The sequence below is a fragment of the Quercus lobata genome, chromosome 8 (genome assembly GCF_001633185.2).
Source record: "Quercus lobata isolate SW786 chromosome 8, ValleyOak3.0 Primary Assembly, whole genome shotgun sequence".
Taxonomy (NCBI): Eukaryota; Viridiplantae; Streptophyta; class Magnoliopsida; order Fagales; family Fagaceae; genus Quercus; species Quercus lobata.
The window spans coordinates 24,427,284-24,499,372 of NC_044911.1; the positions used below are offsets into that span (position 1 = coordinate 24,427,284).

The following is a 72,089-nucleotide window of genomic DNA, read 5'->3' on the forward strand; positions in this document are numbered from 1 at the left end:
TACTAAAGCCCAATTAGATAATCAGTTATATATAAGGAGAGAAACATATAGAATTTTCACTGTATGGTAATGTATAAAAATAGTGTGTATGTGAGTATAAGCCACTCTCTTATTCTCCCTTGAATACATACGTATAAACTGATTGAGAGACCACACTTCTTGGGCATAAGTGGAATTGAAGTGAAGATTGAAAGTGTTCCTAAGTACTTCTAATCTTTGGTTTTGAATTTCACCACACCAAGATACGCTCTCTTATTCTTAAATTCTAAAATTTACATAGTACATGTTATCAATTGCGAATGAAGTAGATCCGTTAGTTTTCCGCTACGTATGTTTTGTATGCCATACAAACTATGTTTTTCCTACATAAAGGATAAGGAACTATGTAGTTTACCCTATTATTAATCTCTTATATGGTCTTGATATTTTACATGCAAATAAGTATAAGGAAGTTGTGGGTTCCAATTAGCTTTTCGACAGTTGAATAAGAGATCTGAGATTCAATTCCCGCCTACACCAAAATCCAATTAATGTCTTGGTCTGATAATAAAAAACTATCAATAGGAGTGAACGTTATAGATTGAAACTCTCTAAAAAAAGGTATAAAATAGTAATGTAATTTTCTTCTAAAAAAATTTAATGTAATTAAACTTTAAAAAATAATAATAAATAAATAAAACACACATAATAGATGCAGGGTTGTGTATATCATATATTCTTTTAAAAATATATATTATTTATAAGAATTAATATTAGGAAAAATTAAAAAGAAAAAGCTTTTAATTTTTTATATATTTTATTAAAAATAATAAGAATACAATTAGAAAATTACTCAAATTTTATGAGCTTAGCCCTACCCAAATTCATGATTTAATTGAGTTGATAACTTTGTTATATTACACTAGCCTTTGAGCACGCACTCACGCACATGCTCAAAGGCTCTTCTATTTTTTTTTTGTAAAGGTTAATAATTTGCATATATTATAATTTAGAAATATATATTTTTAATTTTCAAACAAATAAAAATGATAAACTTTAGAGAGAAGCTGTAACTGTAATTTCTTTTTTGAACATAAAAGAAAAAAAATTCTTAAATTTTAGGAATTCTCTTTTTGAATTCAAAATGAAATTTGTTATTTGACATTTATGACCCTATTTCTAAATGAAGTTACCCTTTATTAATGAAGATATTTTTGAACCATATAAAAGTCTAGTTGAAATAGGGGAATCCTCTTATATATAGTAGAGATTAATTAATTAAAATATTTTATTAAAAAAACCCGACTGCCCGACCCATAGATATCAATTAGACCATGGGATTGCCTTCCTAATTAACATTAATCACAGCAAAACTAATCATTAAGGCACAGTTGGCCTTAGAGAATTATAATTTGAATTTCTTACCTTACGCTTAAAAAGATTTGTTTACCTAAGATTTGCGTATGAGACATACGTTCTGTTTGTTTCAATAAAAAATTATTTTCAAAAAAATATTTTTCAATTTTACAATATTTATTTTACGCCAAAGCATTTGAATTGGGTTTGGAGTTTGCCAAAGATGTTGGATTACAAGATTTTATTTTGGAAGATGACTCTCTCAATGTGGTTCATGCCCTTCAAGGTTTATCATTGCCGCCTATTTTTGTGATGCCTATTATTTATGGGATTCAAAGTTCTACCCATGATGTTAGGAAAGTGTTATTTTCTCATATATGTAGAAATGAAAATAAACCTGCCCATATATTAGTAAAACATGCTATTTATATTGGTGACTTTATAGTGTGGATGGAAGAGAATCCTTGTTTATTGAAACAAACTCTTCGTCATGACGTAATGTTTTCTTCTATTTATTGAAAGTTTCAAGTTTGTTATCCAAAAAAAAAAAAATCTAATTTATGTAAGACATTTTACATTTGCTCGGTCCTTACGCCCCGATACTTATCACTCCAAAACTCCCCCTCTAGTATATCTCTCCAAAAAAATCTTGCCACCCTCTCAGATTTCTCTCCAAAAAAACCCAGCCACCTCCAGTCCCCTCTCCCGCCAATCTCCGGCTCCAAGGTCCAAGGCACCACCGGCCATCTCCAGCTTCCGCCGGCGCCGCCCATTGCAAGCAAAACCAGGTACTTTTCTGCCCTTTTAGATTAGATTTCTCCTTTTTCTTTTCGTTTTTCTTCATCTCAAACCCTTCTCTGGTTTTTCTTAGGTTCGATTTCTGCTCCTTACTGGAAAAACAACTCAAAGTTTCAGGTTTTATTTTTGATGAATCATAATTTTTTACACATATTTGATTTCTTGTCATTTTTCATATGGGTTTTTCGGTGTTGATTTGGTTGTGTGAGATTTATTTATTTTTTTGATGATTTTGACATTGGTTGTTTGATATGAGTAAGGGTTTATGATTTTCAGACCTGGGATTTTTTTGGGGGGTTTTATTTATGTGTGGCATTATGATAATTTGTTATGAACTTATTGTATACTAGTTTATGATATATGTTTGAGATCCAAGATTCCTTGTTAGAATTTGAAGTAGCAGATCTGATATGAATTCAATGTTTGATTCCCTTTGAGGCCATGTTTGCACTTTGTCTCACAATGTAGTGTATAGGTATTGATAGGAGTTCTCGTATACTTGGCCTATTCATTGGGAGCTGTGACTTCAACATAAGCAAAAAAAAAAAAAAATGCTGATTAGAATTGTAGGACACAGACTCGATGATTGTTTAAAACAATTCCCCACAACCATGTTTAACTAATGGCCCTAAAGCACTGTATATTTGTATATGAGATCATAATCATGTTAATCAGTTTATGTAAAAAATACTAATAGTTCTTATCTTGCTCAATTATTTTTGTTTAGTTTTATTTATTTAATTTCCAGAATGTATGCACAAGGGTGTGAAAACTATTGACTACATCAAAATAATGAATATGATAGAACCATTGTTCACTACTGAGTAAATTCCAGTCATTGTAATCGCTGGAATAATAGTTCACAACTTTTGTTGCTGTAAGTTGGAGGATAGAAATAATGCCAGAAAGAGGTTTTTTAATTTTTTGAATTTTTTTCTAGCAAGGGTCGGGTAGGATCGGAATTCAGGACTAAAATTTTTTACTCTCTTTCTTGGCCAATCTCATCCCTGTTTGGATAGAAATAATGCCGGAATTATGTTTTTTAATTTTTTGAAATTTTTTGCTATTTTTTTTTGGAATTTTCTAGCCCGGGTTGGGTGGGAACGGAATTCGGGACTAAAATTTTTTTCTCCCTTTCTCGGCCTATCTCATCCTTTTTTGGATAGAAATAATGCCAGAAAGAGGTTTTTAAAATTTTTTTTGAATTTTTTTGGTATTTTTTTTGGAATTTTCATGCCTGGGTCGAGTATGAACGCAATTCGGGACTAAAATTTTTTTTTCTCTTTCTCGGCCTATCTCATCCCAGTTTGAATAGAAATAATGCCGGAATAATGTTTTTTAATTTTTTTTTTTTTGCTTTTTTTTTTTTTTGAATATTCATGCCTGGGTCGAGTAGGAATAGAATTCGGGACAAAATTTTTTTTTCTCTCTTTCCCGGCCTATTTCAACCTAGTTTGGATAGAAATAATGTCAAAATTATGTTTTTGAATTTTTTGGATAGAAATAATGCCAGAAAGAGGTTTTTAAAAATTTTTTTGAATTTTTTTGGTATTTTTTTTGGAATTTTCATGCCTGGGTCGAGTATGAACGGAATTCGGGACTAAAATTTTTTTTTCTCTTTCTCGGCCTATCTCATCCCGGTTTGAATAGAAATAATGCCGGAATAATGTTTTTTTTTTTTTTTTTTTTTTTTTTTTTTTTTTTTTTTTTTTTTGAATATTCAAGCCTGGGTCGGGTAGGAATAGAATTCGGGACAAAATTTTTTTTTCTCTCTTTCCCGGCCTATTTCAACCTAGTTTGGATAGAAATAATGTCGAAATTATGTTTTTGAATTTTTTTCCTTTTTTTTTGGAATTTTCTAGCCTAGGTCGATAGGAACGGAATTCGGGACTATTTTTTTTTTTTTTCTCTTTCTCAGCCTATCTCATCCTGGTTTGGATAGAAATAATGCCGGAATTATGTTTTTTAATTTTTTTCCTATTTTTTTTGGAATTTTCTAGCCCAGGTCAGTAGGAACGGAATTCGGGAATAAAATATTTTTCTCTCTTTCTCGGCCTATCTCATCCCGTTTTGGATAGAAATAATGTCGGAATGATGTTTTGTTTTTAATTATTTGAATTTTTTTTTTTTTTTTTTTTTTTTTTTTTTTGGAATTTTCTAGCCCGGGTCATGTAGGAACAGAATTCGGGACTAAATTTTTTTTCTCTTTTTCTCGGCCTATCTCAACCCGTTTTGGATAGAAATAATGCTGGAATGATGTTTTTTAATTTTTTGTATTTTTTTGCTATATTTTTTGAAATTTTCTAGCCCTGGTAGGGTAGGAACGGAATTCTGGACTAAAATTTTTTTCTCTCTTCCCAAGCCTATCTCATCCCGCTTTGGATAAAAATAATGCCGGAATGACGTTTTTGAATTTTTTTGCAATTTTATTCGGAATTCGAGACTAAATTTTTTTTTTTTCTCTTTCTCGGCCTATCTCATCCCGATTTGGTTAGGAATAATGCCAGAATGATGTTTATTAATTTTTTTGCTATTTTTTTTTTTCGAATTTTCTAGCCAAGGTCGGTTAGGATCGTAATTCAGTACTAAATTTTTTTTTTTTCTCTTTCTCGGTCTATCTCATCCCGGTTTGGATAGAAATAATGCTAGAATGATGTTTTTTAATATTTTTTAATTTTTTGCTATTTTTTTTTGGAATTTTTAGCCTGGGTCGAGTAGGAACCAAATTTGGGACTAAAATTTTTTGCGCTCTTTTTTGGTCTATCTCATCCCGTTTTTGATAGAAATAATGCCGGAATGATGTTTTTTATTTTTTAATTTTTTTGCTATTTTTTTTGGAATTTTCTAGCCTAGGTCGGGTAGGAACGGAATTCGGGACTAAAATTTTTTTCTCTCTTTCGCGGCCTATCTCAACCCGTTTTGGATAGAAATAATGCCGGAATGATGTTCTTTAATTGTTTGATTTTTTTGCTATTTTTTTGGAATTTTCTTGCCTGAGTCGAGTAGAAACGGAATTCGGGACTAAAATGTTTTCTCTCTTTCTCGGCCCATCTCATCCCGTTTTGGATAGAAATAATGTCAGAACGATGTTTTTAAATTTTTTGAATTTTTTTACTTTTTTTTGGAATTTTCTAGCCTGGGCCGGGTAGGAACGGAATTCGGAACTTTTTTTTTTTTCTCTTTCTGAACCTATCTCATCCCGTTTTAGACAAAAATAATGCCGGAAAGGGGTTTTTTTTTAATTTTTCGAATTTTTTTGCTATTTTTTTTGGAATTTGCTTGCTCGGGTCGAGTAGGAACGGAATTCGGGACTAAAATTTTGTTCACTCTTTTTCATCCTATCTCATCCCGGTTCGAATAGAAATAATGCCGGAATGATATTTTTTAATTTATTGAATTTTTTTGCTATTTTTTTGGGAATATTCATGCCCGGGTCGGGTAGGAACGGAATTCGGGACTAAAATTTTTTTCTCTCTTTCTCGGCATATCTCATCCCGTTTTGGATAGAAATAATTACGGAATGACGTTTTTTAATTTTTTTAATTTTTTTGCTATTTTATTTGGATTTTTCTAGCCAGGGTCGGGTAGGATTGGAATTCAGGACTAGTTTTTTTTTTTTTTTTCTTTCTTAGACTATCTCATCCCGGTTTGGATAGAAATAATGTAGGAATGATGTTTTTTAATTTTTTGAATTTTTTCTATTTTATTGGGAATTTTCTAGCCCGAGTCGGGTAGAAACAGAATTCGGGACTAAAATTTTTTTCTCTCTTTCCCGGCCCATCTCATTCGGGACTAAAATTTTTTTCTCTCTTTCCCGGCCCATCTCATCCCATCTTGGATAGTAATAATGCCGGAATGATGTTTTTTAATTTTTTTTGAATTTTTTTGCTATTTTTTTTTGGAATTTATTGCCCGGTTCGAGTAGGAACAAAATTTGGGACTAAAATTGTTTTCTCTCTTTCTCTGCCTATCTCATCCCGGTTTGGATACAAAATAATGCCGGAATGACGTTTTATAATTTTTTGAAATTTTTTGCCCTTTTTTATGGGAATTTTCTAGCCAAGGTCGGGTAGGAATGGAATTCGGGACTAAATTTTTTTTTTTCTCTTTTTCGGCCTTTCTCATCCCAGTTTGGATAGAAATAATGCTGGAATTATGTTTTTTAATTTTTTACTATTTTTTTTTTTTGGAATTTTCTAGCCTGGGTCGGGTACTAACGTTATTCATGACTAAATTTTTTTTTCTCCCTTTCTCGGCCTATCTCATCCCGGTTTTGATAGAAATTATTCCGGAATTATGTTTTTTAATTTTTTGAATTTTTTTGCTATTTTTTTCTGGAATTTTCTAGCCCGGGTTGGTAGGAACGAAATTCGGGACAAAAATTGTTTTCTCTCTTTCTTGTCCTATCTCATCCCGGGTTGGATAGAAATAATGCCGGAATGACGTTTTTTAATTTTTTGAAAATTTTTGCCATTTTTTATGGGAAATTTCTAGCCAGGGTCGGGTGGGAACGGAATTCGGGACTAAATTTTTTTTTCTCTCTTTCTCGGCCTGTCTCATCCCGATTTGGATAGAAATAATGCCAGAATGATGTTTTTTAATTTTTTTAATTTTTTTTGGGAATTTTCTAGCCAAGGTCGGGTAGGAACGAAATTCGGGACTAAAATTTTTTTCTCTCTTTCTCGGCCTATCTCATCCTGGTTTGGATAGAAATAATGCCGGAATGGTATTTTTGAATTTTTTTGCTGTTTTTCTTTTGGAATTTTCTAGCTAGAGTCAAGTAGGATCGGAATTCAGGACTAAAATTATATTCTCTCTTTCTCGACTTATCTACATTCATGACTTTGCATGTACAATAAAGTCTTGAGATATAATTTATTAATAAGGCCTAGAGTGCAATTATATTTATATAGTAGTATTAAATATAATTAATGGTCACTTTGGACTTGTCAAGAGTTGACAGAAAAGCCCAAGGCCCATTGGAGCTAGTTTCTTATTTGTTCCCTTTTGGTCCCACTCCAAGCCATATACTAAAGCCCAATTAGAGGGATCTAGCATCCAAGACAGGTTATGAAGACACCTCCGAGATCGCTCTCTGTCTACAATACTACCACGACCTAATGTGTTGGTCAAGATGTTATGGCTCGTACCAATGGGAAATGTACCTCAATGGGAAAAGAAAAAGATCAGTCTAGAACAGGATGTATCCTTGGAAAAATAAGATATTGATATGCATCAATTTTACATCTATCACTTATTTGTATAATCTTGCATTTTCAAAGCATTTGCTTGCATATTCATTAACATGCTTGTATTGTGCCATTCTATTTCTTTCATACATTCTAATACCAAAACGTGAAATATCATCTCATAAATATATTCTAAATATCATCATAAACATCTCTCTCCACCATCTCTCAGTTTCTAAGCAGGCCTAACAGACTAGACTATGCTTTAAGAACTCAAACAAAAAGCGGAAGGCCTTATGCAATTGCCTAGCAATTTACGAAGGACCTTTCCATACATGGTGGGATACTAACTACATAGCACATGTGTAGAAACAAAATAAACAAAAAAGAATACTAGTAACTCAAACATGGCCTAAGCGATCAGACACGGCTTAGCATAATCTCCCAAAACTAGTGTGGAGAATCAAGTCATCATAAGCATGAGTGTGAAGTAACCCAACTGCATCAAAGCCAAGGTCTTTGGCAATCTCTCGAAGTCTGCCATGTGAATGCCAAAGACAGACCAACTCCTTCTCCAACGTGGAATTAGAAGTAGAGCCCTGTCTCTCAGTCTTTAGCAAAGCCTGCAAGGTGCCCACCTCTGCAGTAGAAACTCTCAAAGCCTCCTCTCTCTCGGCCAGCTTAGTCTGAAGGAGACGGAAAACCAACTGCGGCTCACTAGGCTCATCACTGTCTCGCCCATACTTCACGCTCAAAGTGGAATGGATGTAGGCTCTCGCCTGTACTAGCTTAAATGCTAAGCTATCGACTCTGCTATTAGCCTCAGCCCTGCTCCAGTGCAGCCTTTTCCTCTTCCCAAGTGTGATCCAAAACGGTAAACCTCCAAGTAAGACCCGCAAGCTCATCCTCCAAACTTGCAACCCAAGATTTTAGCTGAACACACATCGCCTCTATGCTTGGAGGGGCTGGTCCCCTCCGATCAAGCTCTGCCCTAAGAGTAGCGAGCTCATTCTCATGTTGCGCCACTCATCTCCTTAATATCCTCCATAAGGGTATCAACTAGTTCCCTACAACAATCTCTATCCTTAACAACTTCACTTAGGCACTCCCTCAGATATATAAAGGCCCTCTCAACTTTAATCTTAAACTCCAAAGTATAGTTTCTCAAAACATCAGCCGAAAGTGGCAGCTTGGCTGAGATTGGTGATGATAAGTCAAATACAAAGTTGGGATCTTTGGTGTCTCGCCACACTCTAAACTCAGCAGAGAACCACTCCTGGTCATCCCTAGAACAAAGGGGGAAGTCAATGCTCAACTTGAACACCTCCTAGAACTCAGAGGCACGCCCTATCACTGCTACATCGATATCTACGAGCCCATACTCGCAAGTGACAACGGAGAGATCACTAAGTCAAGGGATATGCTATATACCCCAAACTACCGCATGGCTATACCCAGGAAGTACCCCGTACACCCCCAGATACCCACCAAAGGAATGCCAGGTAAACCGACACAATGGGTCTACCCCTGCCATCTAGTGATACCCCACTTGACTTTCCAGGTCCAATTAGTGGGACTCAGGGTGCACAAGTATCTCAGCCAACCCTCAGTATCCCAAAAAAAGGAAGATTAAGAACTATAGTAGCCCGAACTCTATTCCTACTCACAAAGCCTATAGGCTGATCCTTAGCAATGACACTCAGATGGCTACAGAACCACCACTATAACATATGAACACAACAACCTAGCCTAACCCTACTAGTCTCCCGACATAAAGATAAGGACCTAATGGTCTTAAAAAGTAGAGTGCGAATGAAAGAGGTACCATGAGGAAGGGCACTCACTAGAGGGAGAATGACAAAACTAACAGCTCCTGATGATGAAGGAAACAGTACCGCACCAAAAAAGGCCACCAGGAAGGCCTAACGCTGGTAGGATGTCCACTACTCGTTTAAGTCCACAAAGTCATCTTAGTAACCAACAGGCAACTCCAATGAGTGGAGCCGATCATGCAGGAAATCAAAGGACATGCTCCCTCCTATCCCATTGCCATACTAAGTCAACGCCTACGAGCCTCTTGAAGCCCAACAGATCAATGAGTCTCTTACGGTAGCGTGGCCGAACTGGTGGAACGAAAATAGTACTCAGAGGGGTAGAAAGTGAAAGAAAATGATCATACTCCTCCAAGGTAGGCACCAAATCAACATCCCCAATGGTGACACATCTCAAAGTAGGATCCCAACAAGAGGTAATGACTTCCAACAAATGCCTATCTAGTGTGGTGTGAAGAAGAGGAGTAGCATCTCCAAGAAGTTGTCGAATGAGTGCCCAATCACCACAAGAAAAGGAGTTCCACCACCTCCTAAGCTTCTTCTTATAGTAAGACTCCCTCTTAAGCTTGACCAAAGTGTCGTAGGAGTGATCACTAAAGCATCCATGAACAGATCTTGCTAAATCTCATAATCTGATGAGAATCTACGCAAAAAAATGACAACAAATAGTGTTTTCTACACGTTTTGGGTGGAAAAAAGGGTAGAAGAAGACCCCAGAAAATTGCAGACCTGAATGAGATGGAACTGGGCTAAAACCTAACTTTTATGCACGTAATTTGAGGTGGAGGCCCTTGAAGAGCCGCCGGACCTCGGGATACGAGCCAAGGCTTTTCAACCCCCCAGGCACAAACCTACATATATTCTGAGCACTCTCTCCCTATTTGGCATGTTTTTGACCACCTTGGAGCGATGATTCCCTCATTTTAACACCCACCGTAGTGTGTGGTTGGCCCAACAGTGAATCGAATTGTCAGAAACTCTCTCTCGTGCATCTGAGACTGTACAAATCCTACACCAGGGTAGTTTATCTTTGTGTGTCTTGTTCAGCACCTCCAGATGTCTTGAACCTCATTTTCCAAAACTCGGTTCACTTGGTTCAGTGGTCAGTTCAGCCTCGATAATTATAATTCACAACAGAGAGATGCCAAAACTTGTCCTCAACCATCCGGTAGCCTTTTTAGCATATTTGGAGGACAGAGGGAGTTGTTTCTCATGATGTTTCCTTAAGAAGCCTGTCTTTGAATTTTTAACCTACCCAGACAATAATGGGGGCAACCATTGCATACCGCCTTACGGCATGTCTAAGGAGATCTCATTCAGAATGTCCGCATTCATTACCAGCATTTGGTATGGTCTACGAAGCTGAGGCCATTTTCAGCCAGTCTGTAGGCTTGGAACCCCGCAAAACACTAAACTAGGGCAGTTTTTTTTTTGCATGGTTCCCTTCCTCATGTCCAATATACAAGAATGGGTCTGTCCCGCTGAGAATGTGTCTCTCATGTCGTGAATTGCATGAAACCCTAAACTGGGGTAGTTTATTTCATGCGATCTCTCCATTCTCTCTCCCTCTAGTGAGACGATCATTGTTCAAAAGCCACTGACAAACTTGTGAAATTGTGGTGCAAAACAAGTGAGTGTGACACAAGCTAGTTCAAAACCACCATCCACGATGAAAATGTGATAGTGCATGCATACATCAGCAGCCTCCTAAAGGAGATATCTAGATTTGTACATGTAAGTCCTACCTAGAGGCATTGTTTTTCACACACATCAGCAACCCTCTCAAAGGCAATTTCTAGAGTTACACATATAAGTCCTAATCAGAGGCATTGTTTTTCACACACATCAACAGCCCTCTCAAAGGATATTTTCAGATTTATACATGTAAGTCCTACCTAGAGGCATTGTTTTTCACATACATCAGTAGACCTCCTAAAGGAGACATCCAGATTTGTACATGTAAGTCCTATTGTTTTCCACGCACATCGGTAGCCTTCTCAAAGGCAATTTCCAAAGTTATACATATAAGTCCTAATCGGAGGCATTGTTTTTTACACACATTAGTAGCCCTTTCAAAGGTGATTTCCAGAGTTATACATGTAAGTCCTACCTAGAGGCATTGTTTTTTACACACATTAGTAGCCCTTTCAAAGGTGATTTCCAGAGTTATACATGTAAGTCCTACCTAGAGGCATTGTTTTTCACATACATCAGCAGCCTTTTTAAAGGCGATTTACAGATTTATACATGTAAGTCCTAACAAGAGGCATTGTTCCATACATACACCATGAAGCAAGGAGATAATATCATACATCAAGTCCTATTGTAGGGCAATACAATACACACATGGCTAGGCCTATCAAGAGGCAATGAATAATATACATATATAATTGGCCCATCAAGGGGCAATGTTTATAGGATACATGGAAAAGTACATGCCCACATAAGGGCTACATCATGCTACAACAAAATGGCTAACCCTACAGCGAATCATCACCCCTGATATACTGGTTGGTATCATCATCATCGTCGTCGTCGTCGCCTGCAAAAGGGCCAGTGGAAGGACCTACATTGCCTGAAGTTTCTGAAGCATACCCTGGATCCTGGGAAGGCCCCGAAGCCTGAGCAAAAGAATCCTAACCACCCGGCGGGCCTGGAGGAGCTAGCACATACTCAGGCTCGTATGGAGGAATGATGGGCCCTCGGCCTGGAATCTGAGGAGAAGGCGAAACAGGAATACGAGTTGCTCGTAACTCTCCTGCCAAAATCATGGTATAGCCATAAAGGATGGCTAGCTCACTCTAAAGCTGTCTTCGCTCTCTCTCTGTCATGGTAGCTTGGGCTTCCCTATCTCTCTACCAGAGCTCCCTCTCCCAAGCTAATGCCTGAGCAATCTCCTCCTGCATGTGTACCTCCCTAGTGGCAGCGGTGGCCTCAATCTCTATCACCCAGGCTTGCAGAGTCTCTGCACGCGCTTTCCACTCTACTCCAGAGGCCACCTAAGCATGAACAATGCCTACAAGCACACTACCTTTGTTCACAGGGACATCTCCAATAATAGGCCCTGTAGAGGACTCTGCAAACCAAGTGGCATAATCCCTGCTAGTATCCACATAGGCGTCAAAAGAACCCATCACGTAGGTCGGGTCATCCAGGACAACGTACTCTAATGACAATCCAAGAGGAGGCGGATCTCTAGGTATTCATAAACTAGGATGACCTAATGGAAGGTCCTCTCTGCCAAAAAGAACTCCCAGCTCGATAGGGCCCAAAACCAGTGTCATGTCCTTGACTAGCCCATAACAATAGAAAGCTTTGGCCTCCCCAGCAATAAGCCATCATAAGGGCGAACTACCATCTCATCCAGGGTGACGTAGTCTAAAGCCGCAAAAATAGTGACCAGCTATACCACGACAACCCTGGGGATCGCATAGAGAGCTCAAGCATACACTCGAGGATACACTGTCGCTGACAAACTCGAGTACCATGATCGCAAGGTTGGGATGTACTCATATGCCCACCATGTCAAAATTTATTAGCGCCCCTCTAGACTCCTGAAATCTCACTGGGAAGCTTGCCTCAGGAAAGCAATGAAAAAGCCGTAAGTGACGAACCCCTAGTTGTATCTCCCAATGTCAGAGATTGCTCTCATTGTCCATAGCAGCTGGCAGGTTAACACCAACCGGTTGTTGCCAAAGAAGCAACTACCGAGAAAGCATAGGAAGAACCACTGAAGATGAATGTCGGTAGGTGCCACACCCTAAAGAATGCTACCCTGTAGCCACTTAATGCAGATCGGTGGTGACAAAGTGGGCCCAAAATATCCTCTCGTGTCTGTAGTCAATGGGAGAGGTTTGCCTAAGAGCTCGTAGGCCATCTCGAAGCTCACGTCATTGGTCAAAATTAGGTATCCGCCAAATTTGATACTCAAGATGGCTGTCCAATCAAGTGGGAGGATCGCATACTCCCCATAGTTTAAGTGAAAGGTGCCTATCTCGGCATGAAACTGTCGCACCAAAGCCTCCCTAATTTTGTGCCTCATTGTGTATAGGGGGATCTGTAGGAAATCCTCAAATCTTTACTCTCTTAGAAAATCTGCATACCTCTGGTAGGTCCTAAGAGGAAAGAGCAACTGAAGAAAGGTGGACCAAGCACCCCGACCTTGGATATTGTCGATCCCCTACATTCAGAATCAGAAAGCTATCCATTAGAACATGCTCATAACAGGAATTTTAATGACAAAGGAAGAAATACAACATACCTCTCCCTTCCGCACTTGAGTGGAAGAATGATCCTTCAGCCCACACTGAAGGTGAGTGTCTCTGATGCCTTTGTCTAAAGCTCTAGTACAAGCATTGGCCTCGTCCTGACATGGTGGGAAACTCGGCCTCAAACTGCACCTCTGAGCGCCCAAGTCCGGATGGATCTCATCCCTGGAAAAGTCAGCCTTTATGTCAATGAGGAGATCCTCGGCTAGCGTCACTAGTCTAGAGGCCCCTCTCCCTATAGCCGGCCTACACTGTGAGAAAGCCCCACTAGAAACAATACTATACTCAGAGGAGACACTGGCCGTCTTAACTGAACACTGCCTCCTAGATTGGGTCTCTATAGGTATACTGCCAGTGGGCCTAGGGTCATCACCCCTGCAATCAAAGTGGCTCTGTAGAACTTGAGCTGCCCTCTTGCCAGCCGAAGCGATCTCTCCATCGGAACCAGTCCTTGGTCTCCCCTAGAACTAGTACTTCGTGACATAATTTGCAAAACAACAACACAAATCGGGACTGCTGTTCAGATATCCTCTGTTACTACCCAACCTAAGACCAAGACAGCTATTCAGATATCCTCTGTTTAAACTTGGCAAAAATTAGGACTGCTCTTTAATATCCTCTATTTCTACCTGACACAAATCAGGACTACTTTTTAGATATCCTCTATTCCTACCCAACTTAAGACCAGGACTGCTATTCAGATATCCTCTGTTTCTACTTAGCAAAAATCGAGAATGCTGTTCAGATATCCTCTATTCCTACCCGACCCAAAATCAAGACTACTATTCAAATATCCTCTATTTCTACCTAACACAAATCGAAACTGCTATTCAAATATCCTCTATTCCTACCTGGCCTAAAACCAAGATTGCTATTTAGATATCTTCTGTTTCTACTTAGCAAAACTCGGGATTGCTGCTCAGATATCCTCTGTTCCTACCCAGCCAACCAAGACAGCTATTCAGATATCCTCTATTTCTACTTGGAAAAAATTAGGACTGCTATTTAGATATCCTCTCTTTCTACCTGGCACAAATCGGAATTGCTGTTTAGATATCCTCTGTTCCTACCCGGCCTAAGACCAAGACTGCTATTCAGATATCTTTTATTTCTACTTGGCAAAACTCGGGACTGCTACTCAGATATCCTCTGTTCCTACCCAACCTAAGACCAAGACTGCTATTCAGATATCCTCTATTTCTACTTGGCAAAAATCAGGACTGCTATTCAGATATCCTCTATCTCTACCCAAATCCCCCAAATTTTGAGGCTAACTAGCGGCCGTGCCATACGTCCCACCGGCATTTTGATACTAAATTCCAAAGATCTCTTGAGTTTCTACTACCCAGGATTGCTATTGAAATATCCTCTGTCTCTACTCGAATCCTTAAATTTCAAGGCTAACTTGCGGCCGTGCCGTATGTCTCACCATTTCCACTATTCCCGACTACTAGGTAAGTCCCCTTACCTATGTCCCGCATTTTATTTTCAACATTTAAATTCCCGCATATTCATGCACTCATATATCAAAATAATAATAATATATATGCGCATTTTTCCTACGATAGCATGGCATAAATCATGACAAAATATATGCTCATGAAAATTCCAAAAATAAAATAAGCATTGGCATGCATCCTTAGTAGTATTGCTATTAACATCTTGTAGGGAAAAAAAATAGAGAGAGAGAAGAAGAAAAATAGACACTAAGTGTAGAAAAGACTGAAACAACAGACTGAAGCTGAAAAAACGGACTTGCTAAGTTTGAGATCGCTCTAGATTTTTTTTTAGAGGTGGGGGAAGTCGAAGAAAAGTGAGAAATGAGGTAAAAAAAAATGAGCAAAAAGGGGCATTTATAGGCCATTGGGGCGGCCTGGCTGCTCGGCGCACTATTTTTTTCCTAGTTTCTGGTCTTTGGGTTATAAAAGCTTACACCTACATTTTGGCTGTTACTAAGTTGTTCCATCGTTTTCCTTGAAACCCAATCAGGCACCTGATTGCATTTTTAGAGCAATTTGGGTGGAAATGGTAGCAACTGGAGCTTCATTTGTTAAAGTAAAGAGGCATATACTCGGGTTTACAACTTTCTTGAAGTCTGTAGATTGTGAATTTTATTTTTCTGCTACTCGTTGATGTTGTATTATCAAATCTGCTGACAAAATTTGCTAGTTATTGTAAATTGCAACGCCTTGTATTTTGTGTTCCAGGCTAGATCATCTCTTGGGCCATGAGAAATTTGGTTAGTAATTTTAGTTTCAATTGGGCTAGGTTCATTTTGCTCTCTCTCTCTCTCTCTCATTTGTAGTATAAGTGTAAAACCACTCATAATTTAATAATATTAGCATTTACTAGTTATTAATGTATTGATTAGCTCTAAATTCTGTAACGCCCCTTGTTTTTGTGAGCAAAAATGACTAATTCAAAATAGTAGAAGCAGCAAATAGCAATACAGAGAAAGCACAGGTTATAATGTCACTTTTATAGCTTTCTAAAAAGCTAGCTTGTTGCACTCGATTAGTACTTGTTAGTTTGCTATGATTTTAAGTTAAAATAGTACATAAAATAAAAATAAATTAAAAAAATAATTTTTTTTTTTTTTAAATGGTTATTTCAATGGCATTTCGATGCCTATGGTATTATGTCAAAACCACATCTCAGATTGGTTTTTCTAACAAATTAAAAAAAGAAAAATTAAGGAACAGACCAATCATCAAAAAGAGTGTAAAATAAGAAAATTTAAATCACCTTAAGATAGCTAGGTTGAGTTGATTTTGCTAGCGTTTTTTGTACGTCTTTGCTTGAAAAAAAAAATGTTCTTTGTAAGTAAATAACCTTAAAAATGTTTTTTTGACCCATTTGTCCTTTAATTTTATTATATAAATAAATAAATAATCTTAAACATTTTTTTAACTTTGAGATATGAGATGAAGATGATAATATTTTGGAACTTATATGAAATCATTGTCATGGGTTTTATTAAAATTGATGAACAATGACAATTTGACTCACCCATTCCAATGAGTTACTTGAAGAGGTAGAGAGAGCGAATGAATGATAGACATACCAAAACTATTTATAGAATCCAATAGATTTTGATAAAAATATGAAATTTAAATTTTCATAATTTTTTATAAATATCTCAAATGCAAAGAGAGCAAGAGAGATACTCACTAAGAGAGAGAGAGAGAGAGAGAGAGAGAATTCAAATAATTTTTTTTTAATATTATAAAAAAAATTACTTAGGTCACGTGGCTATACATGTGGCATCTTAAGTTGCATAACAATTAATTTTTTATTTATTTTTTATTCAGTCTATTAGCCACGTCAATCTTTAGGCACATTGAGTGGTAATACGTAATGTTTTGTAGGAACCATCCAATATGACTAAAAAATAAATAAAAGAACTGCCAAATATCATTTAGTACTAACCAATGTGATATCGAAAATAAAGGAACCGCCAAATGTCATTTCGATAAGTATACAACAAAATACAGCAACTTAATGACAAAAGAAAATTTATAAGTTCCACTGAGACTTTGCCGGGGGGGGGGAAAGCAAGTAGAGTGGTTATATAAAACTTTATTGTCATTTTGGTCTTGTAAATAAAGGTTTTAGGGGGTATTTTGGTCATTTGTTAGATTTCAATGGTCTTTCAGTAATTTTTTAGGTTCTAAAGGTAATTGGTTATTTTTTAGGTTTCAGAGGTATTTTGGTAATTTTGTAAGTCTTAGGAGTATTTTAGTAATTTTTTAGGTTTTGGGGGCATTACTACAGTCATTTTTTGGATTCTAAGGGTTTTTCAGTCAGTTTTAAGGTTTCAACCACCTGGGTCATTTCGATCATTTTTAAGTTTCCGGGTCATTTCTGTCATTTTTTAGGTTCTAAAGGTATTTCAATAATTTTAGAGGCTATTAGGAGGCATTTGGTCATTTTATAGATTTCAAGAGTATTTCAGCCATTTTTTAGGTTTCAAGTGCATTACGGTCATTTTTTAGGTCCTAAAGGTATTTCAATCATGTTTTAGGTTACAAGGACATTTTAGTCATTTTCTAGATTTCAGGGTCATTTTTTAAGTTCTAAGAGTATTTCAATTATTTTTTAGGTTCCAAGTGCACTATAGACATTTTTTTTTTAGGTTCTAAAGGGTTTTCAGTCACTTCATTTTTTAGATTTTAAGGTTATTTCGGTCATTTTATAGGTTCTAAGAGTATATCAGTCATTTTTTAGGTTTTATAGGTATCCCAATAATTTTTTAGAGTTTCAAGGGGTATTTTTGTCACATGTGATGTTGACACTGCCTAAAATAACAATAGAACAGTCAAATATGAGGAAAAAAAGGAGGGGCACAATTGAATGTAATAAAAATATGGTCACATGTGATGTTAGTACTGCCCAATGTGATGATGAAATTATGAAATGTAAAAAAAATAAATAAATAATAGTCCCACCGAATGTAACAAAAATACGATTAGATATCCCGTTGGTACTACTTAATGTAACATTGGAACTGTCAAATGTGAAGGAAAAAAAAAATGAGAGTACTAACGAATGTGACAAAAGTATGGTTAGATGTGATATTGATACTGCCCTATGTAATGATGAAACTATCAAATGTGAGAAAAAATAATAGTACCATCAAATGTGACAGAAGTACAGTCAAAGTAATGTTGATATTGCCCAATGTGACAATGGAACTGTTTAACATAATTAAAAAAAAAAATAGAATACTACTGAATGAGACAAAAGTACATTTAGATTTAATATTGGTATTGTCTAATGTGATAATGAAACCATCAAATGTGAGAAAAAAGAAAGAAACCAACGAATGTGACAAAAGTATAATCATATGTAATGTTGGTACTACACAATGTAAGGATAAAACCGTTTAAAAAATAAATAAAAAATAAAAAAAACAAAAAAAAAAGAATTATCAAATGTGACAAAAGTATTGTCAAATGTGATGTTGGTACTGCCGAATATGATAGTTGAACCATCAAATGTGAAAAAAAAAAAAAAAAAAAAAAAAAAAAAAAAAAAAAAAAAAGACAAAAGAACAATCATATGTGATGTTGAAACTACACAATGTAAGGTTGAAACTATCAAGTGGGTGAAAAAATAAATAAACCACCGAATGTGACAAAAATACAGTTACACGTGATGTTAATATTGCATAATGTGAGGATGAAACTGTTAAATGTGAAAAAAATAAGAGAATCACCAAATATAACAAAAGTACTATCAAATGTGATATTAGAACCTCATAGTGTGAGGATGGAACCATTAAATATGATAAAAAATAAAGAAACCACCAAATGTGACAAAAAGACAATCACATGTGATATAAGAATTGCACAATGTGAGAATAGAACCATCAAATGTGATGTTTTGATAACCTAGTATAGCAGGTTTGATGTAGGACAAAGGGGAATGACAAACTCTGATTTAGAAAATCAAGGTAGATCTAGTATAGGGTTTTGAAAAATTAGGGTTATGTTTTGGTAGGGAGTAGGCTAGAAAATAATGGGGGTTATAGGGTTTCCAAAGGGGACAAAGATTAGGAGGTTTTTGAAATAAAAACAAAGGTAAAAATCAAGATTTGAGTAGCTATGAACGGTGATGTAAATAGTAAAATTAAATAAAATCGGTATATTCTAAGAATCACAACTAACCTAGGATTCCTTGGCATCACACCTCGGAGAAGGTTGCATCACACAAACCATAAAAGAAAGCATAGCTCTTAAATTCTGAAAACATTCATTAATAATCAACTCAATAGAAAGTACTACAACTCTTTAAATAGAAGACTAATACATAATCCTAGTCAAACTAGGATTTCTTAAAACCCAAATAAGACTTGGACTTGAACTTAGGCTTTTACTACTAAGCCCAACTAAATAACCAAACTTAAAATAATACCCAAAAGAAGATCTAATGGACTGTTAGCACAGCCTATTCCAAAATATTATGAAATTACAAAATTGCTCTTGATACAGAAAATCAAATAAAATATAATCAATATGTCTTCCCATTGCCTCCTGCATCAAGATTGCCTAATAGTGGGTACAAAAAAGGGTACCGAAGAATTACCCTCATCTGAAAAATGAATTTCTGATTAGTGCACGCTGCCATGATAATTTCTTGATCCCCAGGAGAAGGTTTACTCACATTGATTCTATTCTTATAATTATTAGCCCTGTAAATACAATGGAGGAGGAAGTGTGTAGAATTCGTATGATAAATAATTATTGGCCCTGTAAAAACAATGGGGGAGGAAGTGTGTAGAATTCATATGATAAATGGGAGGAACGCAATTAGAGTGTGATTTAAGCCTCCGTTACCCGGAAAGACATGCAGATCCTGCAAGTATGTTCTCATTTCATGACATAGTTTGGCTTAGTTTCAAAACCTCCTTCAGCAATCTACTGACAGAAACCTGTATTTCATTGGGCATTCCCAGCTCTGGTCGCACCAACTCCAAAGCATACAAAATGATAACCCTCATCACAACAGCTAAGTTTAAGTTCTTGGTGTCACCTTTCCACACACTCTGATTCACAAACTTGCACGACTGTTTTAGAACGCATTTACTACAAATCTAAGGATGAACAGAAAATTTGAAGAACAAAATAACATTATAAATTTTACATTGAATACTGAGGTGAAATAAAAGAAGGTAAAAGAGTCATGAGAAATTAGCTTACAGTGTTTTCTTGAATCTCAAAAAACTTTCTCAGTCTTTTAGCAGCAAAAACATTCTTTTTTGTAAGTGAAGGGCAACCAAAGAGGGCAACCTTTTTCAAGTCACTTGCTGATAACCATCTGTGAATCCAAAATTCAAGTTTACCAAGATGCTGGGTTTTATTGTTATTAATAGGAACTTGAATAATTTGTATCAACCTTTTAAAAAATAAAAATTGAACTAGATAATTTAAAAAGTTGACAGACCTTTTCTTCTCCAAATTAATTTGGAGGAAAGTTCAACTAATACACTACATAGCAATTAAAACAATCATCCAACGTGTATTTTTAATCATATGGCTGATTTAATAGTCATGTAACTTGTTGAAATCACATAATGAGTTATGGAACTACAATACACATGGTCGATCATTTGATCGCTACATAATATGTTGGAAGAGATTCTTCCAAACTAGTTTAAAGAAAAACCTCATTCTTCAAAACCAATACACATTGTCATTATGGTAAGTACAAAATAAAGAACTGGAAAGCCTATCCCTAAGGTTGAGAAAGAAGACGCTCAACCAACCAGTCAGTGAAAGCATAGTTCATCAATAAAAAATGTGAGCATTCTGAACAAACAATATGACAAGGGTTTTATCGCTAAAAGCCTGTGAGATCCTAATCAAATTTGATTCTAGATTATTCAATTTGATTTTCAGAATTAAATTATTACATGCAATGAGCATACTCCCCCCATAAAATTAATTTTGATCATGCATAGTACCCTCCTATACATGTAGTTAATTAGCCATATCCTTGCAATAGCAGTATCTTATAATGACAATGAGGAGTCGTCTAGCAGAATAACAGACAAATTTAGCTTCTTCAACTACACTTGAGCTCCTTGATTGCGTAAATTAAACAGTACAAATCACTTTGGATGGATACAAGAAAAGATTACCAACTAAAACAAAAATGGTGAAAAAAATTACCAACCATCACCTCAAACAACATTAGAATGAGCTAGCAACATTTGATCAACTAGTACCTCATAGTCATTTACCAATTTCCAAAGTATGCCTATCTATGTTCTAATATGCTGTAGGGATTCTCATCAACCAAGTTCACATATTTATTTAGAGATTAGCAACGCATAGAGTGACTGACCAAGTTGAGCAATCAAGGACTGTTGATTCAAATTAGGCCTTTAAATACCAGACACAGCCATCAAACTATAGATTGGCTCAGCCACTGTAATTTATCTCAGGAATAGGGTTCATTCCAAGAACTAGAACACTTAACTAATATGCTCAATTGTATTGTCAGTTTAAAGTGGTTTCTCCAAGTACCAAGTATAAATACAGCATAAATTATCTTCATGCTGCGACTCGGAATTTTTAAGGTGAGGTAATTTACTATCTCTATCAATATCTCATACTCTATACAGAATTTCTGCAAACAAGCTATACCAAAAACCAATGTGTATGATTTATAGTCGAGTTTTTCTCACTCAGCAGTTTCACCAGACTAGTAGAAAATCATGGAAGTAGGCAACAGAACCAGATTGCAAAGCAACACTACACTATTATGTCATTGCTATGAGCATGTTCTTGTAAGTGGATCTGCTGAAGAAATTCAAAGCCTCAGTTTTCTGCTGTAATCAATTAAAGAAGATGAACACTTAATGAAGTCCTAAAACTCTTGACCACCAAAGCTTTCGGAGATGATCATACCTACATTAAGGATAACAAAAGGCAGCAAAAGGCTGTAGTTTAGCTGACCTAAATTCTCTATTTCAAAATTAAACCTTTTGGTATCGAACAATAATAGAGCTATCATCTAAACTTCTTCACCGTTGCTCCATCCCCTTTTATGAGCAGCAAAAGCCCACTTTTAGGAAGAAAAAGTTTCATACACTGTTCAGCAAGCTATAAATTTGATAATAATTCCTAAAAACTAAGCCAAGAAGAGGTTTTGATGCTCAACCACAAACAGTGCAAGACTACCTTCTCATGGGGCAATGGGAGGGGACAAAAAAAAAAAATCAAATAATGTAGGAAGCTTACCTCCTTTGAAGTGAACACAAAGAACACATTTATAAGGGCCCATTTGGATAGAGGGAAGAAGGAAGGGGAATGGAATGGAGTAGAGTAAAATTGCCTGAAAATAGGCTAATTTTAGGCTAAATCTACTTTACTCCACTCTACTACACCTTCCTCCCCCTCAATCCAAACAAACCATAAGATTTAAGCTTGGGCCCATCTTCCCCTAAAAACGACACTCATATTGATTTCATGGAGATAACACAAGCCCCAACTGAAACGAAAACAAAATTCAACAATGGGCAATGTTCTAGAGACAATTGTATGGAAAAATTCAAACAAGAACCTGACTCAAATCTCTACAAGTAAGGCACGTTTGGTAGATTGTAATAGGCACTGTAATGTAATAGTTATTCCTATGGTTTAGCTATTCAATAGTTTGGTTATGTTTTTATTACAGGGAATAGTCATTCCTTATAAATAACTATTCTTTAAAAATGAGGAATAACCATTCCTCTCTAAAAGGGTTGTAATAGTTATTTCTTAGTAGATGTAATAATTTCTAACATTAATATATTTCCAAATAAATAAACTTTTCATATCCACCTAACAATTATGGAAATAAAAAATCATCAAAAAATAACTTATCTCTCTAAAATTTAAAATATATTATTTTTTAAGAAATATATTTGTATGAATGAGATATTTCCTAAAATAGATCATAAGTTTTATTCTAATATTACAACTCACAACCAAACTAATGAATATGTTTAGTTATTCCATTACAACACCTTTTATTCCTAATAATAAAGATTACCATTCCTGTTGTAATCCACATTCAGTGTACCAAATGTACCCTAAGAGATGGAATACTCCTTCAAATAACCTTCTTCTTCTTCTTTTTAATTATTTTCTCTTTCTTTTTTTTTTTTGGGGATAGGTAAAAGTTTCATTTTTCTTTTTAAAAAAAATCTTGTTTATGATGATAAACAAACTGTACTTGAAACAATTACAAACAAATCAAAGAGAAACAGAAGTAGCTTGAAGGAAATCAAAAACGGAAATACATTGCATAGAACCCCAAATACGAGACCACTTAAACAAAGTCCCAAATAGCAAAGACTTCAAAAGATCAATAGATCTCTCAACATCCTCAATAGTGCGGGTATTTCCTTCCCTCCAAATTAGCCACATCATACAGGTTGGCACCATATTCCAAACAGAAGAAGAGTGTGTATCCCCAAAATATTCCTCCATGCAAAAAGAAGAGAAACAACTATCCTTAGCATCATCCAATGCATTCCAAACATCAAAAAGACTTCACTCCATAAAGCATGAGCGATTGGTTTCACTTCCAATTGAATGGAAGAATCCAAAAAAGTACCAGACCCTGATCTCTACACATAAGAGATAGGTTTCTTTTTTAAAGAACTTAATCCCAGAATATCTCTCTCTCTCTCTCTCTAATAACCATACAAAATATATCACTGCAAGCATAGGAAAATTGATAACAACCATAGTTGGAGGGCAGAATCAGAAACCATAATGGTAGCAAATCTGAGCCGGAATGGGTGGGACATACTAGCTCATCTACATATTCAGAAATGTCTCTGGAAATTCATAATAACAACCAAGCAATTAGAAAAAATGGTGGCTACTCCCTCACTAGCATACAGGTACATATTGCAAATATTCAGGGATGCTAAGGTTCCTCTTCTTAAAGCACATCACATGTAATAAGCTCTAACATATCGGCTATTATAGTGCTGGTTAAAACAATAAGTTATTCTGATAAGTTATAACAATTTGGAAAAGAAAAAAATCCAAAAAAAATGAGTGCAAAATCTACCATTACACAGTGAAGACAAGGTAGACATCTAAAGAAAAGAAAAAATACCAACATCCTAGTCATAGGTATTAAGGAACAACATTAGGTTCCAGGATTCACCTTGTTGGAAGGGATTCTCTTGTTTCTCTCTCTCTCAAGCTCAGCCATGGCCGAGCTCCATGAAGCCCACGCCACCACGATGGCAGTTGAGCTCAATGGCACTACCACTCTGCTGGCCGCTGCCTTCTCTTTATTTCTCTCTTATTCTCTTATTTCTTCTCATTTATTTTCTTCCTTTTTATGGCCAAACCACCTTTTTTGTTTGGTTTTGTGATTGGTTTTTGTTTTGGTTAAGTTAGGGATTGGGTTTTCTATTCGTTGTACGGGTTTAGTGATTTTTTTTTTTTTTTGATAAATAATGAAAAATATATTAAATATGTTTTAAAAAAAAAAGTGTGTATATAGAAAGTAGTGATTTTGACTTGGGTTTGTAAAATACTAGGTGTTTTTGATTTCGAGGATCCTGGGTTTAGGGTTTGGAAAATGGGATTTTGGGGTTGATTTTAAAATGGGTTTGGATGTGCAGCTCATGTAAATGTTATGCATGCTCTGTGTTTATGTCCCTAAATCAGTGGGTGTGTGTAAGATTTGTTTGTGGTGGTGGGCGTTGTAACAATGGTGATGAGGTGGTGGTCTCATTGATTTGGTATGGTTTGGCTGGGTTTGGCACACAGAGAGATAGAAGAGAGAGAGGGACAGGAGAGAGAGAAGAGAGAAGAGGGGTCAGAATGACTATCGGGCCTAACAGTATTTAGGGACCAAGTTGGTCGGTTTTGAAATTTCTTTGACCTGGTTGGCATTACTCTAAACTTCAGGGTAAGTTACTAAAATTTACCCGTATTTTTGTATAAGTAATAATGCTTCGTTCAAAAGAGAGATAGTGCAATGAAACAAAGCACGGAGGCAGTACCCATCAAAGAGACAACTAAAATGCATGGAAGTACAACTATCAAGCAAGTCAGGCAAACAAGTAAAGGTAAAAGCTTCCAAATAGCATTGGTCCTCTCAAACAAAGTCTAGAATAGGGAAAGCTTCAATTCCGAAATCAATCTCTCACTCCCTTCAAAGGTCTGAGCATTGCTCTCCCCCCAAAGACCCACATAAATCAATGAGGGATCATACTCCAAATCACTGCATACTTATGCCTGCTGAATTTTCCCATCCAAGTAACAAGAAGCTCCTTAACACCACTGGGCATAAGCCAATGAACCCTGAAGAGTGAGAGCATCATATGCCACAACACTCTAGCAATAGGGCAATGTAAAAGTAAGTGATCAGGAGTCTCCTCATCCCTCTTACACATGCAACACCAATCAATCACAACAATTCAGCACCTTCGCAAATTATTAACAATTAAAATCTTTCCCAACGCCATAGTCCAAAGAAAAAAGCTAACATGGGTTGGAACTTTGGGTTTCCACAAAGACTTCCAAGGAAAGGACAGCTAAGTTGTAGAATGCAGCACCTTATAATAGGATTTACTTCAAAGATCTCCCATGAAGAAGGTTTCCAACACAGTCTGTCTCGTTGAAGTTGAATAAATCATGTCCATTAGGAGGCAACTAACTCTAATTCCCAATCTTACACTGATCTAATAAAACTTACATTCCAGTGGTAAATTTCCCCTGCAAAAGATAGGAGCTCTACTACTGAAGCACCCTGATTACGAGCAATACCATAGAGTTCTAGAAAACTATCTTTCAAAGATAGTCCCTCACACCATTGATGATTGATCGTGCTAGAACCTAACAGAAGAATCATCCCCCACCTTAAAGCTAACAAATCGATGAAAAGTGTCCACCCCTTCTTGATACTCTTCCAAAGGCACACTCCATATGGCCCCACATGCTGCCATACTTGGTATCCACCACCCTTCTCCACAAGGCATCCTTTTCCAATGCATACCTCCATAGCCACTTCCCTAACAAAGTCTTACTACATATGACCAAATCCCATATGCCTGAACCTCCATATTGAAGAGGTGCACAAACACTCCTTCGATTAAACAGGTGGAACTTTTTTTTTGATAGGTAATATGAGAACTATTATTAATGAAATAAGAAAGAAACATACAGGGCGTTCATGATGATGAACACTGGAAAGCATAAATAGTAAACAAAAGAGAAGAAATCAGGAGCCTAGTCTAAGAGAAGGAAAAAACTGTAGAAGAGAAGAGCAATCTGTAAAATCCCAACACCGAGACCAATCAAAAAGTCTACGCTGGCACAAGTCTTTTAACTCAACCAACGTCTTCTAAGAATCTTCAAAGAAACAACAATTATATTCCAACCAAATAGTCCACATCAAACAACCTAGAATTAAATTCCAAATATCTGAATTATGTTTCCCAAGCCAATAACTCCAACAAAATAATAACCCGTCCACAAAGCCAGGCAAGACCCACTGAATACCGAAAGCCTGAAGCAAAAGGACCCATAAAGAGTATACTACAGGACAATGAATAAGGAGATGATCCATAGATTCCCAACTATAGCGGCACATGCAACACTAATTTGCCAAAGGGCGACCCCTAAGCATGAGATTATCCAAAGTAAGAATGTGGTCAAGAGCAGCCGTCCACAAGAAAAAAGCCACCCTTTTGGGAACCTTTGCTTTCCAAATGCCCTTACAAGGGAAAATACAGTTAGGAGCCTTTCGTAACTCGTTATAAAAAGAACAAGCATCAAACTTACCATTTCCTCTAAGGCCCCAACATAGAGTGTTGGGGCCTACTCCCTATGGAAGATGAACTTGAATAAAAGCAAGTAGAGAGAAAGATGCAACTAACTCCTATTCTTGGAATTCCCTATAAAATCTCAGGTTCCAGGTTCTAACATTTCCCCCCTCCTGATGACACAACACCTTAGAGATACAAGAATCCTTATTAGCTGAAATCACATATAACTTAGTATAAAAGATTTTAAGGGGATCAGCCCCAACCCATCTATCATGCCAGAAGAGGATTCGGATACCATCACCCACTACAAAAGAGAAATACTTAGAAACGCTCTCCCATCCTTTGTTGATACTACGCCTCAAACCACAACCATGAGCCCTCCTACAAACTTTAGCACTCCAACCCCCTTTACCCTCCCCATATTTAGAGGAAATAACCCTCCGTTAAAGATGAGTAACTTCATGTCTGAACCTCCACAGCCACTTCCTTAATAAAGCTTGATTAAAGAACACCACATTTCTTATCCCCAATCTGCCCATTTCAATAGGTGAGCAAACTTTGTCCCAAGCCACCAAAGGATATTTGAAACGCCCCTCAGAAGATCCCCATAAAAAATTTCTCTGAATTCTTTCCAACCTAGCAGCCACAGCTTTAGGAATAGTAAACAATGATAAGAACTAAGTTGGAAGACTACAAAGAGTACTCTTCAATAAAGTTAGCCTACCACCATTTGATAAATGGAGGTGTTTCCACCCCAATAATTTTTTCTCCAAAATGGGATTCCCAATAAAGGCTGTCTTAAAAGAAGTACCTAGTGGCATCCCCAAGTATTTCATAGGCAAAGTACCCACCTTGCATCTAAGGATATTAGCCAAACCAGCCATATTACTCACCTCCCCAATAGGGACAATCTCACTTTTCCCCCCATTCACCTTCAAACTTGTAAAAGCTTGAAAACACGACAAGGCCAACCTAACGGACAATAACTGCTCCCTAGCAAAAGCAAAATAAGATAGGGTCATCTGCAAACAACAAATGAGAGATGCACACACCAATAGAGTTCACTGTTCCCACATGAAAACCGTGAATCAAACCACTCTCCTCAGTCTTCCCCAGAATCCTGCTTAAGACCTCCATAATCAAATGGAAATGGAGAGGGGATAAAGGATCACCTTGTCTCAAACTCCAGGAGCTTCCAAAAAAACCTTCAGGGGCAGTGTTGTTAAAAGCGCACTTAAGTGCAAAGCGCAGAGCCCTTGGGGCTTTTTTCCTCTAAAGCGAAGCTCCCTCTCAAAAGCGCGCTTTTTTGAGATTTTTTATTAAGCGCAAAGCGCGCTTTTTTGAGCTTTTCATTTTTTTTTTTTTTTAAAAGTCCTGATTTGATTCTTAACCATTAGATCTAAATATTTTTGATATAAGCCATTGATCTAATATATAAAAACTAATAGTATGGTGTGCTACCATACACCTAAGCCTATCTCTTTAGATATTTTTTAACTTTTAACCACAACCACTCAAAGTCTCAAACACACAAACAAACACATCAAATTCAGACACTCCTTTAGAGAGGGAAATGGGTAGGTTAGACAGAGTGCTCTTTATCAATGTAAGGAGACCCCCTTTAGAGAGGGAAATCCTCTTCCATCTAGAAAAGTGCCTCTCGATTTTCTCAAGAACACCATTCCAAATGGCTTTCACTTTAAAAATGGAGCCTAAAGGAAGACCCAGGCATGTCATAAGTAGTTGGTTGGGTTACCTTACACCTCAAAATACCAACCAAGGCCTCAACCCCTGGCACGTCACCAACTGGGACCAATTTAGATTTCCCCAAATTAACCTTCAAACCATAAATAAACTGAAACCATAATCTAAAATTTTAATTATGAAAAACGTAAAGCTTAACAAGTTACTTGTTCTTTTACTGTTTAAGCTTTATGTTTTTTATAATTAAAATTTCCATTCAAAGAAAAAATACATACAAAGGACAACTGCAATACATTCTAACATCAAATTATAGACTAAAAATTTACAAAGCTATGAAATCTGAACTAGAATCACAAAGCAAATTTCATGGCCCCTATCCAACCATATAAGGGACTTAAGAAAATGTCTTTCAGAGAGTTCTTGGAGTGTGATGTATTACCGAAGGTATGACTATTCCTGTCTCTCACCAAATTATGCAAATGCATCTATCACCCTTCAAGGCATCACTTGGTGCACGCCAAATAAAGTGAAAACTACAGACTACACTCGTTGGCCACATCACAGCATAAGGGATTAATTCACCACAAGATTTGCACATACAACATCCAATAAACTCAAAAGCACTTCATATATTGCTTTTCCTTTTGGCATGTTGGAGCTAAACTACACCATTAGTTTTGACAACACACAGACAGACATATATTTCAGGCTTCAGTTTTAAAAAAGGATCTTCTTAAGCTAAAAATTCTAAAGAACCTTTTTTTTTTATCGGGTAAGTTACACACCTAGTGGGTCTTGAACCCATGACTTCACCAATTACCTTGATATGCCTATATTATAAGGAAAAGGGGTGTTTTTACATTTTAGAGCCAAAGCTCATTGGTAAAGCGAAGACCTCTATATAAGATACAGAACTTCACATTCTTCTTCTTATTTTCCATTATATTCTCAAAAACCATATACAGCAAAAATCAAAGACAACCTATATAATATAAACAAATAAAAGCAAGAAAATGCATAAAGCAAAAACAAAAAACCATCTTACTTTGCAATTTCTTGATGGTCCAGGGAAAACTTCTCAGCCGCAAACTTAATAAAATCCCGGCCATAGCGACTCTGGAAACAACCGAATTCCAACTTATTCCCTCGCAAGAAATTGGCATTGTTGAAATACCCTTCCTTGTACAAATGATTCACAAACAATTCCATATCTGGCGAGAGCTCATTATAAACTTCTGGCACTTGTTCCCTTGTCCTCTCACCGTATCCAGGTTGATTCGTAAACACTGCATATAAACTCTTACTTTTCTTCAATTCCTTCCTTTTCACATTTGAATTCGCTCTCAACTCTATCACCTCTCTCTCCAGTTCCCTCAATCTGCTCTTCAACTCATTTGTGTTTTCACCTTCGCAATTCCCTTCTGCTTTTTTGCATAACCCAACAGCTTCTTTGAAAATAACATCTATTGGTTTCTTGTTTTCTTGGGGTGAAGAAGGCGTTGTGGTGGAGGTGGTTGAACTGTAAAAGCGTGAGGAAATTGGAAGAGATTTGAGTGAAAAGTAGAGAGGATTTTTTTGGGGCTTAAGGAGGGTTTTGAAGACAGACATTGGTATTCCTGGAAATTATAAGACTTTAATGCAGTGGTGGGTTGAAGAAGAAGAAGAAGAAGAAGAGGTAGCCATTTCTTTTAACAGAAGAAAATGGATTCTGGAATCCGGGGGGGGGGGGGGGGGGGGGGGTGGTGTTGGTGTTGGGGGGGCGTCTGGCGCCGTTTGCTTTGGGGTTTTAGACACAATTCACTTTTGGGGGGTTTTTGAGTAAAAAATTAATCGCTTCTGGAGCTACTATATAGATTTAAATTAGAATAAAGTAGGTGTATGATTGACATAATTAAAATTTTTATTTATTAATTGGAAATAAAAAAAACAAATAAACAAACAAAAAAATTTGAAATCAACATTTAGGATCTACCCAGCTGCTTACTTTTTAATAAATGTATGTTTTTAATTTTGCTTCAACTTCATAACGTTAACTAGCCTTATTACACACATTTCACACAAGCAATGTGGTTTTCTTTTTTAGTTTAGTGTCATAATTTTTCATTCATCACAATTTGAGATATACATGTTTTTCCACTAATATTACACATTTTTAATTACTTTTTTTGTTAATACAAAATAGAAATTCTACTCTAATCTAATCTAAATGTATATGTATGTGAAGCTCCTTTTTGGAGATTTAAACTCCGGCCCTTACTCCGCTCACACTTCGCAAGCACTTCTACAGAGGGGTGTTTGTAGTGCGGTTTTGGGAAATTTTTAGCACCACACTTTGCAGTGCGGTTTAACCAAAACTATAACTGCACCGCACCTTATTTTTGTGATCACATATGCAGTGCGGTTTAGAGTTTAGCCAAAACTATAACTGCAAAGCACCTCATTTTTGTGGTCACATGTGCGATATGGTGTATAAGATGCAGTTTGAACAGTTTGAAATCGATATATTTTCCAATTTTTGGGTTTTTCCTACCCAGTCCAAAACTAATTTTTCCCTTTATTTTGAGCAAACTTTTAAACTATTGAGCCAGTTTTTCTTTATTTTAGGCTAGTTTTCCTAGTCAATATTTACTAGGGTTATCAAACTTTTTTTTTTTTGAAAAATAGGGTTATTAAACTATTAATAATATATTTAATATTAAAAATAAATAAATATATTAATATATAGAAAGGGTGCAACGCGGTGCGGTTTGTGCAGTTGTCTTATTATAAAACCGCAAACCATACTACACCATGTGGTGCAGTGCACTATTACTTGTGATGCGGTGTGGTTATGCCATTTTGCGAGCAGTTTTGGTGCAATTTTTGCGGTTTGTACAATTTGGTGAATACTCCTACTTATACTTGTAGAGTGACCATCACGCTATAAAACTAGGAGTGTCATAAAGCTAGTTTCAAAAAATGAACAAATCCACACACGACCATATGAGTTCAATGCTATTTTAGTGTTTATTTGGTAGAGTTAACCTTATGACACTCCTAGTCATATTAGTACATTCCAAATTAAATTGAATTAAGTCCCATTAAGATTCTTGCAATTCAGTGGTATAATATGTTTTTCTTTATTAGGAGAAACTAGCTTGTAAATGGTGCTAACCACGGAAACATTAAACAATAATAAATAATAATAAAAGTTCAAGAATTTTGCCAATATTTTGCAAGATTATATAAATTATAATTTAGGGGTAATTGTAGTAAACCTAATTGTGGTTTGGTCCGAAATGACTTTGTTTACTTGTAGTTTGAAAAATGTCACTTTGCCTATATGAGATTTACACCATTAGGATTCCATAACTCGCCTCATCACTTTTTCCATTTAAACATAAAACAACATAACAAAACCAATGAAAACAACATCAAAATGTGATATTAGTAAAAATTGTTTTACTTTTTTCTAAAGAACTTCAATGGAACAACTAATTTCAACATAACACACTAACCTTTAACGAAAAAAAAATTGGAGAACCTTGTTGTTAAGAAATATTACCTGTAAATAAGAAAAGGCACTGCCCATACATCTAGCAAAGCAACCCTTGTCTATTTCAACTAATATATGCCAGTATGTTTTTCAATTATTTTTTTTAATCCAAAAAAAATTCCCTTCACTTAAGATGTGATTGTGATCCATTATCTTCGTTTCATGCCTCCCAAACCTATGTAGTGGCAGAAGGCAATTATATAGGGTTTAGATAGTATTTTGGAAAGTGGGACCTGTGGTTGGATCAACTTGGTTTGATGTTGAAATGGTGGCCATGGTGGTGAAGTAGCAAATTGGGGGTTTGGGAAATAGATCAGCTCTAGAGTTTGGTTACTAGAGGTTTGGATCTCGCTTTTGGTAGGTCACATTGTGGCAGATTTGGTGATTATGTGGGTTCTAGGTTGTTGTTTGGCTTTGAAAATTTCACTTCACTTCTACTATATCTCGCAAATAAATTTCTCAGTTCATGCAAAAAATATATGTAAGGAAGAAGACAAAGAACACAAGCCTTTAGGCTTTCAACCATTGGGTTCTATTTGGGTGAAAGAGCTAGAGATAGAAACACCCTCAAAGAAGACAATAAACCCAAATTGAATTTTGAGTTTTGTTGTAATCTTTTCTTCACAATTTAATATAAATGAGCATTCCTTATAATTTTTTTTTTTTTAAAAATCCTAGAGTTTCTATGTTACAAACTTATAAATAACAGTCCTAAGTAGGGGTGTCAAATGGGTGGGTTTGAGGTGGGCATAATTGGGTTGGGTATATAAAATCCATTTACCCATTAAAACCCATTTAAATAATTGCTTCTAACCCAAATTCAACCCAACCTAATTACCCAAATTCAACCCAACCCAATTATTATGGGTAAACCTCAACTCACCCAATTACCCAATTATCAAAATTACCAAAATGCCATTAAAGTGAAAACCCTAACACTATCTTGGATTCTTTTTTCCACTCTCTCTAGTCTCCACTCTACTTTCCCGGGAAAAAGAAAAAAATAGAGAAAAAACTTTTCTTGGATCTAAAAGTTATTTTTCTTCTTCAGCAAAATCAAAAGATTAGGATTCTTTTTTTCTTCTTCAGAAAAATCAATAGTTGAATTTAGCTAAGAACCCAAATAGGATTCATGGGTTTGTCCCTAAACGAATAAAAACTGTGATTTTCCTTCGTTTTCTCAGCAACCAAACACAGCCTAAGACCTCTAATTATTAACACCAAAAAAAAAAAAAAAAACTAATCAAAGCCAAAAATTCCAATCTCAAAGCCAACCGATAACCACAAAAATAAAACCCACAACAACCCAAGCCAAGAAAATCAACCCACAGCCACAAAAGAAAAACTTAGGCGAGATTGGTGAAAGAAAGAAAAAACTCAGGCGAGATTGGTGAGGAGTGGAGGAAGAAAAAAAATGAAAGGGAGAAGAGAGATCGGCGCTGGGCAGGCGAGATATGCGAGGTAGGTAGGCGAGATCGACACTGGTTAGGCGAGATCGGCGAGGTGAGCACTCGACTCCATAACCTCCGACCCCATTCTCTCCGCCTTCCTCTCCCCATCCTTCTCCACCACTTCGTTCTCCTCTGCCGCCCTCTCCTCCATAGCGTTGTGGTGGTTTCGAATGGAGAAGGCGGATATGGTTCCTAAGAAGCGAGACTCGGTGGTCTCAATGCTGTGTTTGTTGTGCTCATTGTTCTTTGAGAGAGAGAGAGAGAGAGCAAGTGAGAGAGAGAAGTGTTTGGAGGCCAAGAAAAAGAAGGAAAATGAAACGTCTAAGGGCTTCTTATTCTTCTTTTTTTAAATGTTATGGAAAGGGCTGGATTGAATTTGGATATATTTTTTTTTGGTTAAATAGGGCTCAATGGGTTTTTAGTTAAAACCCTATAATCACTGGGTTTAATTGGGTTGATACCCATTTAACATAACTAATAATTGGGTGGGTTTGGGTTCAATTAGAGTGGGTGGGTTTGGGTGGGCAAATGGGTTTGGGCTTACTTTGCCACCCATAGTCCTTAGACAACATTAGTTTAAAGTTTTTATAGCAGGTATAAGGTGTTTTTTGCTATTGATTATGGAATATTGATTATGATTGTTCTTAAATTTTACAAAATCGAACTTTTTGATCTTTTTTTTTTTCTTTTTTTGGGGTGTGTTTTTTATGTTTTGAGAGGAGAGATACATAAAAAGGGTGCAAAAATATGTATTTACCCTTGTTTTTAACAAAAGTGGGTTACGGTGGACAAACAAAGCTTACCTCAAGATTTTTTAAATCACGGGTAGGCAAAGTGATCTCGAGTCAAACCACAAATAAGTTTACTGCAATTACCCCTATAATCTATTATTATTTTTATTCTTCTTGAAAAAGGTATTGATTATTATTAATAATATTCTTATTTTTGTTTATATATATATATATATATATATATGTATGTATGTATTAATAGGCAAAGTTTAGAGAAAATCCAACTAGATTTTACAATTGAAGTCCAATTTTATGTCGTGTCCTAAATTATTTATTTTTAGAGAGATTTTTATTTTTTAAATTTGGAGTTAAATGTGGAACCATATCATAAATATTCATCCAAGTGAGTTATCATGTACAAAAACCAAAGAGTCTAGAATTAATAAACATAAATTTTTTTAAAAATGGACAATTCACATCTTCTACCTATTAATATTCTCACAAGACTTTTTAAAGAGTTAAAAAAAATATAAGAATGACTATTAATAATATTTAAATTATGTATGTAAGAATTATACTATGCATCTTAATATATACCTTTTAAGTATATCCATGCATATGCATGGGGTTTCAAGTTAGTTTGTATAATGAATATGACACTGTAGGGTCACGTTTTTCTGGCCAAGCCCAAGATGCATGGGACCTTAGACCAATGAGCCCAGTACAATAAATTTGTAGAGAGTGGGCCAAAAAGCTAGGCTTTAGTGTATGGACAACGGTCATCACGGTGTTCTTCATAGACCGAGTTTATCAGAGAGAATTGGTCTTCGGCACGATCCGAGGAGCTTTTTCTGGTGCCTCTAGTGTGTTTGGGGGGGGGGGTCTCAGCCCCGCCCTTTTGTCTTTCTTTACTCCCTTTTTATAATAGTTTCCTTCCTCCTGAATAGGGTCCCTAGAGCAAGTACTTGTCCCATCAGCCCTTTCCTCCAATTGTTGGGAGTGGTTGTAAGGACATAGAAGTATGGTCGTGTCAGACACAAGGCACTAAATGCAATAATAGCAGCCTTTCTCTTAAGCACTTCCATTTTCTCCATTGTCATTTTCTGTCTTTAGTACTTTTCCTGCTCCGTGGGATGATATGGAGTGTCACTACCAGTGGTGGGTTGCCTCCTTTATCCTCGGCCACACCCATGCCGAAGAGGATTCTCCCTATGGTCGAGGAGGGGCTTTTCCTTAGACTGAGCCCCTGACCTAAGGTAGGCATCGACGTGGGCTTACTGGTCTTTTACCCCCCACAATAGCCTTTCAAAATCCTGTTGTCCGACTCCTCAGGTGGAAAGGAGGGTTTTGGTGACATCGGGCCTCTGTCACGGCTTGCCAAGTCAGGCCCTCCACTAAATTCTAGGGCCTCTTCGTTTACCTAAGGCGCGTTCCTGGCTGTGAGACATTCTTTTAGTCTATCCAAGCCACGTTCCTATCGTTTCGGTACATGAGGCGCGCTTTGATTAGGGTCTCTTCACGAGGTGACATAAATCTAGCGGTTGAAGACTACTTTGGAAATTAAGCGAGATTTATTTCTCTTGTAATTCCTTCTTGGAGATTTGGGTGAATTGATTGCCACCAGGTTTTGCCTCCTATATAAGACACACGGTGGGAGGTCATTCCCCTTTATTTGCAGACCATTGAGATTTGTAGATCCTTGAGCTTTTCAGGTTCCTAACTCTCCAAATGTTCCCAAAGTCCCCATTATGAGTGTGACTAAGGTTTAGGGAGTGGAATGGTCATGTTTAGGGTGAGGGTGAGGGAACCAAACCCTCTTCAGGAGCCTTGGGTATCTCCGAGATTCAGAATGGCCCAATCAAGGCAAGGGAGACAAAGGCTAAAGATATTTCTTCCCCTCGATAGGACAAGAAAGGAGTCTCTTCTTCCTTCAGCCAAAATCCGAAGCAGGTGGGATTTTCATCTGGCACCATGTGCCACGCATGTGAGGGTTTGGGCTTCCTATTTCCTGTACCATCCATACTTGCTCGATTGCTGCTAGAGCAATACTTGCTTGATTGCTACTAGAGCAAGTATGGAGATTTTGGCGTCCCTGCTTCTTCTTCTCTTCCACCGCCGGTGCCATCCAGACTTGCTTGGTTGCTGCTAGAGCAAGGTCATGGATCGGGTGCCTTCACTTATTCTTCTCTTCCACCACTGGTGCCGTCCGTACTTGCGCTATTGCTGTTGAAGCTAGATTGAGGATTCATCGTTCTCGTGTGCCCCCCCTTTTTTTTTATAGTTAGCTTCTGATATAGGCTTGTCTGAGCCCTTTTATGTATGTTGTACTACTTCTTTATCTAAAAAAAGATGATTTTATCTCATTCTGTGTATCCTTTCTTTTTTGCAATAATTATTTTGGGAATGGATGTGTTGGTGTCTTTTCTTTCGAACAGTACTTAGAACTGATGCCACTGCCAGTAAAGAGTTATCATTTTGAACTTATCGAAATTGGCGAGCACAACAATGCCAACTTTAAGTAGGTTAACTATATAAGATTAACCGGGATAACAGCCATATGTTCTGTGCTGTGAACGGGGTGACCATCCGAGGTTGTGTAATCGAAAATAAACTGTCAGAGGGGGTCAATGAGTGTTCTTCTCCATGTTTCCGATGATATTCGTAGTTTTAACTTGCTTTAGGCGTCTGGTCCAAGGATCGAGGCATGATTGTACCTAGTCTAAACACTTAGAAAGGTATCATTGTGTGTTAGTTTCCATAAAGCCGGAGGTCCGAGGACCACGCAGGACCTCCATTCCACCCAGGACTTAGGCCTTTCTTGAAGTAGCTAGTTTCCCGTAGGTTTGACCAAGGACCACACAAGACCTTGGTTCTGTTTAGCACTTAGGCTTTTGGAGTGACTAGTTTCCGTATATATTTAAGTTCGAGGACTATGCAAGACCTTGGTTCTATCTTTTGGAGTGACTAGTTTCCCCATAGGTTTGAGTCCGAGAACCATGCAAGACCTTGGTTCTGTCTAACACTTAGGCTCTTGGAGTGACTAGTTTCCCCATAGGTTTGAGTCCGAGGACCATGCAAGACTTTGGTTCTGTCTAGCACTTAGGCTCTTGGAGTGACTAGTTTCCCCATAGGTTTGAGTCCGAGGACCATGCAAGACCTTGGTTCTGTCTAGTACTTAGGCTTTTGGAGTGACTAGTTTCCCCATAGGTTTGAGTCTAAGGACCATACAAGACCTTGGTTCTGTTTAGCACTTAGACTTTTGGAATGACTAGTTTCCCCATAGGTTTGAGTCCGAGGACCACGCAAGACCTTGGTTCTGTCTAGCACTTAGGCTTTTGGAGTGACTAGTTTCCCCATAGGTTTGAGTCCGAGGACCACGTAAGACCTTGGTTCTGTCTAGCACTTAGGCTTTTGGAGTGACTAATTTACCCATAGGTTTGAGTCTAAGGACCATGCAAGACGTTGGTTCTATCTAGCACTTAGGTTTTTGGAGTGACTAGTTTCCCCATAGGTTTGAGTCTGAGGACCATGCAAGAACTTGGTTCTGTCTAGCACTTAGGCTTTTGGAGTGACTAGTTTCCCCATAGGTTTGAGTCTGAGGACCATGCAAGACCTTGGTTCTGTCTAGCACTTAGGCTTTTGGTTTGACTCTTAGCTTCTTTCTCCGGAGGGGACTCAGCGGACTGGACTACTAGGCCCACGAGAATTAGCCCCTTGTCAAGTGCGTGGGGCACACATCTGACATCAGAAGCCCCTAGGACTACGTTTCGCTTAGCAACCCTTCCCGTGTAATCAACGCTTCAAAGTGTGGACCTGAGTGGAAGCTGAGTTACGACAATTACGGTGTGTTTTAGGAAATAATGGGGAAGCTTTCGTGTAGCTTGTACCACCGCCACAATGGTCTTCCGGATGGACTCCTACTAGCAAGAGCTTGATCTCACCGTGATTAGCCATTACGCTTGCTAACGCACAAGCTCTCCCCATAGGCGGCGCCCATTGTAGGGTCACGATTTTCTGGCCAAGCCCAAGATGCATGGGATCTTAGACCAGTGAGCCCGATATAATGAATTTGTAAAGAGTGGGCCAAAAAGCTAGGCTTTAGTGTATGGACAACGATCATCACGGTGTTCTTCATGGACCGAGTTTATCAGAGAGAATTGGTCCTCGGTACGATCCGAGGAGTTTTTTCTGGTGCCTCTAGTGTGTTTGGGGGGGGGGGGTCTTAACCCCGCCCTTCTGTCTCTCTTTACTCCCTTTTTATAATAGTTTCCTTTCTCCTGAATGGGGTCCCTAGGGCAGGTACTTATCCCCTTTCTTCCAGTTATTGGGAGTAGTTGTAAGGACAGAGAAGTATGGCTGTGTCAGACACAAGGCACTGAATGCAATAATGGCAACCTTTCCCTTAGGCACTTCCATTTTCTCCGTTGTCTTTTTCTGTCTTTAGTACTTTTCCTGCTCCGTGGGACGATATGGAGTGTCACTACCAGTGGCAGGTTGCCTCCTTTATCCTCGACCACACCCATGCTGAGGAGGATTCTCCCCATGGCTGAGAAGGGGCTTTTCCTTGGACTGAGCCCTTGGCCCAAGGTAGGCATCGACGTAGGCTTACTAGTCTTTTACCCCCCACAGACACTATGAAACTTTATGATTGTCAACCATCTTTTTTTCTTTTTCTTTTTTTTTTTAAAAAGAAATTGACATAATTAAATTTTTTAGTTATTAATTGGAATTATTAAAAAAAAAAAAATTGAAATCAACATTTAGAATCTACCAACTTGCTTGCTTTTGAATAAATCCATGTCTTTCAATTTTGTGTGAACTTTGTAATGTTAACTAGTATCATCACACACACTTCGCATATATGATGAGACTTTTTTTTATTTATTAATTTCATAATTTTTCATTCATCACAATTTGAGATTTACACATTGGACAACATACATGGCACAAGCATGTTTATAAATACATACCTATATGATAATGAAGAAATCTATAAAGAAATTGATACGAATAAATGATCTCATGGGCAAGTAAAAGTAAAACGTGTTTATAAGAACAATTCAATAAAAAATTTTGATATGAAACTCTTACCCTTATTCTTCAAATTGATTCAATGAAGATTGAACAAATTTAAGATATAATTAAATATTGGACAACAAAATAATTAAATTGGATCAAACCTTAAACATATAAATTAGATCAAACTTAAGGAAATTAACTTAAACAAAAGGCAACAAATACAAATTCAATTTGATTATAATAAAAAATTAGAGTAAATAAATACATACCTATATGATTGGAGGTAGGAAAATTGAAGATTAAACCAAAAAACTATACAATAGGTTGAAGAATGAAAAAAATACACCAACTAACCATGTATATATATACAAACTCCACCTAAAATGAGTCCAAGTAAAAATCAAATAAGCTTCTTGAAGTCTATGTTAACTTAGATTTGGCTATTATATATATAAATCTTTTTATAATTGCCAACAATGCCTTTTTCTTTGGGGGATATATATATACACGGATTTTTAGATAGATTTACATTATATACGGTTTATTAGGATTGTAGGGGGTGAGTTTGAACGCTCCTTCTATTGGACGAAAGGTCTCAAGCCCAACTGGCCTAATACAATGAATTTTTAGAGAATGAGTTTAAGAACTAGGTCCTAGTCTGAACCACAATCACTGGACACGGTTAGATGCGGGCTGGGCAATAAGGAAAAGGATTAAAGTATGAAATTTTGTCCTCGGGCATTTCATCCGAGGAACTTAATACTCTTCTTCTTCTACTTTCAATACTAGGTTACAATGGTTTTCAAGACCATGCAGATTGACGCCGCTTTCTCCTTTTTCTCTCCTCCTACTCTCTTTTTCGCGATCCCCATTCTTGGAGGGTCTCTCGCATTATATACTTCTTTCCAGTCGATCTTGACCCTCCACTTGTTTATCGTGCAGCTCATCACTCGAGTGCTCATCCTATCAGCCACTTTCCCAAACCCTTTGTGAATTACAGCAACCAAGGCCGCACTGTTCAGGGGTCCTTTCCTCATTAATGCGACCAGAACGTTAGTTGGGTGCATTCAATGTGAAGGTGACAGCTTCTCCTTGAATTGCTCTCACACCATACCCTTGTGTGTGTCCTTCTATGCTCGTCCTTTCTTCTGGGGGTGCTCTGGGAAAATGCCTTTGATGGCGTGCCGTCCTTTCCTTCTGGGGTCTGGAGTACCGAGGACAAGATCGTCCTTGGCATCATCTCTAGAATGTTTGGGCTTTCTTCATGCATCCTCGAGCATTTTTCCCTCCTCGGCGCGGGCCTTGGGCCTAGTACTGAGTGGGTCGGGGTTGCTAAGTTCCTTGGCCCTACAATAGCTCCTCAAAACCTACTGTTCGGCTCCTCGGACGGAAAGGAGGGTTTTGATGACATCGGGCCTCTGTCATGGCTTGTTAAGTCTTGTCCTCCATAAATGCCAGAGCCTTTTCATCTGCCCGAGACACATTCCTGGTACCTTGGTATATGAAGCGTGTCTTCATTAAATGTGGGCGGCTCTGTGCCCCCCTGCGTTCAACGGTGAGATGGAGATCTAACGGTGGAGATTTCCTCACCTTTATGGGCGGGAAAACCCATACGGTTATTTTTAATGGGAGGTATAAATACCCATTTGAACAGACTTATCTTTTTATCTTTGCACTTAAGGGTTCTTGCGCACATATCCTGAGTTCAGTCAAACTTCCAGCCAAACTCAAGTCTCTTTCCAGCATAAAAAGCCAGTCCAAGGAGTTTTTCCTCATTTTTGTAAGTTTTCTCCTCTCTCCAACTTGCGTTTTCTCTCTTCTAAGTTTATATTTCTCTTGTTCCTCTCCTTCTTTTGCCATCCCCTGAGTTTCTTTAGCGGTTCTTAGAGATGGGTAAATTAAAAAAGTTGGTTAAGACCGAAGAGGCGATGGAAAAATTCATCGCCGATTATAGGATACCTCCCAATGTGGGTCTGAGGTACTATGAGGAAAGGGAATGGCACTTTAGGAGAAAAACGGGCGAGGTGGTGATCCCTATACTCGCCTTTATAGAAGGGGGCGTGAGAATCCCCATGGGGCCAGTAATGAGAGATTATCTTAGGCACTTCCGATTAGCCCCCACTTAGTGTGCTGCTAATGTGTTTAGGATCTTGGGTTCTGTGGATGCCTTAAACGAGAAAATGGGGCTAAGGTTAACCCACCACGACGTAAACTGGTGCTACAACCTCCAACTCCTGAAGGGCAAGTCCTACTATATGAAGACGAGGGGCGATAAGGTTTGGCTTATTCAGTGCCTCCCCGAGTCCAACAAAGGGTTAAACAAGGACTTTCTCATTGTGTCTGGGGAGTGGCACGATGGCCTTCCTTGCCCCACGGTGGAGGAGCCAGGTGGGGTATCTAAAGTAGGAGAGGGATGATCTTTTTTACCATCATGATTTGCACGGTTCGGTTACTGATATGAACATGTCTTCTTTTTGCAAATCCGCACACCTTTCAACGGCACTTCTATCTGACCAACAAGGAGGATTTGGAGACTATTCTCAAGGTGGCGGTTGTTGTAAACAAGGTGGACAACCAAGTCAGTGTTGCTCACAAGTGAAAAACTTTTTTGGAAGCAATATAAAACAAAAATCATATTTTCATTTAAAAATCGTTGTACCACACAACCATGGATTCTAAATAGAACAAAATTGCGTACCTCTCTTAGCAACCCAAGCGTGTTGCCTCCCAAGGTATTCACGTCTCTCTCTCTATTTCTTTTGAGTTTTCAGAAGACTGCAGTATCACACAGTAGTTCTGATAGCCAACCATTGAATATGATATTATAAAATCTTATTTTATAGTAGACTTCTAAAACCCTAGAGAGAGATTGCACGTGGGATCCTTAGGGATCCTAATCTTCAGCCGTAGGATTTTATCAATAACTTTTTAAACGTTATTGACTTATCTTGAAACTCTTTCCAAAATTATTTCTTAATTTTCTCAACCATATCTAGAAAATATCTGAACTTCTACATATTACAATAATGTCCATCAACACATTGCAATTGACCCCTGAAGATTAGAGAATTACATATGAGGTCTCATTTCATACAATTTTATATCTATGTCCTTCCACCATACTATATTCTCACAAGCCACTAGGACTGGATAAATATCATTGTCATGTCCCTAGCTTATGTGACCCTTAATTTCTTGATTTCATAATTTTTATTGAACTCTAAAATATCTTTAAAAAAACTCATATATTCAATATTATATGTGAAAAACATTTTTGAAAAATGTCACCGGCTGGTTTTGTTTTGAGTCCAACTTCAATATGAAAATCAACTGAATATACTATCTTCTTTAAAGACTGGTGGATTCATTGTTGAGCATTTATATATTTTACTCATTACACACATAACCCAACGTGTCTGTATATAGCCTTTAAAATTGGCATCACCAGTTGACATTGTCAAAGTTATGTGCATAATAAATAAATATACACAAACCCCTCATGTTTGAGGACAATAGAAAAAATTGTGATAGAACAACCTTTTAATTAACAATGATCACTCCATAAGGTGTCCTTGATCGGATCCAATTCAGTGTATGTACTTGTTACATTACACCCACTTGTTTGCTTAAAGTCACTACTTCAATGATGGAGTAAATCATCCTATCATATAACAACACAACAAGTGTAGGCTTCAGTGGTAATATTCAATTAATATCCACATCTTGCTTTGGTTCTTTAACCATTAATATGATTTTTCCTGCAGAGGTGACATCACATGCCACATTTAAACAATGAAATATACTTATAAAAGTTATGAATGTGAAAATAAAATTTTATCATTAACTAAAAAAGCATAGTATTGTTTTTGAGGGCACATAATTCTAACAATCTCCCACTTGCACTCAAAACCAATCATACATGTATTTAATACCCATTACTTCCAAATGTTTCTCAAACACCTTTTGAGACAATGCCTTTATGAGTGGATCTGCAACATTATTAGTAGAGGCAATCTTTGTTATTGCTACATCACCTCTTTGTATAATATCACGTATCAAGTGATATTTATGTGCAATATGTTTTGTCCTTTGATGAGCCCTTGGTTCTACTGCATTTGCAATAGCCCCACTATTGTCACAATAGATAGTAATGGGTGACTCAATAAAAGGAACAACTTCAAGTTGTTGAATGAACTTGCGAATCCACACAACTTCTTTTGCAGCTTCACTTGCAGCTATATATTCTGCTTCTGTAGTAGAGTCTGCAGTAGTATCTTGCTTGCAACTTCTCCAACTTATTGCTCCTTTGCCAAGAGTGAACACAAATCTAGAAATTGATTTTCTATCATCAATATCAAATTGAAAATCAAAATCTGTATACCCTTGGACAGTTAAATCCTCACCACCAAACACCAAGAAATAATGTTTGGTCCTATTTAAATATTTGAGGATATGTTTTACTGCTGTCCAATGCTCAGAACCTGGATTGGATTGATATCTACTCACAATGCTCATTGCATAACAAATGTCTGGCTTAGTGCAAAGCATTGCGTACATGAGACTTCCTACAGCCGAAGCATAAGGACAATTTCTCATTTTCTCTCTCTCTTCTTGTGTTTTAGGACACATTTGATTAGAGAGATGAACTCCATGTCTAAAAGGTGAAAACCTTTTCTTGGAATCTTGCATGCTAAACCTAGCCAATATTTGTCAATATAATTGACTTGTGAAAGTCCCAATAACCCTTTCTTTCGGTCTTTAAACAATTTGATTCCAAGTATATAGAACGCTTCACCAAGATCTTTCATTGCAAAGTGACTAGATAACCATATTTTTATAGATGACATTGCTCCTACATCATTGCCAATGAGTAGTATGTCATCTACATAAAGAACTAAAAATGTAATAGTGCTCCCACTAACCTTTTTGTAAACACAGGGTTCATCCATATTTTTTGAGAAACCAAACGATTTGATTGCCTCATCAAAACAGATGTTCCAACTGCGTGATGCTTGCTTTAGGCCGTATATAGATCTCGTCAACTTGCACACTTTTGATTCTTGACCATGAGATATGAAACCTTCTGGCTGGTCTATAAAAATTTCTTCTTAAATGTGTCCAGTCAAGAAAGCTGTTTTAACATCCATTTGTCATATCTCATAATCATAATGTGTAGCAATTGACAATAGAATCCTTATGGACTTTAGCATGGCTACTGGCGAAAAAGTTTCCTCATAATCAATTCCAGCCTATTGATTATACCCTTTTGCCACTAACCTAGCTTTATAGGTCTCCACTAACCTAGCCAGTCCGTCCGAGGATCCTTCTGGTGATTTGGGCGACCCCGGCCTATCCGAAGTGGATCTCTTGTCAATAAGGACATCTTCTCAGGTGGAGATGGGTTTTAAAAGGAAGCCCCAGGCAAGCCTACTCGATCTGATTGAGGGCCAGCCAGGGAAGGACGCGCCAGGGAAGTCACAATCCAACCCTCCTCCTCCTCCTCCTCCACAGCCTTAGCCTGTTCGGACCAGGTCTTCCCCTTCTCGATCACAGCCACCCTCTCCTCGATCCAAACTTCCTGCCTCTACCTAATCGACTCTACCTCTTCGGCCTGAGCCCATCGACCCAAAGAGGAAGAGGAATTCCAAGGGCAAGGAGCCAATGGATGGAGGGAAGTCTCGCACATCTCAAGAGGAGGGTGAAGCCCCTCGGCCTCAAAAGCAACTAAAGATTGGGCATCAGGGCTAGGGTAAAGAGGTCGATACTCAATCTACGTCCGAGGCCTGGCTTCCTACCCCAATACTTCACGGGGAGCCATTAATGGAAAATGCCTCTCTGAGGGACTTTCGAGGCGGCAAAGGCGCGTATTTGGCTGACGCGTTGGAGAGGACCCTGCTTCTCCCCACCGACATGAAAGAGTTGAAGAATACGAGGAGGTAGGAGGTCTTCCTCAGCATGAAAAGGTACTTAGCCATGGTAAAGCTTCTGATACTTGTGATTCTGTCAATTTTTGCTCCTTAATTTCCCATTCACAGTGTGCTTGTTCCAATTGGCAGGCCGTCCAGGCCACTTATAGGCTAGAGGATGAGGCTAAGGAGTAGAGCAGGTCCTTGGAAACCGAACGTAATAAGTGCCTGGACGCTGCTCGGACCCTCAAGAACTCCTAGGCTGACCTCACTAAGGCTAGGGAGGATTTGAAGGAGATGACCAAGGCTAGGGACAGTGTTGAAGCAGGCCTGTCTAGTGCCCAAAAACAAGCCAAGACCCAGACAAAGCGCCTGCTTGAAACCGAAGATCAGCTGAGAATCGCTAAGGAGCAGATTGTTGATCTTAAAAAGAAGCTGGTTGAGGCGGAGGAGGCCAAAAATGTTGCAGAATGGGCTAGGGATGAAGCTTTAAGGGCTAAAACGGAGGCTGAATTTGCCAAGACAGAGGCTGAGACCTCCAAGGACAAAGCCGAGGAAGAGGCCTATGACGCGAGGGTGGCTGATACCTAGGCCATCTTTAAGGCTCAAATCCCTGGGGTATGCCGGCTTTACTGCTCCCAGGTCTGGAATGAAGCCCTCAAACAAGCTGGGGTGGAGGCTTCATCTGATCTGTGGAAGGCGGAGAAGGTGTGCTATCCTCCGGCAATCCGTGAGACTAACTCCGAGACGGTGAGTGCTCTAGGGGAGGCTGAGGCTGCCCTGACCGTGTCCCCCACCCAACTAAGGGGGGTGAGCTTCTTAAGGTGACAGAAACAAGTGGGAGTTCTAACCCTGAAGTACCCTAGGAGGCTGCCGGATCTATAGTCAGCGCTCAGGACTCTCACGTCGAGTAGCCACCTTTCTTGGTTTAGCCCCTTCAGTCCATTTCCCCGACCGATGTCACTCAGGGCTTCGAGGTCAATCCTGCTCAATTTCCCAAGGAAGGGGATGTCTCCCAGGGTCCCGAGGCCAATCCTGTTCAGCTTCTCAAGGAAGGGACCAAAATAAAGTTGAAGAAGTAAGGGTCCCGGCCAACTGTTGTATTGATTTTTTTTTTTTTTTTAGTTTAGTTTTTAGTTGGTTTGCTTCTGTTTTAAGAACCTTGGAATTTATTTGTAACCGAATTTTTCGACTATATGTATGAAATTCCTTTCTTCCTTTCTTTTTTGAATCATGCGTTTATTGCCATTACTGATATTACTATTACTGCAAATCTCGTGGTTTGTGAATTAATTATCCTAACGGGGGTGAATGGTTGTGCACATAATATATTTGAAGTTAAATCCTTAAATGCTAACTTACTGGCACCAAAGGGACGCTTGGTTTGCGTCTACCCATATTTCTGGGGGGCTAAGTGTATAATCCGAGGTGCCAAGTGTGCACTTAGGTCGTATCCACAGCTTTTTACAAATCTTGAAGTAGCTAATTTTTTCATAGGTTTGAGTCTGAGGACCATGCAAGACCTTGGTTCTGTCTAGCACTTAGATTTTCTTGGAATGACTAGTTTCCCCATAGATTTGAGTCCAAGGACCATGCAAGACCTTGGTTATGTCTAGTACTTAGATTTTCTTGGAGTGACTAGTTTCCCCATAGGTTTGAGTCCGAGGACCATGCAAGACCTTGGTTCTGTCTAGCACTTAGGTTTTCTTGGAGTGACTAGTTTCCCCATAGGTTTGAATCCGAGGACCATGCAAGACCTTGGTTCTGTCTAGCACTTAGGTTTTCTTGGAGTGACTAGTTTCCCCTTAGGTTTGAGTCCGAGAACCATGCAAGACCTTAATTCTGTCTAGCACTTAGGTTGTTGCCAGAATGCGAGACGTGTAATCAAGATGGACTTTAAAATTTGAACTAGATAAACGCTTTTATTAATAATAATACCTTCTTAGGTTATTTACATTTCATGGACGAGGTATAGCTTTTTCATCTAAGTCTTCTAGGTAGTATGCTCTTATTCCCGCCACTGAAGTAATTCGGTATGGGCCTTCCCAGTTGGGTCCAAGCTTTCCCCATGATGGGTTTTTAGCAGCACTCACAACTTTTCTCAACACTAAGTCCCCTGGTGCTAATGGTCTAAGCTTCACGTTGGCATCATATCCCTGTTTGAGCTTCTGATGGTAATAGGCCAACTGGACCATTGCCTTCTCTCTTCATTTGTCGTTCAAATCTAGGTTCTTCCCCAGTAGTTCGTCATTATTGTCCGAGGTGAATGAGCTCGTCCTCAGTGCTGGGAAGTTTGCCTCTAAAGGGATAACAGCCTCGGCCCCATAGGTCATGGCAAAAGGTGTCTCCCTTGTTGACCATCGTGCTGTAGTCTGATAGGTCCATAGGATGTGCAACAGCTCTTCCACCCATCTTCCCTTGGCGTCATCCAGTCTCTTCTTTAGCCCGCTAACTATGACCTTGTTGATAGCCTCGGCTTGCCCGTTTCCTTGAGGATAGGTTGGAGTTGAGTACCTGTTAGTGATCCCCAACTCGCAGCAGTATCTTCTGAAGGCCTTGCTGTCAAACTGGAGTCCATTATCAGAAATGAGGGTGCGAGGGACCCCGAATCGTGTAACAATGTTTTTCCAGATGAATTTCTTAGCATCCACGTCCCTGATGTTGGCCAAAGGCTCAGCTTCGACCCATTTGGTGAAGTAGTCTGTGTCGACCAGTAGATATTTCTTATTTCCTGCTGCCTTTGGGAAAGGTCTTACAATATCTAGGCCCCACTGGGCGAATGGCCATGGACTGGACAGAGGGTTGAGGGCCCCGCCTGGCTGATGAATATTCGGGGCGAACCTTTGGCACTAGTCACACTTTTTTACATACTTCAGGGCTTCCTTCTGCATCCCTGGCCACCAATATCCCTAGGTAATGGCTCGGTGCGACAGAGATCTTCCTCTTATGTGACTTCCGCAGATCCTTTCGTGCAGCTCTTCAAGCAGTAGTTCTGATGCCTCAGGGTGGATACAAAGTAAATATGACCCGGAATATGAGCGTTTGTACAATTTATGGTCCTCGGACAACCAGAACCGAGGATCTTTTCTTCGTATTTTCTCCGCCTCCGACTTTTTCTCAGGCAAGATGTCATCTTTGAGGAACCTCATAATGGGGTCCATCCATCTAGGGCCCACTCTGACCTCATGAACATGGACCATGCCTTTGATTACTTCATTTGCTCTGTCCAGGTGCTTAACGAGAATAATTCGAGGCAGATCCCTTGCTGAAGAGGTGGCAAGCGTGGCCAGCGAATCTGCATGAGTGTTTCCACTTCTAGGGACATGGGACAAGCTGAAAAAGTCGAAGCCTGGCTATAAGCGTTTGACCTGGCTTAAATACTCTTGCATCCTTGCATCTCTGGCCTCTAATTCCCCCTTTACCTGGCCCATTACCAGCCTCGAGTCCGAGAACATCTCTACTGCTTTTCCTCCCATTTTCTGTACCATGGCGATTCCTTGTAGTAGGGCCTCATACTCGGCTTCGTTGTTTGTGGCTGAGAACCCAAGTCTTAGGGACTTCTCTATGATGGCTTCCTCGGGAGATATTAGGACTAGCCCTACTCTAGATCCCCTTTGATTTGCTGCGCCATCAACGTACACCTTCCAACATGGGGGTCCTGGTGTAGAGATCACCCCAACCGATTTTCCATCCATGTTCTGCTCCTCTGCCACTATTTCTATTGGGGGTTCAGCGAATTCGGCTACTAAGTCAACTGGGACCTGGCCCTTTATAGAGGTCTGAGGCATGTATTTAATGTCAAAAGCTCCTAGGATTATGCTCCATATGACAATCCTTCCAGTGTAATTGGCGGTTCGCAGTATAGACTTCAAGGGTAGTTGGGTTAAAACAATCACTGTGTGGGTTTGGAAATAATGGGGGAGCTTTTGCGTAGCGTGGACCATAGCCAGTATGGCTTTCTCCAGGGGTAGGTATCTGACCTCGGCTTCATACAGCGACTTACTCACGTAATAGACCAGCTTTTGGATGTCGTTGTCATCCCGTATTAGCACCAAACTCACGGCATGGGGGGCTACAGCAATGTATGCGTACAGAACTTCATCGGTCTCAGGACTGGACATGATAGGTGGCCGGGATAGGTAATCCTTGAGTTATTGGAAGGCCACAACACAATCCTCGGACCACTCAAACCCTTTCCACTTGTTGATCAAGAGATAGAATGGCCTACATCTATCCGCCGACCTGGAAATGAATCGATTGAGGGCTACGATTATCCCAGTAAGCTTTTGGACCTCCTTCACGTTTTGCGACGGTTTCAGGTCGTTTATGGCCTTGATCTGGTCGGAGTTAACCTCGATTCCCCTATGGGTAATCATGTAGCCTAAGAACTTGCCTGACCCCATGCCAACTAAGCATTTGGAAGCATTCAGGCGCAGCTTATATTTCCTCAAGATGCCAAAGGTGCTGCCGAGGTCCCTTAAGTGCTCGGGCACCACTTTACTCTTCACCACCATGTCATCGACGTAGATTTCGATGTTCTTGCCCAACTGTGGTTCAAACATTCTTATCATCATCCTTTGATAAGTGGATCCCGCATTCTTCAAATCGAACGACATTACCTTATAGTGGTAATTCCTAGTTAGTGTCATGAAGGCTGTTTTCTCCTGATCTTCCCGCGCTAGTGGTATTTGATGGTAGCCTTGAAAGGCATCTAAGAAGCTCATCTGAGGATGGCCTGCTGTCGCGTCCACCAACTGATCCATCCGAGGCATTGGGAACGGGTCCTTAGGGCACGCCTTATTTAGGTCTGTGAAGACCACGCCAACTCGCCATTTCCCACTTTTCTTCTTGACCACCATAGTGTTGGCCAACCATTCGGGGTAGAAGACTTCTTTAATAGCCCCAGCACGCTTAAGCTTCGCCACGTCGTCCCTAATCGCATCGGCATGCTCTTTTGACGGGCGACAGGGTGGTTGCTTCTTGAGAGTGATGGCTGGATTGACATTGAGGTGATGGCAGATGAAGGCTAGGTCGATTCCGGGGGCATCGTAGGCATCCCATGTAAACACATCAATATTTCTTTTAAGGAACTTAATCAGCTCCTCTTTCTCCTGAAGAGGCAACTGAGCCCCTACTAGGAAGAATTTCTCCGGGTTGCCGCCAATAACCACCTCTTCCAGATTTTCGCATTTCGTCTCCTCGGCAGGATTGTCAAGGGGCGAAACCAGGGTCTGTAGTTGCTATAAGTTCTTCTCAACGGAGGCCGAGGACTCGGCGTCGAGCCGATGTGAGACGGCCGCTACTACGCACTACCTCGCCGTGGGTTGGCAACCGCGGATTTCAAAAACTTGGTTCCCCGACAGGAATTTCACCTTCTAGTGCAACGAGGAAGCAATAGCTCCTAAGGTGTGGAGCCAAGGCCTACCAACGATGGCCGTATAAAGGGAGTAGGTGTCCACCACGATGAAGTTCACCTCCACTATCTCTGGGTCGGTCTAAATAGGCAGCCTAATCATGCCCATTGGGATGACAAGCTTCCCATCAAAGCTCATCAGAGGGGAGTTGTAGGGCATCAAATCCTCTGGTTTTAACCCCAGCCCCTTGTAGAGGTCGGGGTACATAACCTTGACCGCGCTGCCGCCATCTACCATCACTCTTTTCACATCGTAGTCCCTGATTCTAAGGGTGATTAGCAGCGCATCATCGTGGGGCTGAATGGTCCCGATCATGTCTTCCTCTGAAAAACCTAAAACGAGACGAAAGTTCATTCTGGCCTTCTTCGGCCCTGGTTAGGACTCCTCGGTAGGTAGTTGAGCCATTGATAACACTCGTGCAGGGCGCATGCTTGTTCTCCCTGGCACGACCACGATTACGTTGATCATTCCTGCGAGTGGCCTCAGGGCAGCATCCCTCCTGGCTTCTCGATGGCCTTGATGACCACTAGAATGATGCAGAAGATGCTTCAGCTTTTCCTTCCTAAACTAGCTAGTCCAGGTGGTTCCTGAGATTCTTGTAGTTCTCCGTGGTATGGCCATGGTCTTGGTGGTACTGGCAATAAAAGTTCTGATCGCACCTTGAGGGTTCCCCTGCCATCTTATTCGGCCACCTAAAGTATGGCTCGTTCTTGATCTTCTCTAAAACCCGATGTACTGGCTCTCAGAATACAGCGTTGACAGTCTGCGTGTTGGTTGTTCCAGGTGGCCCTACGAAGTCCCTCCTCGGACGATTGTTGTTATACCGATCCGACCTAAAACCCCTCCTCTCTTAAAGGATAACCTTCTCTTTTCCTCTTCCCTGCAAGTGGTCTTCCTTCACTAACTTGTCGATCTGATCCATCAATTGGCGCATGCTGGTGGCGAGTTTGCCAGTTAGAGACTTCCTTAGACCATGATCAGCTGGGAGACTATTTTTGAAAGTGATGATGGTGACATCGTCGAAATTATCTTCCATCTCGTTATATGTCTCCCAGTATCTGTCCGAGTAGGCCTTTAAAGTTTCTCCGTCATGTATGGATAATGACAACATAGTGCTCAAGGGCCGAGGAGCTCTGCAGTTCGTAACGAAGCGGGAGCTGAAAGCTTGGGTCAGCTGCCTGTACGAATCTATGGAGTTCGTCTTTAGACCATTAAACCACCTCATCGCCACCGGTTCCTAGCTGGACGGGAAAACCCTGCACATCAGCGCTTCGTTCTTGGAATGGACAGCCATCCTTTGGTTGAACTGGTTCACATGCTTTATGGGGTTTGTTTTACCGTTGTAAAAGGTGAAGGTTGGCTGTTGGAACCGCCGAGAAAGTATGGCCCCTTCTATGTGATGCGTAAAAGGTGACCTGGAGAGTTGATCCAACGCCCTGCTCATAGCATCGTTTCCCAAGCCCCTAGGAGATAGGCTTCTGTGTCTACGTCTCCCGTAGTGTTCTTCTTCATAGGAGAATGTCTCACTTGGGGGAGTCCTCGATCTTTGTCTATAGTCGTCGTCACTTTCATTGTCGAAGGGCGCGTCAAGCCTAGAACGAGATTGCCTTTGCTATGCATGGTGCAGTTTTCTCTTTAGATCGTTTATTTCTCGATGCATGGCCCACTTATCGTTCTGTTTCTGAGACATGTGGCTCTTGACTTCTTCCTGTTGCGAGGCTCGGTTGTTATTTTGTCTCTGAAGCACGTGGCTGCCCATGCGAGAGTGGCTCCTGCTGGTTTGAGTGGTGTTTACGCTTCCCTCTCGAAACCTTCCATTCTCTTCATTTCGGTCACGTTCGGGGTTAGGGAAGTTACGCTGTTGTTGGAATTTGGCTGGTTCGAGCTGATGGGAGCCTGCTTGATGAGGGCCTGATCCTACCATGCCAGATCGTTGTCCTTACTAACACATAAGTTCTTCCCACAGACGGCGCCAATTGTAGGGGGTGGGTTTGAGCGCTCCTTCTATTGGACAAAAAGTCTCAAGCCCAACTGGCCCAATACAATGAATTTTTAGAGAGTGAGTTTAAGAACTAGGTCATAGTCTGAACCACAATCACTGGACACGGTTAGATGCGAGTTGGGTAATAAGGAAATGGATTAAAGTATGAAATTTTGTCCTTGGGCGTTTCGTCCGAGGAACTTAGTGCTCTTCTTCTTTTACTTTTAGTACTAGGTTACAATGGTTTTCAAGACCATGCAGATTGACGCTGCTTTCTCCTTTTTCTCTCCTCCTACTCTCTTTTTCATGATCCCCATTCTTGAAGGGTCTCTCACATTATATATTTCTTTCCAGTCGATCTTGATCCTCCACTTGTTTATTGTGTAGGTCATCACTCGAGTGCTCGTCCCATCAGCCACTTTCCTAAACCCTCTGTAAGTTGCAGCAACCAAAGCCGCACTGTTCAGGGGTCCTTTCCTCATTAATGCAACCAGAACGTTAATTAGGTGCATTCAATGTGGAGGTGATAGCTTCTCCTTGAATTGCTCTCACACCATACCCTCGTGTGTGTCCTTCTGTGCTCGTCCTTTCTTCTGGGGGCGCTCTGGGAAGATGCCTTTGATGGCGTGCCGTCCTTTCCTTCTGGGGTCTGGAGTGCCGAGATCGTTCTCGGCATCGTCTCTAGAACGTTTGGGCTTTCTTCATGCGTCCTCGGGCATTTTTCCCTCCTTGGCGCGAGCCTTGGGCCCAATATAGAGTGGGCCGGGGTTGCTAAGTTCCTTGGCCCCACAAGGATTATTCATCAAATGCCTAGATACTATGCTAATATATCACCATATTATATCTATTGAAGTTTTTCTCTGCTAGTCAACTTCTTTTCTTCACCAAAAACAATTTTTTTTTTCATTAAAAAAAACTTTTTTTTTGGGGGATATATACGGTTTTTTGGGATAGATTTGTTTATAATGCCATGGTATTACTAAATTCTATTAGCTAGCAGTTCTAAGCTTATCATACCCCTTTGTAATATATATAATTTTAGCAATAAATTTTCTACCTTTTATTAAAAATACAACCAATCAAGATAAATATAATAATTTTTTGTTTTTATATAAAAATTTCCTAGTGATAATTTAGGTTTCCCTTAAGTTTAAAATTTTTTTAAAAGAAATTTTTTATCAACTTAGAAATTATAGGAGAGGGAAAATTAATTATATATATTTTAAAATCTAAAAATTTTAAAAAATTTCTACAATACGGTGAAGACACTTGACACAACCACGGTTTCTAAGCCCAAATTTTGTTATATAGTATATGATTTGTTTTTAACTTATAGATATGCCTATTTGGGGATAGATGCAAAAGAAGTCAAAGAAAATGTGATTGGTAGATATAAGATAATATGATAAAATTTATTTTTTAATGGAGATATATTCTGTTTTTTGGATAGATTTATATTAATGGAGTAATTATATAGTTTGTTAGGATTATCTAAAAATTCTCTAATTAAGTGATAATTTAGGTCTCCTTTAAGTATAGTGGTTGTATGGCACCAACCAACCAAATTTAATTTAATTTTTTAAAAATTTAATAAATTTTCTACAATTTGGTGTTATAAAATCAAAAGAATTAAATCAAATTAAAAAATATAAATAAAAAATGGTGATGTGGAAAATTTTGGAGAGGTCAACTAAAAGTCAAAGACTTTGATTTTATATATATATATATATATATATATATATTAGTGTTATGCTCATGCGATGTACAACTTAATAGAAAAGTATACGTAAATTAAACAATTTAATAGAAATGTATATGTAAATTAAACATAACAGAAATACAAACCCTTGTAGGATAGAATACAAAATTTGATAATTCTTAAATAATAAATAGATAAAGTGTCAGTATTCATAATGGTTTATATATATAATTGATTTCATGGATTTAAAATTGCCTTTATGACTCATAAGCAAAACCTTAAAAAAAGAAAAAAAAAAAAAAGAAAAAAAAAAGAGAGAAATACATACTTGCAATAGTGTGGATGGTAGGTTTGATAAAGCATTCTACTATGGATTTCACAAACATCAAATTGCCTAAGTAATAAGAAAAAACAAAACAAAACAAAAAGAGAGTTAGATTTCAAATCAACATAGAAATTATGAGAGAATGAGAATTATTGATAACGGGGGAGAGAATTGATTAGAATAATAAGTAGTGTTTCTACTTTCTATCAACAAAAAAAAAATAATAATAATAAATAAAATGAAGAAGGCGTAAAAAGAAGAAGAAGTAGTTGTGGTAGGAATATATAAGAATACACTAAAAAAATTCTCTCTATATATTAGAAATCCTAACTTAATTAGGATTCAACAGTCTTCATCTAATAGATAATCTCAAAAAAAAAAAAAAAACATAATAATTTTATCTAATAGATAATCTCAAATAATAATAATCATAATATTCTTCAATTCGCATAAATGACACCCATAATCCAAACTTGATAATTTTAGAGGGGCCTAGCCGTGAATGGTTCTCTCTAATTGGCCTGTCTCTATAGGAAAAAGACTTAAGTTATCAGAAAAACAAAAAATCGAGTAATAAATTTATTTTTTTATATAAATAAATGACTTTATAGGGTTACCAAGTAGACTTGGATGTGTATGTATATTCCAATATGTACGTAACTCCTTCAATTCATGTAAAAAGGAAAAGAAAAAAAAAAAGTAACCTTGTGTGAAGAGTAAAAAATCACAATAAAGATTGGTTTTATCTCCATAATCAAATAGATATGAGTTATAACTCTCCAACTCATACACATGTTTAACTCTTCCTAACTATGCACGTTGGTTTTTTTCTTTTTAATTTTTTAACTTTAAAATTTGGTGAGATAGCATTAGCATGTATATTAATTTTTTTTTTAATCTAAAAATTAGTGATAAAGCAATAGTTGATAAGAACAGATAAGAAAGTTGTTTTTATCTATAAATTTGTGGAATTGTGAAGCTAAAATCTAAATCTAAAAAATAAGTGGAATGTGAAGAGGAAATCCAAAGAAAAAAAAAAGTAACCGTGTGTGAAGAGGAAAAAAAATAGTAAAAAATAAATTAATAATAAAAGGATTAAAATTTGGATTGTAATCAAATTAATATTTTTATCACCTTAGAAATTATAGGAGAAGAAGATAAGACTAAAAAAATTATATCTATTTTTTAAAAATTCTAAAAATTTTTCTGTAATTTGGTGAAGCCACTTGGCGTAACCACGGCTTCTAAGCCTAACTTTTATTATATAGTATATGATATATATATAAATATCTATATATATATATATATAAATAAATTGTTGACACCTCATTTTGCAACCTGCATTTAACCTTAATTGGAAGGTAATATATATATATATATATATATAAATTGTTGACACCTCATTTTACAACCCGCATTTAACCTCAATTGGAAGGTAAAAAAGTTATTTTGCCTTGGAAATATGCATCTTGATTTTGGTCATTAGATTCTTAATTTCATTTCACCAAAATTATCTTGATGTTGTAACGATCAAATCGACTGGTCATAAGTCCTAATCGGACTACCGAATTGAAAGTTATCATCAAATCAAGTTTTAATAGCTGAGATGCACTATCACAAGCTGAGTCCGACTATATGTGATTATGAAAAATTGATTTCAATTGATTATAAGTATAATCAATTTGATATCAATGATATGTTATAATTTGATTGGTTAGGACTATATTTTATGGTAAGGTTGCACACACTTAATTAATTAGATAGTTAAATATTAATTATTCAATGAGTAATTTGTACAATTATCTTTTAATTAGGGTAAATTTGGAACTAATTAAGTCTGAAATGGGAGTGATTGGAGCCTATTAATGTTAATTGGAAACTAATTTGGGATCTATTAATGCTAATTGTGCTGAAATTGTTTTCTAACAAATGACCTTTGCTCAACATTTCGTTAATATCTCTTAGACTATTTTTGAATCCGTGAATGAGGTTAATTTTTTTCAGAAACTAGACATTCGGGGCTTCAATTTGAGTACAAGAACGAGACAATTCCGATCAGAATTAAGTAAAATATGATTTTTTGAAATTGACTTTACAGGTTATTACAGTAGATATGGGAAAACCGAATTTTACTTGCTCCTCACTCCCACCAATCTTTATATTTAATACCTCCGATTTCCCCAAAAACTAAAATAAGGTCTAGGTTCATAATTCTTTGTCAACTCTTATTAAATGATATTTCATTCATATTTTCTTCATCACTACTATATAAATCTCCACTCCTCCATTCCAAAAGACATAAAAACCCCCTCTCTTAAGTTCTAGGAAGTTGAATAGTCTTGTTATATCTTGGTCTTCTTGAGACTCAAGATATTAAGTGAGACTCACTCTTCCTCTCCTAACCCTTCTTTTCCTCCACCCTTAAGACCTCCCTCAAGAGTTTCCTCCTCCATCATATGGATCTTGCATAAAAGTATAATCTCTTTCCCTAATTGTTTTTTGTATTACCATGATGAGAATTTAAGATTAAAGTATGATAATAAGTATTTAAATTCCTTTGAATATGTTTGAATGTTCTTAATTGTTCTTATATATTCTTCACATGTTCTTGGTTGTTTATCACATATTCATGCATAACACTAGTTTCGATCTTAAATCCACAACAAAAACATGAAAAATATGTTTGTTTAATAATTCTTTTAAATTCTTAAATCTAGATATCACCATCCACACACATTCACTAGAATTTATCTTTCAATTCAAATGAAATGTTTAATAAATTGAATTAGGGTTTATTACATGCACACACTTTAAATTCAACATGCAAATTAATTGATAACATACTGGATGATATGATATGAATGTTAGTAATTATAGTCTAGAAGATCGGTTTCACCAGGTAAGGTGGGTGCTTAACACCTTCCCACTTTGTAATATAGCCTCCGAACTTAAATCTAGGGTTAATAGACCAATATTTATCCTCGTAATTTTCAATTTTTAGATTATAACTAGGAAACAAAACTATGTACTTTATCTTAGATTGTATTTAGGACCAAAATCATGTAATTTTCCTATGATTAATGTAAATTCAATTGAAAATTAATAAATGAGGAATTTTTCAATTTTGATTTTCTTATTTATCTCAATAATTAAATAAATGACGATTCCATTGTAAAACCCTTAATCTAAAGGGGAAAATATAACTAGTCTAACCTTCATTTTGAGAGGTAATAACACGACTTTACCCATTCACGTAGGTTTGACCCAACATTCCTATAAAACGGGCAGGGGCGTGGTCAGTCACATATATATATATATTTATATATTAGTAAATAGCTGACAATTTACACCAAGCAAAGCAGCAAAAGGAAATCAACATAAATACATTAATTAATTTCTATCTTATTAAAGAGAGTTAAAAATAAAAATTGCTTGTACAAAATGTCCCAATTGACAGAATCACAGTATTCGCCTCAATTGACAGGATCTACTCCTTTCATGAGCTTGCTTATCTCAACGTGCTAAGCACCAAAAATTTTAAAGCGGAGTTACAATCAAATTCATAAAGCAAAAATTTTAAGAAACTCTAATACTGGGAATGCAACACCTCATAGAAAGGATAATATATATATATATATATATATTATTAAAAAAAAAATTAAAGAAATCAAATTCAAACCTCAGCAAGGGTAGGACTTGATCCGGACTAGGATCTCAGATGTTAAATCTACCCCAATTTTAAACCCCAAGCAAAATCATCAAGCTTTACTACCCCAAACAAAAAGTAAATAAAAAGAGAAGTGATAGAAAGGAGAGGGACCTGACGGCCACCAGTGATAGTGACGCCAGTGAGAAGTACTGCCAAAGACAGCAACTGCAAATGCCATTCATGAGAGACAGAGAGAAATAATCAGGACTCATGACGAGGGAGAAGCTATATAGTATGGTTGATTTTTTTTTTTTTTTTTGAGAAGTGTATGGTTGAAAATTTTTGAGTTGTTGAAATAAAAAGTAAAAAATAAAAATGATCCGCTCTAATAAAAAAAAAAAAAAAAAACCGGAAACAAACCCTAATAACAGCGTTAACTAATAAGAACTCCTTTAAGCTTATGTGGCAAAAAATGTTTTATCATTGCCAGCTTCTAGGGTATATTTGTTTGGAGGGATTTTAGTGAGGACGGAAAGTTATGGAGAGAAAAATAGCGAGAATTTTTTTAATGAGTGTTTGATTGGAAGTAAAAAAGGAAAAAAATGTGATGAGATTTAAATGTTTTCCCTCTAAACTCACCAAAATGTTTTCTTCTTGAAATGAGGGAGAAAGCTTAATAGTGTGGATTGATGAAAATGACCGTCGCTTGCATATGGATTTCGACCTATGGCTTCTTTTTCCTATGATTTTTGTTCTGTCTAGTTGCATTTCTCCTTCTTTTTTTCCTTCACAGTTGTGTTTTTTATTTTTTATTTTTTGATATTTCTTTGACTTGTGCTATTTAACAAAAAAAATTAAAGTGTCTATACTTAATTTTTTAATAAATATTTTATTTTATTTTATTTAATGGAAACATAATTATAAATTTATATCAACTTCATTTTTTATTTTTTTTATTTTTTTTTCAACCAAATAAATAAGTTTTTCATCCCTTTTTTTTTTTTTATCCTCACAAACAAACAAGAAAAATCAGATCTTTTTTATCTTCTCACCTTTTTTTATTTTTTAATCTCCCTCTCCATTTTTTTATACTACTACTTTTTCACTCCTCCAGTAACAAACTTTAGTCTGGACTACCTTAAGACCCTTGCCTTGATCAAAGGTGAAAGCGGCCCCCATTCTTTGTTTGTTTGTTGGAGCAGATTTGGAACGTACGTGGGTCTGACAGAAGAGAGAGATGAGAGGAATAGCAATTTCACCATCAAACCAATGCTGCAGCAGTCCTTTCCAATTCCAAACCCAAGATACTCTGCCGAGTCAACCATATAGAACAGTGAACTTAAACCCACTTCTCCAATTCAACAAGAAGAAGAAGCAAAACCCATCAAATGGAAGAAGATACCCACTTGTCTCCAAAATTTCCATAAATCCGTCAAACAACAACAACAACAACAACACACAAACCCCAATTCCCCCACTTGTAGTTTTTGGATCAGCCAATGCAGATATTTATTTGGAGATTAATAGGTTGCCTAAGGTGGGTGAGACCATCTCAGCCAATAGTGGTCAGACTCTTGCTGGTGGCAAAGGTGCCAACCAGGCTGCCTGTGGTGGCAGGCTCTCTTATCCAACCTACTTTTTGGGGCAGGTAGGTGATGATGCTCATGGCAAATTAATTTCTGAATCTCTCCAAAATGGTGGGGTTTGTTTGGATTATCTTAATACTGTCACTGATGCACCCACTGGGCATGCTGTGGTTATGCTCCAGCCTGATGGGCAGAACTCAATCATCATTGTTGGTGGTGCCAACATGAATTGTTGGCCTCACACCCTTTCTGACCAGGATTTTGAGGTGGTCAGGAATGCTGGGATTGTTTTGCTGCAGAGGGAGATCCCAGATTCAGTCAACATTCAGGTCGCAAAGGTCAGGACTTTTTACTGAATTTTTCAATTTGAAATTCAACAAAGTGTTACTATTTTTTATGTGAATGTCATGCTTGTTTCAGTTTCTCTCTTTAGAATGAAAAAACAGATCAGGGGGGTATATGAGGAATTTTATTTAGTATGAGTTGATGTAATATGCCTAAGGCTTTGTGAGTTCATAAAGTTTATGCGCTTCCAAGTTAAGTTCCCTATTAGTTTGTTAAACACAATATGAATGCTTTAAGTTTATGTGCTTCCAAATTGTGTGTTTCATTAATGAATTGGTTATACTTTGTTTTATTTTAAGATGGAAGAAAAAATAGTAGAACCTAAAAAAATCTTCTTTGACATCAAAGAGGGAACAGCTTTTCAATTGAAGAATGGAATTTGGTTTTTACAATAAATTGGCATTTTGTTAATAATTGAGCACCCAGAGCAAATACTCAAATCTTATAGGAATTCTTATGCTTGCAAATCTGAAATCTTCAGATTTGGTGCTTCTTAATCTAACGGTAAAAACTTCTTTCCCCATCAATTCTATTAAATTGGAATTTGTCAGCTGATTTCAAGTTTGAGAATTGAGCTTGCACTTTCAGCCCAGGCTTACTTCTATTCCCAAGTCATAACTGATTATTGTGCTTTATCACTAGATTTTTTGGAATACATGCGAAGAGCTTTTTAGTTCTATTGAAAATTTATTTCTAGTTAGTTTGATTGCAAAATTTTTCTGGAGAGAGATGAGGAGGTCAGGTCTACTGACAATAATTAGTACACGAATCCAATTCAAATGTAAAAGGACTCAATTTCTTAACGAAGATCAAATTTGTCATATAAACGGGAACAAAAATCATTTACTTAGAGGGGGAAAAGCTGGAAAGGAAAGTACAAATGAAAAAAGACGCTTGCTTAAATTTAGCATCATCAATGTGCTCTTAAAGTACCAGCAAACATTTACTTAAGAGGGGAAAAAATTGGGAAGCACAATCCCTGAAGTATATATTTGTCTCTCCCTATGTATCTTCCATTACTATGTGCAATAGCCTTCAGCCTAGTTCCTATAGGTCAATTTCAAACTTAGAACTGAATTCATTGTGCCTAAAAGAATGATTCTGCGAGGAATTTACTTTGTGTCCCTAAATAAACATGATGAAAGTGGAAATCCTTGCAATAATGGAATGAAAATCTGATTGACATGCTTCTTCAGGCCATTATAAGAAACGAATACATGGTATTTTATCAGAAAAACAGCCAACAGATTAGTTGACATAGGACAAATTAAATTTGCCCATGTGTGCTTGTAGTGGGTTTAGGATTAGGTGAATTTGTTGATCTAGGGTTTAGAATTTTTGAAGCAAGGATTATGAGATTGTGTTAAGAATTAAAAGGGGGTTTGATGAGTTATTTGATGGTTTTTTTTGGTAGAAGAAAGTATGTGGGGTTTATGGTTTTGAGAGATAAAGAAAGTGCTTGATTTGGGGTTGAATGGAAGAAGGAAAGGAGAGAATTTTATAGTGTTTAGGGGTTGTATGAATAGTATCCATAAACAGTACCTCAAGAAAGAGAAGAAGAAAGGAGAGAAGAGAAAGGGAGAAAACAACATACGCAATCCCACTGGCAAGAAAGGAGAGAAGAGAAAGGGAGAAAACAACATACGCAATCCCACATGCTAGAATGCTCAAAACACAATCCATCCTTTGATTACATTGAGTACAAAAATATATAACGTAGAATTCTTTCTTGCTAGTAGTAATTGCCCGTTTGCTAACATGATTTCAAACCGCACAGCTTTTTGTACGCTTCACTTTTTTCTAGGTACAAATGTTTCAAACAACCCATTTTCATAAGGCTGAAAAATCTCTAAGTTTGACTAATAAACTAAAAACCTTATAAAAGACTAATATAATAGAAACTCAGGATCTCCTAGCAAATTTTAGATTTGCAGGGGTTATTTAAATTACAATTTTGTCCACAAATACAAAATGGATCATAGCTTTTAGAATAAAGACCCAAACTAAATACTCTTTTAACCCTACAATGCATGTAAATAGACCGTTAAAACCACATGACATTTACTTCAATTGGACTTCGCTTGTGGATCTCATAAAATAAGTCTTGAATAGGCTAATTTGTGAAGTGATAAAAAATTAGTTTTCCATGGCTGCATCATTAGTCTTCTATGAGATGTCCCTTATCTTGAATGGAAACCATTCAGAATGAATTTGCTTCTTAAAAGAAAAACAGAAAATTTGTTTCAAAGGCTTTAACCATGCAGTAGAAGGTGCTATTTTATCAAAGTTATTCTCTAGTTTTTGCTCTTGGGCATTATTAATAACTTTTGGGAACTACCTAAGTGGTAAGAGATGGAATAAGGTATTCTCTAAAAATCCAAACCACAGATTGAAGATTTGAAACATTATGCTAAAAAGATAAAAGGAAAGATGTTGGGCGCATGAACGATATCTCATATAGTTTTTGCTTGGTCATAAATATTGCTAAATACCAATTACTTCCTGTTTAGTCAAGTATTTTATTTGTGTAAGCAACCCTAACCAACATTTGGATCCTTAGAACTTTGAAACAATTGATTTAGTCTATAATGCACCTTTGGCTGTGTCATATTCTTGGTCTGAATATTCTCTCATAATTGAAATTGGAAACGTAACATAGAATTTGTTAGATAAAGTTATGTGCATTGATTGGTGGTTTTTTTTTTTTCTGCTCCTAGCATATGCTTATTTGCTCAATTCCTTGAATATATGATGGAGAAAATCTTCTGATGTTATCTGCTGCTTATTACACATTTGTGTACTTGATATCTCATCCTGCTTCCACACCACCACACCCCCCCCCCCAAAACCAAAAAAACCCCCACACAAACACAAACACAAAAAGGTTTACTTTTAACTTTTTGGGAACTTCTCTGCATCTTGGTTTCTTTGATCTGCACGTGTTTTGGACATTTCAATTGAATTTTATGTTGGTTTGTTGTTTGTCAATTTTATCATTAGGTTCCCTCCCCCCCACTCCCAAGGCCTGTTTTGCCTATAAAACTTTTTTGCCTTATCTGATATCACACCCTGTATTCAGGCTGCAAGAAGTACCGGTGTTCCTGTCATCTTGGATGCTGGTGGAATGGATGCACCGTTCCCACAAGAATTATTAAATTCTATTGATATTTTAAGCCCAAATGAAAGTGAACTTGGTCGTTTAACAGGAATGGCAACTGAAAGCTTTGAACAGATTACTCAAGCTGTGGTGAAATGCCATAAAATGGTGAGTTTATGTACACCTAAAATGATCATCATTGCTACAGGGTTTGTGCCTTATCCATTATAAATACCATTTTTACAGCAATAAATTCATTTAAATAAATAAAATAGAAAAAAGAATATAGCATATTTGGACGTCTTTTAGAAATTTGATTGATCCATTGTGGTATTTACATTTATTTGGCACGCATGATCACAGTTCACAGAAACCACACACAAGAATACGTTCATAACATCAATGGGGATCAGTGGAGGATGGGCAGCCATCAATTAGATACTTTTTGAATGTTGGGAACAGGTCTATTCATATAATCCCATACTCTTTTTTCTACTCAGTTGTGGTGAATCTCCTTCTCTTGGATGGCCTTGTTTTTTAGCAGATATGGTCGGTAATTGAAGTATATTTTGGGCCATTGAATTTCCAAGTTGTGCAAATGTGCCCCTACAAAATGTTTCAGCAATTCTAAGGAATTGGCTACAAAAGCTTTTCGTAGTACATGAGACTTTACATATGTGTGCGTGTGTTTGTTTCCTTCTTTCATAACATGTGTGGATTTCTTCTTGTCTAGCTAAATGTACCATCTATCTTAAAAATCAATAATATATTTGGTATACTTGGACCCTTTTTGGGTTTTCTTCTTTCTTCATAAATATAATGCAAAATGATTCAATTGTGCTTAAATCTTGATAGATTCAAGAGGATCAATAATAGAATGACTTTATTGGACAAGCGTCAGAATAATTGTGCACTACATGTGCATCTGCTATTGGTGCCATGATATTCTTTTTTTTTGGTGCTAAATGGTGTATTATCAGACTTATATTAAAAAAATGTATTCTTTCAGGGTGTTAAGCAAGTCCTTGTGAAACTTGGGGCCAAAGGGTCTGCCTTATTTGTGGAAGGTGAAGAGCCAATTAAACAACCTATCATATCAGCCACAAAGGTCCTCGATACAACTGGGGCTGGAGATACTTTTACTGCAGCATTTGCTGTGGCTCTTGTGGAGGGCAAGTCCAGAAATGAATGCTTAAAATTTGCTGGTATACTTGCAACATCATTCCCTATTTTATCAATAAATATGTTCCTTAGAACATTGCTTATCATAACTCTCTGTGATTTTTGTTTTTAACAGCTGCAGCTGCTTCTCTTTGTGTTCAAGTGAAGGGAGCTATTCCTAGCATGCCTGATAGGAAATCAGTTTTGGATCTTCTTCAATCTCATTAAGGTTGCTTTTGTATTATGCTAGCCGGATACCATAAATAGTCATCATGCATATAAACAAAAACCAGAGGCCAGCTTTTGTCTTTGCTACTGTTGAGTTTTTATTTTTACACTTAGTTCTCATTGGCGCTTGATGGAACTATATTTTCTGTACTTTTTAAAGACTAATCAGCGTGTTTCTTTCTTCTTCCCCCTCCCCTATGGAAAGAATATTTTTCTGATTTTCCTTGTTTATTGTCTGTCTGACATATATGGTCTACATTGTATAAAGCTTGCCCATTCTCTACTTTTCTGGGCCACATAAACTAACAGGGATTACGAATTATTGTATACTTATGTTGGAACACACCCCTTATGCTTGTTACTAAATTTGTGTTGAGTTCTATATCATCCCTTAAAATTTTAAAAATTCGATGTTTGTTTTTGAAAAATTCATAGATCAAGTGTGCATTTGGCATTGATTATTTTAGCCAGTTTATTTTATTATTCAGCTTTTTTTGCTATTATTTATGGGTCTTATTGCACTTTTTGGTACCATTCATGGGTCTTATTGTATTATTTCAGCTAACTTTTACAATAAATTTCACATATTGATTAGTGTAATATCATTTTTAAATGCATGGAACCATTATTGATATTGCTTTTTGATCATGCATCAATCATAATCTGTTTGTTGTAATTTTAAACTCATGATTGTGTAAACCCACGGATTGTAAGTTATAATAATAAACCACCATCACAACAATAAAAAAAAAAAAAAAAAAAAGCTATAAAACATAATACAAAAAGACACTTTTTTTTTTTTTTTTTTTTTAAAATAAGTCTCTTAACAAAAAAAAAAAAAAAAAAAAACCCTTGAAACCCTAACTTGTTCCAAATCCATATTTAGTAAATACATCAAAGCATAATGATTGCTAGCATCTTCATCAAGGAACTATGAAATAAAAGCTTTAATAATGCGTACACCAACAGTTCGAAACCGCTTCAGCATCAGCTTAAAAAACTTATTGAACTTTTTAGCGTGGGGTTTTTTAGTCTGATCTGGATTTGCTACTGCCTTTTCACCACTACTTTGTTTGTCAACCACAGGAGGCTGCGATGGTGTATGGAAAGAAGAATGAGGATGAGTCTCCGTCTCAAATTGTGGATGGTAGTAAGAGGATTGCTGGTATTGATCATATAAACTTCGAGGATCATACACCGTCTCAAATTGTGGATGGTAGTAAGAGGATTGCTGGTATTGATCATATAAACTTCGAGGATCATACATATAATTGTAATAGTGATGGTAATATCCATTGTTATAGTGAGAATCATGTCCATTCTGCGCATTCTTTTCATCATGTGCACAAGCCAACCATTTGAACTCTGCAAGTGGTGCTACTTTTGCTAGAATTTTATGGAGCAACCCAGGGCTTATGTAACCCGAAACATGTGCACACCCTTCACCATCGATATAATAACAGACATCTATATATATATAACTAACATTAGAAATTAATGGATTAGTTAAAAAAATCAATCATGCATTTTTTTGAGAATAGGAAAATGAATATTATTAAGTAAAAAAAAAACCTTTGATGCTCCGAGACAGTGTTATCATTGCCTTGTGCCATCCAGGCTTCGTGGTATCCACTTTCAACTCAAACATCTGGTTAACAAAACCGAAAATCAAAAGAAAAAAAAAAGAAAGAAAAGACTAAAAAAGCTTGGATATCAGGAAAATTGTGGTGTACCGTATATGGACCGCTGGATGTGGCTTCGGCTACGCCCTCCTTGGTCTTGCCGTCCATCGACTAAGACTTTTGCTAGGCTCTCGAACCCTAATTAATACATACATAACAAAATATATGTATATATATATATATATATATATATATATGAAATATGCTAAAACTTTGTTGAAACTTTACCCAATTCAGTGATCTCAAAAAGACTTTAAAACCAAGTATTACTTGTGATTTTTTTTGAAAGATGGAATTGGTTTAATCACTATTTTACAATCACAAAATTCACAAAATATAAGATCAATTGAAAAAATAATAAAAACTTGAAAACAGCATGATCTTGAAATAAAAACTAAAAAAGAAATAAAAACTTTCTTCTCTAGCCTAACAACACATAATAATAAATCCAAGTAACCACACTCACATGACCAGGACATTAATTGCAAACCGAACATTAATAATCAGATTAACATATAGTTTTACCAGTACATGATCACATATCCACATGTGATTTGAGCAAAATATACAAATCACAAATACTATTTTTGATTTGGTTTCACATGAGAAAATCTCCAAGTTACACTGAAGATGCATTAAGAGTAGAAATTTAATTAGTATCATGTCATGGTTTGTGTTACATGATTAACAGATTTTTGCAACCCTTTATTGTTCTAAGATCAATAAAACTCAAAGAATACAAGCAACTTTGCAAGCTCGATGAAAAGTATGAAACAAAAGCAACTGAGCCCCAATTGATTTTTCATTTATTATCATTATTATTATTTTTTGAATTTCGTTCTTACCTTTGCTCTCTCTAAATTCAAGCTTGGAAAAATCATCTATTGGAGCCTCCAAAACCTTATAGCCTTCCTCCCTCTAGTATGTTTCTTTTAAGAAAACCCTAACCTAATTAGGGTACTAACTTTTAACGTTGAACCCCTTTCCCCATTCTTTTTTTTTGGGCTGGATTTTGTAGCCTAACGTAACTTATCATTTTACCAGGCCCTTAAATCCTTATACTTTAATTAAATTAAAAAAAAAATGATACCTCTTTCATTATTAATTTTCACAGTTAGACCGTAAATTCTAATCAATTTGTCTACTAATTAATTTCCCCTTTCTGTGACCAATATTACAAAAAAAAAAAAAAATCATACAAATCACATAATATAAATATTCAATTTAAATATTTCAATGGTTTCAAAAATATTTAATTATCTCAACAAATGAAGATATGGAGATTTGGGGTGTCATACTGATGGGCGGAGAGAGAGAGAACAATTTAGGGTTTATAATTTCGTATATACTAGTCGACAGTTTAATCCATGCCATGCAAGGAAAGGTTCTACAAAAATATTTATAATATACTAAATATTAACTAAATAAGTATTAGGAAATAAAAGATCAAATTAGAAAATTAAAAAAAAAAAATTTATTTGGAGTCTCCTATTTATTGTATTTTTATATAGGAAAATCTATGAAATTTTTTGAAATTGCCATAGATGAAGAGAAAGATATGTTAAAAAAAAATAGATGAATACGTGACGTTTTGACGCTATATTATAAGAAATAAAAATATACCGCTGACCATAGTTATGATCTAAAAATAAATGAAAATGACAAGGATATTTCAATTAGGAACACAAAAGTGGGTTCCAATTAGCTCAACTGGTAAAGTCTCTAATGATTAAATAAGAGATCTGTGATTAAATTCCCACCTACACCAAAACTAATAAATCTCTGAACTCTCTCTGAAAAAAAAAAAAAAAAAAAAAAAGTAGGAAGACAAAAGATAAAACAAATTTATATCACCCTTTTTTTATTTGAGATTAGGTTTTGGGGTGGGAAACACAAAGGGTTAATATGCAACCCTTCTGGTCCTAAGATCTAGGGGTGTGTAGCCAACTGCTAAAATCGACTCGATCCAACTCAATTTGTTGGGTTTGGTTGGTCTTTAAAGGTTGGTGGGTTGCGTTGGGTTGTAATTTTTTTTTTAATTTTTATTTTTACAGTGGGTCAAGTTGGGTTTGGGTCATAAGATATTAAAATAGTAATTAAAAAAAATTTGTGTAACCATAGGTGTTGATACCTTATTTTGTCCGCCCTTGATTTGCATGCTGGACCCCCGAAAATCCAAAAAAATTATTTTCTCTCTCTATGGGGCCATGAGAACATCTAGAATGATGTGACACAACCTGTTCAGGCATCAGAACACCCGAAGTGCCCATTTCTGCCAAAATGACCAAAACGCCCATAGTCAGCCATAGGTTTAATTGAAGGTCAAATGAGGTCCAAACTTCCACAAAAACAAATTTTTTCATAGATTTACACCAAACCCGAGCTTCTTAGAGATTTTTAACAACTTTGACCAAGTCTGACCCAAAGTCGACCTGAGGTGGGCCCAAAAACCTTAATTTTGATCCGGATGTCAGAACAGGTTGAAACCAACGCCATTGCGAAGATTATTGAATTCTAGTTCCAATGAATATTCATGGGTCAAAATCGAAGTTAGAACGGCCGAGATATCACGAAAACTGGGATGACGCACTGATCGATGCACCGCAAACTTTAGAGAGCCATAACTTTTGATCTGACCGTTGGATTTTTAGGTTCCATGCCTTTTCAGAATTAGGAAGCCAATATATTTCCAGAGGTACCCATATCCACACTTTTTGAGGGCTTTTGAAGGGCCGTCGTCTCGAAATTTGTGCCCGGGGCTATATTAGCCCCAGGCATGCCCCAGACTAGAGGCCACATTTTTCCTGAGTTTTGCTCTCTGCTCAGCTTCTCTACATGTTTTTTCTCTCTTCCAAACACTAAAAAACACACAAAAAATAGGTAAAAGCTTCTCGATTCTTCCCTCTTCACCAAAGAACACATGGAATTGTTCTTATACCCAATCTTCCTTTCCTTGGTTCTACACTTTGGATTTGGGGTTTAGGGGTGTGGATGTAGCTTTTCTAGCTATCATCCACACCCCTAACCTCATAAATCTTTTTCTAGCATTTATCTTGCTATTTTTGCTTGAATAACATGATTTACGACTTTTTAGCATGTTTCTTGTTTTATGGGTGTTTCTAGCTTAAATCTCTTTGCTTGTATGCCTTATGCCATGTTTTCACGCTTAGATATACTTTTTTTACATGCTTATATGTTTAGATCTACATGCGTAGGGTTTTATGCCATGCTTTCCTTTGTTTTGTTCCTCTTTTTTGCTTTATGTTGATGTTAGGGTTACGTGCTCACATGCTTGTATGATGTCGTTGGTTATGCTTTGCTCGAATCTATGTGTTTGTGCACTTTTGCCATGTTTTATGCTTAGATATACATCTATACATGGCTATATGCTTGGATCCATGTTCTACTAGGTCTATGTACTAGCTTTCTACATGTTTGCTTGCACATTTTTATGCTTATATGTCTAGATCTATGCCTTCACATGCCTATGTGCATGGATCTATGTTCTTTACATGCTTTATGCCATCTTCCATTTGCTTGTGCGCTCCATGCCATGCTTGTGTGCCTAGGCCAAGACTTGTTTGTCATGCCTATTATAGCCCTTTTGTTCCTTTTATCGCATTTTCTTGTGTTTTGGCATTTGGTTCGGGCTCAATCTAGGCCCTATGGTCTTTTTAATCGTCCATACACCTTGGTCCATATCAAAGGGTTTGGATCACCCATTTTTCATGTGTGTGCTTGCTTGCTTCTATGTTTTATGCTTGTGTTAGTCTCTCTTGTTCTAGGCTTTACCACGTTTGGTGCCCTTAGCGGGTTTGTGGTTGTGTAGTTACATTCAATGCCCATGAGGCCTTATTTGGATGTAGCCATTTGGGATGCATCGCCATGATGCCGGTTGCTTCGTGCACACCTATCCCCATTTCCGCTCTGTGTGACGATTGCTTACCATGCTTTTTGTGCCACTCGTTGGCTTTATGTGCATCTTTACACGCTTGTTTACATGTTCATGCATGAGTCTTGCTTGTTAGTGTCTCATCCATGCTTTAACACAATGAGGCTATGGACATTCGATCCAAACCTACATTTATCCCTCGTGGACACCACCTTTTGTTTGCAATCTTGCTTGTTTACCCTTTGCTTGTTGTTTTCTATCTTGCTTGTCTACTCCTTTGCTCGTATGTTTGCTCGCATCCTATATGCTATGCTTTTCATTGCTGTCTTGCTTGTTCATTTTGCGCCCTTTTACTATTATCAATGCATCTCTCCCTTTCCATTGCTCATCTACTGGTTTCTTATCTTTACCTTTGCATGTACACACATGGATTGAGGACACATGGAGCTAGGGTGTGATCTCCTAGGCGCAAGCAAAAAGGGCACGGATGCAAGCTTGCCAATATGAGTCGAGTGGTTGTGTTCAGTAGGTTTAGGGTTTAGCTTTTCCTTTTGGTTATGTACTCTTTTAAACCCCTTCCTTCCTCCTCCCTTTCTCCCTTAGATGGTTTGTATTAGGTATATCATGCTTTGTACCATTTGTCCTCATCTCTAGAGTATGGCGACTCTTGTTTATTTTCTTGCACCTATATTTTGGGCCATGCTCTAGGGATGTAGGCGTTTACTTTCCTGCTCTGTATGCTTGCATTGTGCATGATGTATGTCTATATACCTGTTCACCCCTTTCTGGTGTGATTGTCATAGTCTGTGTCACCTAAGGCAAGTGATGCCTAATTTCCGCTGCAAAAGTAGGTGACATGTCGCTGGGTTTTCTCTGTGGAAATTTGGCACTTTGCTCGAATGCCTTAGGAAAGCATATATTGGGACCACACCCATTCAAAAGCCAAACCTCAAAGCCCATCCATGCATGCAAAGCCCTGAAAGCCAATGCCAAAATCATGTTTTTACTGCCAATCTCCAAAAATTAAGGTTTTATCAAAATAAAAGACTGTCCTTGGACAGGCGTTGTGGGGTGCCTAACACCTTCCCCACACGTAACCAAACTTCTGGACTTATGAATCAAGATTTTTTGCCATCCACATTAGATTAGGAAAAATGCCATTTTTTCTTAGCCTAGGATTGATAATAAAATCAACTAGAAACAGGTGACCAATCACAACTTAGAAAAATCCAATGATTGGTGGCGACTTCACTTACCCTTGGTAATCCCTTAAAATTTGGCCTAGATCCTTGCCATAACGCCAAAGGTAGACCTACCTTCCTCCACAAAGAGAGAGAGACAGCACCTGAAGCTTACGCGAACAACACGCATATACATTGAGAGGGGCCTCCAATGGGCCCCCTGTGCACGGGAGCTGTTGCCACGATGGGTGGTCGAAAGAAGGCAGGCGGTGGTGGTCTTTTCCGCTTAGCTGGTTGAGGCTAGGCATCGACAATAGGTCCAACTCAATCCAACCCAATCCACATGGGTTGTGTTGGACCCTTGTGATGGGTAGCGTTGGGTTGGATTTTTTTTAACCCACCATGGTGGGTTGGGTTGAAAAAACCCCTCAACCTGACCCAACCCGACTCATATACACCCCTACTAAGATCTATCTCCATGAGTGACTAACGTTTTTTTTTTAATAGGTAACGTAAAATTTTATTAAAAATCAAAGCCAACCCAAGTACACTGGAAATGTACTAAAGGGGAAAAAAAATCAAGAACCAAAACTACAAAGATCAATAAAAACAGGAAAGCAAAAACAAGAAAAAATGGCAGAACCAAACTCCATTTGAGGAGAGTGTGAAAGAAAAAAGACTTAATCTCAAGTATAGATCATTCACATTCCTAAAAAATTCTAGCATTCTATTCTTGCCAAATACACAACACCAAGTAATGCAGCATAAGCTCGCAAATAGATATATTGCAATG

General features: G+C 37.5%; 3 protein-coding genes across 6 annotated transcripts; 1 reads left to right on the forward strand and 2 right to left on the reverse strand.

Moving 5' to 3' along the window:
• Positions 1-19,157: 19,157 nt before the first annotated feature.
• LOC115957564 lies at positions 19,158-30,134 on the reverse strand. Its single transcript, XM_031075843.1, has 3 exons — positions 29,460-30,134; positions 20,124-20,241; positions 19,158-20,017 (listed from the first exon to the last, which is right to left on the reverse strand). The coding sequence occupies exons 1-3, from the start codon at positions 30,020-30,022 to the stop codon at positions 19,799-19,801; spliced, it is 900 nt and encodes a 299-aa protein (XP_030931703.1). The 5' UTR covers positions 30,023-30,134; the 3' UTR covers positions 19,158-19,798.
• Positions 30,135-59,235: 29,101 nt separating this feature from the next.
• On the forward strand, positions 59,236-66,039 carry LOC115957933 (ribokinase). Of its 3 annotated transcripts, none has more exons than XM_031076279.1 (5): positions 59,236-60,048; positions 63,135-63,320; positions 64,162-64,357; positions 64,450-64,542; positions 65,628-66,039. In XM_031076279.1, exons 1-4 carry the CDS (start codon positions 59,362-59,364, stop codon positions 64,539-64,541), a joined length of 1,161 nt encoding a protein of 386 aa, XP_030932139.1. In that variant the 5' UTR covers positions 59,236-59,361; the 3' UTR covers position 64,542; positions 65,628-66,039. The 3 variants fall into 3 exon arrangements, with proteins under 3 accessions (XP_030932139.1, XP_030932140.1, XP_030932138.1); XM_031076280.1 differs by lacking the exon at positions 65,628-66,039 and having other exon boundaries at positions 59,236-59,772; positions 59,893-60,048; positions 64,450-64,886; XM_031076278.1 differs by lacking the exon at positions 65,628-66,039 and having other exon boundaries at positions 64,450-64,886.
• LOC115957934 lies at positions 65,398-67,128 on the reverse strand. Of its 2 annotated transcripts, XM_031076282.1 has the most exons (4): positions 67,069-67,128; positions 66,275-66,361; positions 66,114-66,189; positions 65,398-66,008 (listed from the first exon to the last, which is right to left on the reverse strand). In XM_031076282.1, exons 2-4 carry the CDS (start codon positions 66,329-66,331, stop codon positions 65,473-65,475), a joined length of 669 nt encoding a protein of 222 aa, XP_030932142.1. In that variant the 5' UTR covers positions 66,332-66,361; positions 67,069-67,128; the 3' UTR covers positions 65,398-65,472. The 2 variants fall into 2 exon arrangements, with proteins under 2 accessions (XP_030932142.1, XP_030932143.1); XM_031076283.1 differs by lacking the exon at positions 67,069-67,128 and having other exon boundaries at positions 66,275-66,364.
• Between the last annotated feature and the right edge of the window lie 4,961 nt (positions 67,129-72,089).

What these genes read in the sequence shown, in the direction of transcription:
- LOC115957564 (XM_031075843.1), bottom strand. Translation starts at nt 30,022, where the DNA reads ATGTCTGTCTTCAAAACCCTCCTTAAGCCCCAAAAAAATCCTCTCTAC. An exon ending in GACCATCAAGAAATTGCAAA is followed by an intron (nt 20,242 to 29,459) that starts GTAAGATGGTTT and finishes TTGGATTCACAG; the next exon opens with ATGGTTATCAGCAAGTGACT. An exon ending in TTGAGATTCAAGAAAACACT is followed by an intron (nt 20,018 to 20,123) that starts GTAAGCTAATTT and finishes GTTCATCCTTAG; the next exon opens with ATTTGTAGTAAATGCGTTCT.
- LOC115957933 (XM_031076279.1), top strand. Translation starts at nt 59,362, where the DNA reads ATGAGAGGAATAGCAATTTCACCATCAAACCAATGCTGCAGCAGTCCT. An exon ending in TCAACATTCAGGTCGCAAAG is followed by an intron (nt 60,049 to 63,134) that starts GTCAGGACTTTT and finishes CCCTGTATTCAG; the next exon opens with GCTGCAAGAAGTACCGGTGT. An exon ending in TGGTGAAATGCCATAAAATG is followed by an intron (nt 63,321 to 64,161) that starts GTGAGTTTATGT and finishes GTATTCTTTCAG; the next exon opens with GGTGTTAAGCAAGTCCTTGT.
- LOC115957934 (XM_031076282.1), bottom strand. Translation starts at nt 66,331, where the DNA reads ATGGACGGCAAGACCAAGGAGGGCGTAGCCGAAGCCACATCCAGCGGT. An exon ending in CATCCAGCGGTCCATATACG is followed by an intron (nt 66,190 to 66,274) that starts GTACACCACAAT and finishes TTTGTTAACCAG; the next exon opens with ATGTTTGAGTTGAAAGTGGA. An exon ending in ACTGTCTCGGAGCATCAAAG is followed by an intron (nt 66,009 to 66,113) that starts GTTTTTTTTTTA and finishes ATATATATATAG; the next exon opens with ATGTCTGTTATTATATCGAT.